This window comes from Phaseolus vulgaris, chromosome 9 (assembly GCF_051622355.1).
Source record: "Phaseolus vulgaris cultivar YP4 chromosome 9, ASM5162235v1, whole genome shotgun sequence".
NCBI classification, from domain to species: domain Eukaryota; kingdom Viridiplantae; phylum Streptophyta; class Magnoliopsida; order Fabales; family Fabaceae; genus Phaseolus; species Phaseolus vulgaris.
The window spans coordinates 7,908,558-7,980,646 of NC_143506.1; the positions used below are offsets into that span (position 1 = coordinate 7,908,558).

Below are 72,089 nucleotides of genomic sequence, written 5' to 3' on the forward strand. Positions count from 1 at the left end.
TTTATATATTACATATAATTTAATACAAATGTTCTTTATCTTGTAGAAACCTCTTCGGAAACCAAGTCCGGAGAAGAAGCGTGATGTTACAGTTGACGATCCTATAACATCCTTAGGTCTAGTTGCTAGTCAAATTGGTCATCAACCTTTTGAAGTTCCTGGGATGATACGTTTTTTCAAATAAACATTGAACTGCTACTGATGATGTACAACATAGATTTATTAGAATTTGTAGCTGGGGATCAGGAGCTCAATATAAATATAATTCATTTTTTTATGATGTAAGTATCTTTACCTATATTTCAATTTACTTTATGTTAAATTATTATTGATTATGCTTTAACTAATAACTTGTAGGTTTTTGCATGGAGTCTGTCTCACTAAGGAGAAGGAAAATGTGTATGGATTCTTAGATCCTGCATATACTAATCTCGTTGGACCAAGGTCATATAAGACCCAAGCATACATCACTAACACCCTGGAAAAAGAGGGAAAACAAATTTATTTATGCCCTTATATTAATGAGTAAGTTTAATTATATGTCATCAATTATTACTATTTCATGTTTTAAATATTTACTAACTCTTTTCATGGATGATATAGGCATCATTGACAGTTACTTGTCTTATCAATGGTTGATAAGACTGTTGTGTGGTTCTGTTCCCTACACAAGAAGATACCCACAAATTTTAAGAATATCATTGATACGTAAGTACACTATAAACTTAACTTTGTATGTTACTAATTAACCATCTACTAACGAGGTTTTTTGTATTAACCAGTTCATGGCGTGGATATAACATCCTAAAAGGTCGATCAAGTTCAAATAATTTGAACTGGATAAGAATAAAGGTTTGTAATTTTTTTCTTTCTCTTATCATTGTTTATCAATATACTAACTTTTACTTTTTATTGAATTATAGTGTAATAAACAACCAGGAAGCTATGAGTGTGGCTATTACATTATGCAATTGATGACTACCATTGTAAGACTAGGTGTTAAAACTGGTTGGAAAGAGGTAACATGTTAAATCATTTTTATAATTCTTGAACAATATGTATCTTAAAACTAATTTATGTCAACTATATTTTGAAATGTAGTTATTCACGGAAGAAATACCATTGAGTTCGGAAGCCATGTCATATGTGAGACATTCTTGATCCACATATTTCATAAATTTTTATAACTCTAGGATAGTTGATCAATAGTGTAGGGATTATATGTAATTTGATTACTGTTTGTAATGTACATTTTGATCAATATATATTTGATTCTCTGAATTTATGTATTTGTCTGGCTGAGTATATATAATTGAACAGGTTAATTTATATGGGTTTAGCACTAAACAGATTGCACTAAAAAAAACCACTATTTACAAGTGCGGTTATTTACCAAAGACGCATTTGTAAATCCAGTGCATGATTTACAAATGCGGCTATTACCAAAGCCGCATTTGTAAATGTTATACCCCTAAACCTGTCACCTGATTCAGAAGCATATACAAATGTAGCTACCAGAAATAGCCGCACTTATAAATAGTATTTACAAATGCGGCTATATAGCCGCATTTGTATCTCTTTGATTTACGAATGTGTGTTGATCAAATGCGGCTTTTATAAATGTAAAATAACCGCCCTTGTTTAGCATTTCTGCGCTAGTGATTAAAGAGGAAAATCACTTTATATATAAGTATAGATGCATGGTAGGGATGGAATTACTATATTTTTCCACCAGATTCAAAATACATCGACAAAAAACTTATAATTAAATACATGTTTCATGTAAAATATACCATTTAAGTTTGATATAAATAATTGTTAGCTATGTTAGAAAAAAAAGATAATTAATATTTTCTTAGTTTTCCAAAATATAACTATTGTGAATCAAATAGGAACGAACTTTCTATTTATGCCTCTTTTAAAACTTCTAAATTTAATATAGTAGATGATTTCTGAATTTTGTGAGTTTACCACCACCAACTCACCTTGTTATGCTGCACAACTGCAAACACTGCGCAGAACGCTGAAACTATTTACTTTGCATCTTTGTCCGTTGTTTTGGAAGGAATGTCGCAAACATGGATGTGGGCATCCTTGGAAGAATGAGTTGCAATGACTATGAAATGATTTCTGGAAATGAAAATACCATTGAATTCATCGGAGACCTTTCTGTTGCAGACATTAGTATAACAAAAGGCGAACAGCTAGGTTGCTAATGCTTTGATGCAGCCATCTCGATCTGGGGGAGTGCTAACTGTTATACACTTTTTTCGTATGTTTTTCTGTTTGAAAGACAAATGTTATGAGATGCTTGAAAGAGCATAATATATTTCTGAAAAGAGCAATATTTGTTTTTAATTCCTGCGAAAAGAAAACAATTTCTTATTATATCACATGCAAGTGTTTTGTGTTTTCATAAGAGAACTTTTTGTAAACGATAAATAGTATACTTAACACATTTTTATAAATAGAAGATTTGGAAAATAAAACTTTTTAGAAACTACATGACCTGAAAAAAAAAAAAGCATTCAAGTGTAAAACATATTGAGAATAAAATATAGAATGAGTGTTTTAATTAATTGACTTTCGCATCATCAAATATGTAGAAATTGCATAAAATGCCTACATACTGATGCATGTTTGGTTTATCATTTTTCACATCTAAGTTTAAGCTACTTAAGTAATTTATAGTTTCGACGTGATATAAGGCTCCATTAAAAATCTTAAATTAGGAAGTGAAAATTAACTTTCTAGTAAAAGAACTGAATCAAACATTTCATCGTCATAACACAAGGATCGGGTCAAGAAACATGTCTGCTGTACTACACAAATTCTGTTCAACAAAATCCAATTCTTTGATTACACAAACAGTATCCTAAAAAATTCATCTTAGTTTGACTAGTACGCGGATAGATGAAACGAAGGGTATTTATGAGGAAGTGTAGTGCAATTGGGCGGAGGCGATAGAGTGGCAGTATCGTTGCTAGTCTAACAAGAATGCAGTGAGTAGAAAAGGACAAACAATTACAATTTTGAAATTCTTTACAAACGTCAATCTATATGCCTGCTTAACTCCAATCTCATTAACCAAAAAAGGGTTGAATTGAGTCAATATTTATTGACTCAATGGATTAGCCGCTGGCGACAATCTCATGAACGGCATCGCTGACAGTTTCATCCTCCGATCTGACAGACAGTTTCATTGCAACATCCTTTGGACCATCAAGTCCAAAAGACAACCGTACAAGCACCTTTACATTACCTATGAATACACCTGACAATAAGCATGTGTGTGATCTTGAATTGGGTGGAACCTCCTCTGTTCCCTGCTCACAATCATTAGAACAATCATTACGTTACAGCATCCATCAAGTACAAAAACAAACTAAAAAACTGTACGATCACTTGCTTTCTCATAATCAGTTTAATAATACTAGGCACTAATAGTGGTCATTGAGTGGGTTTAAGGCAGTTAAGGAGAGTTCATAGGTTTGAAATGTTGATGTTAAACACTATGCGCAATCGTTCTAAACCAAACAAGCAAATATACACTAGTTAAATAAAGTGGTCTCAAAAGAGTCACCAAAGCAGCAATTGAAATCATGGGCTTACCTCACAGGGCTGCAAGCCAAGCAGGTTGATAACAGTATTTACAGCTTCAGCCAAGCTCTCTCTAGGACCAAGACCGTACTCATCCACTCGCTCAAAATCAGGGCCCAAGCTTTCCCAAGCATTCCTAAAATTACTCACCCCCACTTTCAACACATAATCTGCAGCAACAACCTCCAGATCCTCCAGCTGGTATTCATCTTCAACACCATCATCTTCAGCCTCGCCAGTGGTAGGGTCAACCTGAAGAAGATCCAGTTTATATATGGATGAGATTGCTACAAAAATATTTTAGGTTATTGAAAAATTAAAAACAAGCTTCATAAAAATGATCCAGAAATCAAATAATAAAAAAAACTAGAAAGCTTCCGAAAAATAAAGAGAATGATACCTCTTTAACAATAAATTTCAGAATGTTAGAAAATTTTCCAACTGCTGATACTCCCTCTGGCTTCTCAAATGCCACAAAAGTCTGTGCAGGTGAATCATAAGGAAGAGACCTGATAGGCTTGGAGAACACCTCTGAGAATTCATCTGCTTCAGAAGCATCCACATTCACAATTACCTGTAATAGGGAGAAAAACAATTACAAAGACCTGGGAGTTGGATTATTTTGTGAAATTTGAAGCATCTATAATAGTAATTACATCTTCCAATAACTGCTCTGCTATTGTGTTGGTGCAATTGTACTGGAACACAACATGCCTATCAAAAATGTGTTTAATGACATTAACTGCATATTCTGTCTCAGCTTCAGTGAGCTCCACAGGTGCTGAGGACTGGTAAAAAAAAAATATATACCACGTTAGATCTAGAAAGAACAACACCAAAAATTTGTCTTGTGTCTATCTATATATAGATACATGCTAAATAAATACACACATTTTGGTATGGCATTGATTTTAATGCAATGATGTATACATTAGATAAAAAAAAGAATTAACAAAATTCTCTTTTTAAGAATAAAATGAAAGAACCTTAAAAAGCTTCCCAAAGTTTGCACACTCTGGAATGGTCGAAAGCATCTTCTCATATGCATCAACAGTTGATGAGGGACCACTAGGAGGAGCACCCAAACCAGATGGCTTTTTACCAGGGGCTTTCTTTTCTGCAAGTGGCTGGGACTTGAACTCCTTGGGCACAGAGTTAATATCAAAAGCTTCTTCTGAAGGCTCCTACATTCATATTAAAAACATGAGATGATGTACTCTGTGGTAGTAAGTAGGAAAGATGCTGAGGACTTACATAATTTTTCAAACTATTCTCCAGATTAACAAGTGGGATATCAAATGAACCGAACAGGAAGTTCTTTACATCTTTATCAGTCTCAACAACTGAACCATCACCTCCAAGTGTGTTCAGGTAAAGTGTTGCCCTATCACGAACCTGCAACGAAATCAAAATGCAAAATATATATTGAAGTGGTTAAAAATTTAAAAAAATATAGAACCGAAAACCTTCCTTGTGTGAGGTGGGAGTAAAAGTGGACCAAAAATAGGACGAGCAGATAGATTTTATTCAGAAACAATCTTCATCAGTATCAGAACACAATGGGCTCTTTCTGATTCCCAAATATTTGACAGACCTGGATCTCCCTCCCCTAGCAAATCTAAAATCTCCCCTTTATTACTTCCCCTCCTATTTTTTATTGTGTGCACAGTTTTAACGGACTAACTGTTGATACAACAAACATACATATATTTGAAAGATCTAAACAATTGAAAACTATAATTTTAAAATTACAGGTATGAGCAACAAGATGTACAAAATACTCAAACAACTAAAACATTTCAAGCCTCATAACTCACATAAAACATTAAAACAAGGTTAAGAAATTCACCTCATCATCACTGTCAAAAAGACATCGCCTTAGCAGAACAAATATGCGGGGCTGAAACAATAAACAAGTTAGTACCACGTATCCCCAAAAATATTATAAAACATTTAGAGAAAACCATTGCAAAAAAAATCAAGTAACACCTTCAACGCATCAACTGCAGCACCAAATTTTGCCAGTGTACTCACGGCACTGGCCCTAACAATTGCATTCTCAAGATGTACTCTGTTATAAATATAACGAATATATTTGCTTGGATCTGATGTTTTTGGTCCTTCAATTCCCAGGAAGTGAAGTATCTACAGTGCAAGGGAAGCAAAATGGTCAACAACAAAATGCAGAATTCTAGACAAAAGAAATGGAAAAACTGTGAATAATGAAGCACGTGATGGAAGTAATACCTGTGTAGACAAATAAGTGAACTCACAATCTTCAATGAACTCACAAAGATGAAGCAACCCAACTTCCTTAGCATCAGGGATATCACTAATGAGAATCACAATTGAATCTACAATTGCCTTCTTGTAATCAAAACCGCCTTCTTCCCTAAGAATATTACTCAGGAAGTTCATCCTGAAAAACAATAACAAAATACAAGCCATCAGCATAGAACATTGATCTAGGAAATAACGATCCAAGATGTACATGGCGTATGGGGGAGTTGAAAACAATATACTGGAATACATACAGAGATCGATATTTTAAAGGGAACTTCAGGCACAATGATCTTATTGCTTCAACAACAACAATTTTGAACTCATCAGCAATATCAGACATGAAATTTGTGATCTGCTTCATAAGACGATCCACACTAGATTCATTTCCTGTTTTCAACAGTGTAGTAATGGCAAGGGTAGCAATGCTTCTGTTCTGGTCAGAGATTAAACTTTCCATATCAATGTTGCAGTTGGTGACTGCCATTGGATGTGTCATTGCCACCTGTAAAGTTTCAAAGTCACACTTTATGGTTAAACCTTGCCAGTTTGACCATCACAAATCTCATTAGAATATTTAGCAAACACTGAAGGTATTGATTTTCTATCAACTCCTCCAAATCATAAAAAGAAAAAGAACATGGGCAGGGAGGTTTCAGACTTGAGTAGCATTTCAAAAATCCCATTATAAATTCTGCAGCAGCATAATAATTACTTCAGTGAAACTTAAGAAATTATTACCTTGTTCAAGGTACGGACAGCAGCAAATCTCAAGACTGGCTTAGAAGAACTTAAAAATAGTTGAAGAACAGTAATTGCCGGAGTTAATTCTCGACTTGTTACACCATTGAGCTCTGTTATTGCTCTAGCAGCTTCAAAAATCACCATCTCTGACTTGTGACGAAGGCAACTCTCAAGATAATCATAGAAGAGGCGTTCCCCTGCCTGTGTATTATTGCCTGATTCATAAATAACCTACATAGATGATGGAAGAAAAAGATTATGAAAATGAATACCATCCCAATAACAATATACACATGGAAGGAAACACACCTGACTAGTGTAACGGATCAAAAGGCACTGCGCTAAAGGTGAGCGAACAGTCCCCCTTGTCAAACTGGTAACCAGCTTGCTAACTGCCAACCGATCATTCTGTCGTATCTGCAATGGTTCAAATCACCATGTACCACTAACTCTCTTTAGATTTTATACATGTGTTTTATATGATAAGAAGAGTCAGCTTCCAAGAAGGCAAGATTAAAATGAGGCTGAATAAAAAATTTATAGTAGGGCTAAAGGAATAGAATTTCCCATCATGATCCGGCCCAAACTAATTCTACAAGATAATTAGCTTAGACGTGTAAAGAGTCAGATGGCACCAAAATTTACAGCACTATACAATCAATGCAGGCAACTTTCAACTTGTTTACCAACATGAAGTTCAAAGCATCTAAAACTTGGTTAAGTTATTATACAATACAGAGATCTGAACAGAAACTCTACCTTGAAACCTTTTCATGTACTATAAGAAGCAACGCTGAAGTTGAAACTAGAAGTATAACTATGAATACGCTAAAAATTTCAGCTGTAGATGACAATGTGATAACATAACATGGACCAGAAACCAAACAAACAAATATTAATATCTTCAGGTGAAATTCAAGAAGTTTTGCTTTCTGTATGTATAGTCAAATTCATCACCCACATAAGCTCATATAAGTTAAGCGCAGAAAGAAATGTACTTAATTGGTGGAAGTTGTAAGAGGAAAGAACAAAGATAAGCTCATTCATGACATTTAGCTGTGATAAGCCATGATGTGTAGTGTAGTGATGATTCAAGAAAGTGCACTGGCAGTAGAAAGATACAGACAACCACAAAAACCTTGCCACACTAAATGACCCTAGAATGATGACAAAGTTTTGAGGTGCTTCAATACACCAAAAAACCTGTCATAACCAAACTTATCTGGAAAGCATACCTGATGTAGCAAAGCCAGAGCATGAAATTGTACAAGGGCTGCCCTTGATTGAACAGCTTCCTGAACCTCATTGCTCCATCTTTTTACAATTTCAGGATTTGTCTGTAAAGGGGGGACACAAAATAAGTGAGCACAGTACAAATCAAGTGTTTAAACAATTGCAAAAAGAAATATATACGATTATTACCTGGAGAAGATGAAAGCCACTAATTAAAGCAGCACTTGCAACAACTGGATTTTTATCTACAATAGCTTGTTTTATATACCGCTCAATTTGGGAAAGGAGTGTTCCATCAGTGATTCGACAAAGCACTCGAATGGCATTGGCCTTATACATGTCAATTTTGCTATTCATATCTTTCATTAGAGAGCTTGTGACGATGATAACCTATTTTAAATTTAAGGAGATAGAACAATCAAAATCTAAGCTAGTAACACAAATCACTGACGAAACAAATGAATCTAAAATAAATGAAAAAGTTGCATGAGAACATGTAACCTCGTCTGCAGATGGAGATATCTCCTTTATCATCAGGTAGACCATTCTCCTTAATCCCATATCTTTGGACTGGAAAAGCTTAGTAACAGCAAAGAAAACTTCTGTTGCTTCAACCTAGCAAAAATAAAATTTCCCAGGAAAGGATTAACAGCTGTCTCTAACATAATTCCACACATAAGCATGGTGATGGATATCATTCTAGACCTTTGTAAACGTCTCTCCCTGATTCAGTAGGTATAGGAGTTTTGTAATAACCTGTAAATAAGATAACAAAACAAGCAGAGTGAGAATTCAACCACTGAATCATGTACAGAAACAAAATGAAAACATAAGCATCCTTTAATTCACGACACCAACCTGTGAACACCTCCTAGCATCTAGTTGAGGGTCATTAAAAACTCTGGCCTCCTGAAGAACAGACCCCTTTTCAATTCCCATAAAGGGGGAATACTCGGCTGCTCAACAACCAAAATCACATCACAATTAGTAACATTTACAATATATTCGCAATTAAATCAGTCATTACGAGTAGGATTCGTCACAATGCACAACCCTGACTTGGTACCCAATAAAGGAAGAGAAAAACGTAACCAAGAGCCAAAAATCTACCACTATCACCTAATCACCGGAAACTTATTCCACAAACTGCATTGAAAATTATCTGGCAAGATCAATTCGAGTTTTTACAAACGATAAGGAATCGAAACCAGATCAAACTAGAGACCATTAGGAAATTCAGAGAGGAACAACATAAGATTCAATAGAAGGATGTTGAGAATTGAGACATCTAAGTACGCGGAATTTGAAAATTGAAATATCTAACTAGGCGAACCCTACTGTAGTATTCGGAAATGGAAATGAAACACGGATCTGGAAGCAAAAGAGATTGATCCAACAGTAGCAATGAGAGGAAGGAAAACGCTAAGAGCTAACGAGAGAGAAAACGGATCGAATTAGGAGAGAAGAGAAGAAGAGCACCTTCGTCGTCGCGGTCATCGTCCTTCTTCACGAGCGGCTGAGCCATCACCAATCACCGGTGAATCTGTGAGATCTCTGTTCTGCGAATGCACCACTCAACTTTGTGAATGAATAAATGAACGAATCAGTGGTGAATGCTGAGAAGACGAAGGAAAATGCTGTGTCTAAACGCACGAGTTGTTTTGTAGTACTCTACGATGCAGATCGAGTTCAGGTTCCGATTAAAATTTAATCACATTTTATTAAAATTTAATCACATTCTATTTAAATATAATCACATCATCGGCAAATGTTGTGTAAATATTTTTTATACTTTTTAATTCCGTACAATTTCTTATTTAATCCATTTGTTTTCTAACAGTGTTGCTTATTTAATGGAAAGTTATAATATTAAGTTTAAAATTGTTTACAATATCTTATAATTAAATTAAAAATTAGATAGATTATTTGAAAATTCTACATTTTGTTAATATGTACCACTCTTTTTTTATATATTTTTAAAGTTAACACTGTTATCACATCACATCACATGTAGTAATGATAAATATAAAAAAAACATTTACATATAATACTTTTTATTTTTATTTATTTAGAAATTTTGTTCTCGTCGGTTGATTGTGTCGTCATAAGGATCTGTTGAGACAAAGAGCGTCCTACTTGTTGATTGCACTCCAACACTCAAGTTAGTAAAGATTCACAAAATGTAACAATTCTCAGTTTAGTGTGCAAAAACAACATACCTTCACATGGGGTCTTAGGCCCCTTTTATAACCGCACATGCAACAGTTTCTCGCTTGAGAGATAAAATTTTAACTGACAACTGAAAATATACTAAGCACATTAATCTTTTATCTCTAACAGAAAAACTACTGCCACGGACACCAATGATTTTCAGGTGCTAAACCGTAGGCCAACATTCTGTTTTAACTGCACGTTGCTTTTAGGGTTAACAACAACTATCAACAGACATTATTACGTAATTAACATGCAACAAATAACAAAATTGCACACGTAACAAGTAACAAACACGCACATATCATAACTACTTGCACACACTTATCTATAAGCATATACAATGAACCCCTCTCAAATGACAACCCCATTATATCTTACAGGCTCATTAACTAAATTGGGTCAAACTCGTAACCCTTACTCAGGGTCCAATAACCGAGCTGACCTCAGTCCAAACCGAGAACCAAGCTATTACTAGCCCAAAACCAAGGGCCAAACTCATGCCCAGTACTAATTCAATTAGTTTTAAATTGATTTTTAATTTTTGGCAAAAAATATTAAAATAATGTATATCAGTAATAGTAATTTGTATTTCTATTTAAATCATATTGCAGGTTTTATAAATGTTGGATAAAAATCTTACATAATTCATGACAAAATAGTTTTCATTTAATTTTAAAATTTAAGAGAGGTTAGTTTCAGGCTCAATTACCTATCTAGCATCGTTTTATTTCTCCATCTAGTACCCTTTTATTTTTATTTCCCTATTTAACACCCTTTTATTTTTATTTCCCTATCTAGCACCTTTTTATTTTTTATTTTCCTATTTAGCACAATTTAAAAAATAAATAAATAATAAATTAAAAAAAATTGATAATTTTAATTTTAAATGCATTAAAAAATAAATACTTTTAATGTTTAAAATAGTTAGAAATTTAATTAATGAATAAAGAAATGAGTTTTTACAAAATAAAAATAAAAAAGTAATAAATTAAAAATGTTTTAGTTTAAAATTATTTATTTTAAGAATGAAGAAAAAAAAAACTCTATAACAACATAAAAGTTGAATCTATAAACATAAATTAGTATTTACTTTTATTATTATTGATGATGTAATCATGTTAATTTCAAGTAAAAAATACATGACATAATTATAAAAAAAAACAAAGTCAATTAGTATTAATTAATAGTGACACAAATAATATTGAAGTGTCTACCCTAAATGCAAAATCCTAAAAAAAAATAATGCAATTGCTACAGTTAATGCTTAAAAATGAGAAGAAAAAAAAATGAAAAAAATAAATAAATATAGAAAATAAAAACAACAACATTGCAACAGGTCTTTCGTGTTACAAAAGACTATTTGATGGAACTCAGAAATGAAGAGTATTGGCATGCATACACTGATCAAATAATATGTCCAAGTCCCGGCATGAAAAGAACCTCAAAGGGGAGGCCTAAGTCAAGTCGAATAAGGACTAATATTAACATAAGAGAACAACATGATCAAACAAAAAAATGTTCATATTGTCAAATACCAGAACACACAAAAAACACTCACTATAAGAAAACGCACATCTAGCTGCAAAAAAAAGTGGCGGTGCACTTGTGGACACTAAATAGTATCAGCTAAGCCTTCACAATTAAAGAAAATAAAATAAAGTGGGGGAAAGCGTGGGTTATACTCACGCAAACTTTAAAAAAAAATATATTTTTTGGAAGGTTTAACCCACGCTATTTCTATTTAAATTTGAAGGTTAAGCTCACGCTATGGGCTACTTTAAATTTTGAAGGTTTAGCCCCCGCTATGCATTTTAAAATTAAATTTAAAATGAAAGTCAAAGTACGTTTCATTTTTGGGTTTCACTTTTGGGCGTAAACTCATTTTGAATATAGTCCAAATGAGCACTGAGTAGTGGAACGCGAACGATTGGGTGGAGCTTGAGCATTTGAGTGAGAATGAGAGCATTTGAGCAGTGGAATGTGAATGATTGAGCTTGAGCTTGAGCGATTTGAACATGAACGATTGAGCTTGAGCTTAAGCGATTTGAACGTGAGCGATTGGGCGATTAACCGTGTCATAGTGAGTTTCGCTTCTCGATTTCTTTCTTCCTTTTTATGTTTCGTATTGAGATTGTGTTGGATTGTGTTTTTTGAAACCCTAATAGTGACTTAATTAGAGCAGTGAGTGATGTTAAGGGGTCTCTATTAATTCATTGATAGAGGCTGAATAAACCAAGTTGTGTAGCATCGTGACTTGTGTAACATCGTGGCTTGTCTTATTTTTTTTTCATTCCTACTCTGCCAATTCAATAGAAGATAACTTCGTGATGATATATCAGAACACATTGAAGAGAACTATTTATATAAATTTTGTTTGCTTAGTTTTAAGAAGAATGTGATTTTGTTTGCTTAGTTCATTCAGGTTTCACATGTCACCTTTCTCACAAATTAAGTGTTTGATGAGAACACTTTTATGACCAGAACAATTAGAAGTTTATGTTTTCTTATTCTGGGTGTAGATTGAAGAGCTCAAGCTTTGCTCCTCTGTTGAGGTAATTATTGCATCAGGGGAAAGATACACAACTTTTGGGTGAGATGTCTTTCTTAAGGTTTATGCTTTAGTGTTTAGACAGAGTTTAGTTTTGCTTAGCCCTTCCACAAGCTCTATCTTTTTTTTTTATTGCAGATCTAGTTTCACTTTTGAAGTTAGTCTTAATTCCTAACCACCCTAAAGTTGCTTTTGGAGAAGTTTAGATGTGGCTGAAACATTAGTGATTGATGTTATAAAATGATCAAAAAGTTTATTTTCCTTTGGTGGGTGATTAGATAGTAGCAGATACTTATTTACATGACATCCTTAATACTCATTAGGATTCAGATATTTGAGACATCTCTTGAACCATCATCATCTTCATGTTATGTTCATTTCTTTTTTGTTATGTAGTTACAATAGTAGTCTTCTTGTTTCTTTGTATAGTTCGGTTGCTGGATTGCTTTATGTAAGTCATCTATTTTTGTTAAGATGTATCTTTTCTCATCTGCACATACAAGCACTAATTAAGTATAACAAAAGTATTTAAACTCACATAATAGATGGCATAGTATTTAAATGGAATATGAAGTATTATTTTCAACCTTTGTACACTTTTAAATCTATGCCTCGATACTTGTGTTTTATAAGAGTAGCTGTATAAACAAAAAATATTTATTATAAAAAGTTAGAAATGTTGAACCAAGTGGTGTTCAAGCTTTGAAGAATCCAAACCCTTTGAAGGATGTTGAAGGCTTGGCTGTGCTTGCTGTTGCCGAGCTGTCTTAGTTAGGATCTAGGGTAGTTTGAGTTTTGTAATCCACTCTAGATTGAATCCAAAGCATAGGCATTCTATATCTTTTAAAAGAAAAGTGTTTTTCAAACTAAGTGAAAAACAACCGATTGTTTTGTCGAAACAACTGATTGTTTTATACTTAGATGTTTTTATAAAAGATTGAAAATTGTTTTTCAAATTGTTGAACTGTTAAAACCAAAACAACCGATTGATTCGAGGAAACAACCGATTGTTTGTTTTGGTACCATAACAGAAAAATTGTTTTACCTTTGACTGAGCTTTAAATGTTTTAACTGATTACGCTCCAGTCTTAAATGCTTTGACCAATATTTTAAATGCAATGAATAAGTTTGTTAAGATTTGATAACAAACAACATCTTTGAATAAATTCAGAAAAACAGATTTGAGAAATAACAATCTTTTGAGAACAACAAGATTCTGTTTTTCAAAGAGTTGAGATTTCTTAGAGTTGAGATTTCTTAGAGATTGAGATTGATCAAAGAGTGAGAGATAGGATTTCTGCTTGTATTGATTTCAGATTTACTTCTGTAACAAGTGTAATCCTTGTATCTGTTGAACAAGTTTCTTCTGTGTGTTTGCTGAGAAGTGCTGTGTGTTCTTGAGGAGATCAAGATCAGCATTCTTAGTGTTGGTGTGTTGGCCAAGAGAAGTGTGTGTCTTGAGGGGATCAAGGTCACTTTCTTGGTTGTGTTGTAAGTGATCTAGGTTTGATTGCTTAGTGGAATTCCTCAGTGGTTTCTGAGAAGACTGGATGTAGCTCTGGGTTTAGAGTGAACTAGTATAAACATCTGTGTGCATTCTCTCTATCCTTAACTCTTTAAATTCAGTTTTGATTTTGTAAACTGGTATAAACAACTGATTGTTTCTGCGAAACAACCGATTGTTTTTCTGGTGTTGTTGTTTTTGCTTATTGTTTTGGCAAACTGGATTCCTTATCAATTGTTTCTTGAGATAATTTCATTTTTGACTTAAAAGTTTTCGAAATCCCTCTTTAAACCATTCACCCCCCCCCCCCTCTAGTTTAAAGCCATCCATTCTAACAATTGGCATCAAAAGCTTGGTTCTTGAAAGTTATTCAAGTTGATCCTAAAACTGTTTTTAAATGGCTGATAGACTACCTTTTGGGGAAGGTGCTTCAATCAACAGACCACCTCTGTTTTGTGGTTTGAACTACCAATTTTGGAAAGTAAGAATGAAAATCTTTATGGAATCACTTGAAAAAGGAATTTGGGATGCAATTGAAAATGGTCATTTTGTCCCAAAGTTTGAAAAAGATGGATCTTTCATTGAAAAGCATTGGTCTCAATGGACTGATTCAGAAAGCAAGAAGACCAAATTTGATTGCATTGCTAAAAACATAATAACCTATGCTTTGAATTCGGATGAGTTTTTCAGGGTCTCTCGATGCAAATCAACAAAGGAAATGTGGGACACCTTGGAGGTAACTCATGAAGGTACAAATGAGGTAAAGAGAGCTAGGAAGCATACTCTAATCCAAGAGTATGAGATGTTCAAAATGCTCAAAGGTGAAACAATTGCTGAGGTGCAGAAAAGATTCACGCACATCATCAATCATCTCATGAGCCTTGACAAGACCTTTGAAAAGGAAGAGCTAAACATCAAGATCTTGAAATGTCTTGATAGAGCATGGCAACCCAAGGTAACTGCTATTTCCGAATCTAAAGATCTAACATCCTTGAGTATGGCTTCTTTGTTTGGTAAGCTAGGGAACATGAGTTAGAGATGAATCGACTCAATGTTCAAGAAAGCAAAGACAAACACGTAAGGAGCATAGCCTTAAAAGCTTTCAAGCACAAAGGAAAACAAGAATCCAATGATGATAGGGATGAGGAAAACCTTAGCTTGCTGTCAAGAAAGTTCAGCAAATTCTTGAAGAGGAACCGCAACAAGGACAACAACAAAGATAGGTATGGAAACAAGAAATCAAATGATTTTAATTCCAATAACTATACTTGTTTTGGCTGTGGTGAACAAGGTCATATAAAGGCAGATTGTCCAAACAAGAGCAAGGAGAAAAAACCTAACTACAAGGAAAAGAAAGGCAAGACAAAGAGAGCCTACATAGCTTGGGATGAAAATGAGGTATCATCATCAAGTTCTTCATCAAGTGAAGATGAGAAAGCAAACATCTGCTTGATAGCTGAAGAAGATGATGAATCTTGTAGCTCAAGTGAGGTAAGTTCATGTGCTTCTTTAAATGAACAAAATTATAGTGAATTGCTTGAAGCTTTTCAAGAAACTCATGATGAAGCTAATCGATTAGTTCTTTCAAACAACCGATTGAAAGAACTTAACAGCTGGCTGGAAAAGAGAGTGAAATCACTTGAAGATGAGATTGAAAAATCTAAAAATGATTTCAAAAATCTGGAAAATCATTTCAAAAATTCTTCTTGCAAGTGTGACACTCTCATTTGCGAAAATTGTGAAAATCTTGAGAAAAAGGTTCATTATCTTGTTGACACTGTGGACAAGCTTTCAAAAGGGAAATCTAACTTTCAGAATGTCTTGGCATCTCAAAGTTGTGTTTTTGGAAAGGCTGGTTTAGGTTTCAATCCACAGAACCAATAAGATAAGTTTTCAATTTTTTTTTAAGAAAGCTAGTAAAACAACCGATTGTTAAATCGAAACAACCGGTTGTTACATGCTTTTATTGCATGAAAAAGAGTCATTCGGTTAGATTATGCAAAATAAGAAAGTTCTTTGTTCCTAAAGGCTACATGAAATGGATTCCTAAAGGATGTGAGGTTCCAAATGAGAAAAAGAAATCAATTGGACCCACATTTGTAAAGGGACCAAATCTTGTTGCTTGAACTCATGCTTGTGCAAGAATTCTAAAGAAGTGTGAAGGACTGAGTCATCTGATCAAGTTCTTGGAAGAAAAAGACCAACATTGAAGCTGAATCAATGTTCTGCATTTGTCCAAAGACCCTCAGCAGTTAAAAGAGGCTTCTTGATCACAAAGAACATGGCTCATTGAAAGAACAACATAAAGGATAAGACCTTCCTTTTCTTGCTCTTAATTTCTGTTTTTAAGCTCTTTCTCATGCTTAAATATCTTCTTTAAAATGTTTATCTTCATCTGCTTTGAACTTTTTCTGCTCATGGTTAAAATTCAAAATCAGTTTAACTGCTGCAAAAAAACAACTGATTGTTTCTTCGAAACAACCGATTGTTTTGAGCCTGACAGCATTGTAAAGAAATCAATTTAATTTCTATTTTGAATTTCTATCCATTGCAGATCAATTTAAAGAGAGAATCCTTGGTCAATGAACCTGTGTTGAAAGCTGATCACGTTCAGAGAGAAGTTACAACAGTCATAAAGGAATATATTCCAAAATCTTGGAAATTCTAGAGCCTTAGTGACTAGTCAAAGATCACATGTGAAGACCATGTGATTTTCAGCCTTTTTTGACGTTTTCTGTGCAGGGCAGGGTCAAAGATCGCACGTTGTCATTGAATGCTTTTTAATTCTATTACTACTATAAAATCTGTTGCAGTTGATCTCTTCCACAAGAGCAACCAATTGCAACATCTCTTGCAAAATCTGTAAGTGAGCTTTTCTCTATTTTCTTCTCTGCCATCATGGACTCAACTCCTCCCACCTCAAAGAGAGTCAAAACCAGAGCTGTAAGGTCTGGAGGAAGGCTAGAAGGATGGTTTTCTGGAGACAATGATCTAATTGAGAGATATAGGTTTGAAACAAGCACCAAAGTGATAAACAACCCAAAGGTTGTGTGCTTTGATTGGCTGAAAAGCCAAAAGATGGACAATGTAAGGAGGCTGCTCAAAGATCAATCTCTCAGAAAGTTCCTGGAGATGAAGGGAAACATCTACCCAGATTTAATAAGGGTATTGTACACAAATCTCAAGTTTGAGGGAAACAACCTAGTTTCTCATGTAAAAGGTGTAGATATGGAGATAACCCATGAGGTATAGGCTGCTGTTGCTGGTCTAAAGTACTCAGGCCTCAGGATTAACAAGGGAAACCTTGGAGTAGTGGAGGATTTCAACAAAATCCAATACTACAAAAGTTGCTTGAAGAACCAACATGCTCAAGTTAGGACTTGCTCGGTTGGAGGCCTAAAGCTTGATGAAAGGTTGTTAGCCCTCATTGTGACTTGGATTCTAACACCAAGGGGGAGCAATCATTTTGTTCTTACTGAGGAGGATCTGGTGTACATCTTCTGCATCACAAAGAAGATCAAAATCAATTGGATCCACATCATCAAAGAGCACATGCAAAAGGCAATGAGGTTAAGTGACTATCACTATCCATATGCTGTTTTGGTATCTAAATTTCTACTTTATTTTGAAGTGAACCTAGAGGATGAAACATTTGAGTTGGTCAAGTCAACTCAAGAGTTGAACAATGGATCACTCAGAAAATGGGTTTTACCAAAGTAGGTGGCAAATGGATTAGCAAAGATGGTGACTTTGGTGCCTCATCTAGTGCTGCTGCTGATCATGAACAAGATGAACCTGCTGATATGGATTTTCAACATGAAGATCTACCTGAAGCACATCAAGATGCTGGACCTAGTGCTGGTGCTGGGAATCAAGAAGAAAGGATGCAAACCATGTCTCCTTTTGAGAGACTCATGATGAATAGGCTTGATAGCTTTGAGGAGAATCAAAGGAATCTCCATGATCTCTGTGTTAGCAATTTCCAGAGGATTGATAACAGGTTTGACAGCATGGATGCACGCTTCATGAATCTAGATGAACAGATCGAGGCTATACAAAACCAAATCTTTGATCTTCAATATGCAGATGATGATGAATGAAGAAAAACAACTGGTTGATGTATCGAAACAACCGATTGTTTTTTTGGTGGATGTATCAGTTTTTCTTTTTGCTGCTTTTGCTGTTTAATTTTGATGTATTCAAAACAATTATCTTGTCTTATCTCTTCTTTTTGTCTATTTGTGAAAACAAATAGGGGGAGATATATGCTGTGTTTGATTTCAGTTTTTATTTTCTGCAAAACAGTTTGAATGAGTGAAACCTTATAGATTTTTGCTCCTATATTTGTTTGTTGATTACTCTGATATTATGCTCTGAATTTCTATACTTGTTTCTGTACTAACCAAATATCAGAAGTTCTATGCTTTGCTTAAAACTGTGCTTTGCAGGAACTGCTTCAGATTCAATCAGGTACAACACAAGCATCAGAGATTTGTCTTCATCAAATAGGGGGAGATTGTTGAACCAAGTGGTGTTCAAGCTTGGAAGAGTCCAAACCCTTTGAAGGATGTTGAAGGCTTGGCTGTGCTTGCTGTTGCTGAGCTGTCTTAGTTAGGATCTGGGGTAGTTTGAGTTTTGTAATCCACTCTATATTGAATCCAAAGCATAGGCATTCTCAATCTTTTAAAAGAAAAGTGTTTTTCAAACTAAGTGAAAAACAACCGATTGTTTTATACTTAGATGTTTTTAGAAAAGATTGAAAACTGTTTTTCAAATGGTTGAACTGTTAAAACCAAAACAACCGATTGTTTGTTTTGGTACCATAACAGAAAAACTGTTTTAGCTTTGACTGAGTTTTAAATGTTTTAACTGATTACGCTCAAGTCTTTAATGCTTTGACCAATCTTTTAAATGCAATGAATAAGTTTGTTAAGATTTGATAACAAACAACATCTTTGAATAAATTCAAAAAAACAGATTTGAGAAATAACAATCTTTTGAGAACAACAAGATTTTGTTTTTCAAAGAGTTGAGATTGCTTAGAGATTGAAATTGATCAAAGAGTGTGAGATAGGATTTCTGCTTGTATTGATTTCAGATTTACTTCTGTAACAAGTGTAATCCTTGTATATGTTGAACAAGTTTCTTCTATGTGTTTGCTGAGAAGTGTTGTGTGCAGTCTTCTCAGAAACCACCGAGGAATTCATATTATTAATATTATATTTATATTATTAATATTATTAATATTTATTAATATTATTCATATTATTAATATTTATTAATATTATTCATATTATTAATATTTATTAATATTATTATTAATATTATAATTAATATTATAATTAATATTATTAATATTATTAATATTATTATTAATATTATTAGTATTAATATTCATATTATCAATATTATATTCATATTATTAATATTAATTTTGATATAAATATACATTTAGATATTTATTGTGTGTGTATAGTAGTTCTATTTGACTTGAGTAATATTACTTTTATCCGGATATAGATAGATAGAGAGAAAAAGGAAGAAATTATATAATATTAATATAACTTTAATACTATAAATACATATATATTGATTAATATATTTTTTAATTTAATCATTATTTTTTTACAACTCATGGTTAAATTTAAATTTACTTTCATATTATATATATATTAATATAAAATTATTTGATATCTTATTTTCAAATATAGGTTATTATAGGTAGTTGTGAAGTTTTTGTTAGATGGCTATATAGGTGCTTCTATCTTACACTTCTTTTCTGATTTAAGATTCTTGTATAAGGATTGAAATATCCTTAAAATGTTTCCTTTAATTTTTTTTATTCTTTGTCGATAAAAAAAATCTTATTTTCAAATATTTACTTACATAGATTAAAACTGATATAATGTATAATTTTTAAAATATTTTAAATTATAAATTATTTAATCACTTTGTCATTATGATTTATATATTAGTAGAAAAGGTTATTTAGTAACAACTTTTTACATAGATTTATGGAATAATTAATATAGTTTAAACTATAATGATATGCTAACTAGTAATCTGTATTAGAGATTTAATTAATAGTTAATGTAAAAGTCATCATTCTATGTTAAAAGATAATATTGTTTGTAGACAATATTCTTTACTATAACACAAGTAAAACCAACTACCTATAATGAACTTAATTAAGTCAATATGACGTAAAATAATAATTAATATGATAGTTGATTTTAATGTAATAGGTAATATGATGACTATGAGTATGACATATATTAAATGTGATTCATACTAATAGATAATATAATAAATTATGTTTAGATTCAAGTAGATTATAGATAAATTAAATGTGATTCATATGTTAATATTGTTAGTATTATTAATATTGTTAGTATTGTTAATATTATTAATAATAATAAGTATAATAAAAATCATATTAAAACTAAAGAATTTGCTTGGTGTAGTGGTTAAATTTTCTTTGGTGGCTGAAGGGTTGTTGAAGGAACCTGGCTTCGAATTACATACGGATATAATCCGTATGTAAGTTTACATACGGATTTTGATCCGTATGTAATGTTGATTTTACATACGGATTTTGATCCGTATGTAATAATCTGTATGTAATTCGCGTTTTTCTTGTAGTGTAAACAACCGATTGTTTTTCTGGTGCTGTTGTTTTTGCTTATTGTTTTGGCAAACTGGATTCCTTATCAATTGTTTCTTGAGATAATTTCATTCTTGACTTAAAAGTTTTCGAAATTCCTCTTTAAACCATTCACCCCCTCTAGTTTAAAGCCATCCATTCTAACAAGTAACATATGTCATATCATTACACATTTTATTTATAGAAATTAACCCTTTGCATATATTAATAAAGTATGTTTACAAAATTATAATTTTATTTAATATATGTATTTATTAACTGGTAACTATGCTTTCAATAGTGAAATAATTATATGTTGTTAGCTGTTAATGAAACTGTTAATAAATATTTTTTAAATGGACTATTTTTAATAAATTATTTGTATTTCTAAATAAAAGATATCAATAGTGTTTTTTTATTATTAAAATTTATGCTAATAGTGTTTATTAAGAAATCCTATTATACTATTTTTTAGAGCCAATGTTATTTATATAGTAGTGTAGTGTGTAACCTAAAGTAAGTTAAATCTGAACCCTAATGAATTTTCAAGACAAGTAAAAAGTATAAAGAAAATTTATAAATAAAACTTTTTTATTAAGAAAAACTTTTCTTCATCATATTGTTCCTAAAATAATTGTATCTTTAATAATTAATTATTGAAAAAAATGAAAAAGGTCAGATAAATGCAATAAGAAAGAGAGAAATAGAGTAATTTTAAATTTCACATTAGTTAATGTAATTTTAAAATTGATTTATTTTAAAAAAACAATATTTTTCTTTTTAATTATAATCAGATAAATTTAAAATATTTTTCAATAAAAAAAATTGCACCCCTTCTTTCTGTGCTAGGCTAAGCATACACTTATTCAAATAAATAATATTCGTGGACAAGAGAAGGCTTAGCCCATGCTTATTTAAACTCACCTAATTTGTGGCCAAGGCCTAGCCTACGTTTATTTGTGGGCAACAGAATAAGGCTTAGCCCACGCTATTATGTGGCATCGACGTAGGCTGAACTCACGCTACTTTAAAAAGTGTGCACACTTTGAAGGCTAAGTCCACGCTAGTAATATTTTTGTGTGGGTAAAACTTAAGTCAAACCCACGGTTTTTTATGAATTTGTGAACCCCTTGTAGGCTAAGCCCACACTTGACCTACGGAAAAAAGCACTGCCGCACCCGCCAATATCTTTTACGTCGAGTACATTAGCTTCAAAAGTACCATTAACACTATGCCTACGCTAAATACCATTTTGCGTAGGTTTTTCATACTTAGGGTCCGTTTTTGGCCCATTCTAATAAATTTTTTTGTAGTGACTTGTCCTAACATTACTGGATTGTGCACTTCTCGTCATTAATTATGTTTCATTTCGCACAAACTATTTAATGTAATATTGAAGAAAATATTAAATGAATGATCATCTTTCATTTATTTTCCTTTTCATGATCAACATATACTTATTTAATATTGCCTTATATATCTTATCTTTATCTTGTTTGGATTTTTTTTATATCTTTTATCTTTTTCTTATTTTGTTTTGCCTTTATTTTATATCTTTTATGCTTTTAGTTATTTTTTTTTTCTGTCATTCTTTATTTATTTCTGAATTTTGTTTTTATTTTATTGTTGCTGTTTTTATTTTCTATACTTATTTATTTTTGCATTTTTTTTCTTCTCACTTTTAAGCATTAAGTGTAGCATTTGCATTAGTTTTTTTTTTAGGATTTTGCATTTAGGGTAAACACTTCAATATTATTTGTGTGTCCACTATTAATTAATACTAATTGACTTTGTTTTTTTTATAATTATATCCTATATTTTTTACTTGAAATTAACATGATTACATCATCAACAATAATAAAAATAAATACTAATTTATATTTATAGATTCAACTTTTATGTTGTAGTAGGATATATTTTTTTATTTTCTTCATATTAAATTTTTTTTAAACTAAACATTTTTAATTTATTATTTTTATTTTGTAAAAACTCATTTCTTTAATCATTAATTATATTTCTTTTTATTTTAAAAATTATAAATATTTATTTTTTAATGCATTCAAAATTAAAATTATATAAAAATAATAGTTTATTATTATTATTTTTTTTTGAAATGGTGCTAGATAGCAAAATAAAAATAAAAGGGTGCTAGATAGGGAAATAAAAACAAAAGAGTGCTAGATAGGGAAATAAAAACAAAAAGGTGCTAGATAGGAAAATAAAAGTGTAAATGGTGTTAGATAGGGAATTGAATTGAGCCTAGTTTTCGTTTCATTTTAAAATTTAAGAGAGGTTGAATTATTTTAATTAAATTGACCAGAAGATCTTTCGACTATTTGAAAATTTTAAATTAAGTTTTAAACTAAAAACAAGTCTAGTTAAATTGTTGATCTTCTAAAAAAAAGTGGTAAATAGATCTTTAAAACTAATTTACGACAATTTGAAACTTTCAATAATTGTGACGATTTTATAAACTGTTGAGTCCCAAACATAAAAAACTTCAAAAATCGAAGATCCAATTATATATTGTAAAAAAAAGTTATATAGTCAAGAGAACCACTAATTAATTTAACCAATTATTTTATTAAATAAATTAAAATTTTAAAAGAATAACTAAAGGGGGACGATGTTGTGTATACAAGGGATATTTTGTCCATTTAAAGAATATTCTCCCCCTTCATATATAGCAGGTGATATTGTGATACTAAAAAAATACTCACTTAAAAAATTAATATTTTAATTATATATATTATTTAAAATATTAATATATATCATTAACTGGTTATTAAATGAGTATTTTTTTTTCCAAAAGATGTGAAAGTGTAATTTCCTTCCTCTATTTTGATTCCGACGTCAAAAACAACTTATGGCTCAAGTTTTTGAAACATTTCCACTAACATCTATTACTACGAAACCATATTTTTTATTAATTTTTTTAATAAAACTCATATTAAAAACTATATCTCATCATATAAAAAATAACATACTAAATCAAATCTATGCGCGGAAAAAACAAAAAAAATAAATCATAAGATTAGTCTGAATTTATATATTCTTCAAAAAAAAATCCAACATTAATCAGTAATACTCTTATTTTTTTTTTAAATCCTTTTATTAGTTTTAATCTTTTTTATTATCAATTTTTTTTTTTGCTTTGAGTACATGTAAAAAGACACATAAGATTATCAAAATGGTTTTACTTATAAAACAAAGCTATATTTCCAAAGATTCCTAGATAATGTATTATTATTTATAGAACTTAGTAAATGTTCATAACTAAAGTATTTCGCAATAAATAAATACATTTGGAGTTTTAGGTCAAATCTAATAAAAGATGTCATCAGAAATTTAAGGGTTTTTACATTATTTTTTTTCTTTTTACTAAAATGAGGTTTGTTTAAAAAAAAATACAAATTTAGGTAAGTCGTGCCAATTCGGTACGACTTCATATGCACAAATCGTCCCAATTAGACACGACTCTGTCATGTCATACTGAAGTTGTGTCAACTTGGCACGACTTATGCCCTGTCATACTGAAGTCGTGTCAACTTGATACGACTTATGCCCTGTCATACTGAAGTCGTGTCAACTTGGCACGACTTCTGCCACGTCATAGTTTAAGACCAATAATACAGTCTGCACAATATTTTAAAGGCTTATGAGGTCCAATTTAATCCAGTTCGAAATCAGGATTATTGGTCTACTTACACAGGACCAAATTTCTTACCTGACCCCATCATGTGTCGACATCAATCAGGAAGACCTAACACTCAACGCATTCGTAACGAAATGGATGATTCAATTCCAAATAAGCCAAAAAAATGTTCATATTGTAGAACGGAAGGTCACAATAGAAGCAATCACTAGTGCAAAAAGAAGAAAAGGATATGCTTTATTTAGGGCGGCTTTTGCGCTACCCGCTTTCGTAAAAAACACGGTGACATTTTTGAAATTATTTTGATTTACGAATGCGGTTATTTGAATAGCCGCATTCGTAAATCAAAGCACTTGATTTACGAATGCGGTTATTTGTAAAACCGCACTTGTAAATCAAAGCGCTTGATTTACGAATGCGGTTATTTGAATAACCACATTCGTAAATCCTTTTTTTACCCTAAATTTTGAAGCGCGCCACACACAATTTCAAACTTTATTTCTTGTCTTTGCCTTCGTTTCGCGTTCGCACTCTGAGTTCGTCTCCTTCTGCTGCATCTGCATTCCATTTGTGCAATGTAAGTTTCTTGAACTCTCTTTCTTCCTCTTCATCTTCACAAATATATGCATAAATGTTTTTCGTTTTTCTTATATATGTTTTTTTCCTTGCATTGGTGGTCTCGAAGCACTGTTTCGTTGGCTGACATTCGTTTTTCTTACATTGTTTGGTTTCTCGCATTGCTCAGTACTCTTTCATTGTCTTCGTGGTTTCTTATGGATTTTTTGGTTTGCTCCGTTGCTGCTTCCCTGTCCGCCGTCGCTTCTGCTGCCGCCACCGTTGTTGGCGCTCTCGTGACTCTTCATCAACGTTGGCTTCACACAAGATTGACGATGCTTTAAAATTTTTAATTTTTTTTAATGATTTGGCATATACAAGTGCGGTTAAAGCAAATAACCGCACTTGTAAATGGTATTTATAAATGCGGCTATATAGCCGCATTTATATTTCTTGATTTACAAGTGCGTGTTGATCAAATGCGGCTATAAAGCCGCATTTATAAATTCGAAATAACCGCATTTGTTTTATGTTTCTGCACTAGTGAATTGTCCGCACATACAAGCTTAATAATAAAATTCAATTCAAGTTTGATTATTAATTTCCTCATTTTCTTTATCTATGTATTTATTCATTCATAACACTCTTAGAACATTCATTTTCTTTATCTATGTATTTATTCATTCATAACACTCTTAAAACATTCTTTTTTTTTTATCTATGTATTTATTCATTCAATTCAAATATGATCCATACACGATTATCCAATTTTTTGTTCCTTAAAACTAATACTCTTAGAAAATTATGTATCAAATTAATTTTTAACATTACATAACTTACTACCCAATATATAAACAATAAAATTAAAAAAAATATGACGTGGCAGAAGTCGTGCCAAGTTGGCATGACTTCAGTATGACAGGGCAAAAGTCGTGCCAAGTTGGCACGACTTCAGTATGACAAGGCAGAAGTCGTGCCAAGTTGACACGACTTCAGTATGACATGACAAAATTGTGTCTAATTGGGACGATTTGTGCATATGAAGTCGTGCCGAATTGACACGACTTGCGTAAATTTGTAATTTTTTTTAAACGGACCCCATTTTAATAATAAAAAAAAAATAACTCCATCATAGTAAAAACCTGAAATTTAAAGACTTAAATATATTTGTATTATTAAAATATAGTCATTTTTATATAACTTTTCAAATATGAACTTTTAGTCGACGAATAAAATTTATTTTTATTATAGCTCCTTGTAAAGTGTTCATCTGTGTTATATAATATTTAAATAATTTACTTTTGATTTATTAAATATATTTTTCAAATTTGACTAATTTAAAATGAATAAAATATTTCAGGGATTAAAAATATAAACATTTTATCGAAACTAAAATAAAACAATAAAAATCAAAATATAAAAATTACAAAAAGCAAAAATAAAAAGTAAAACATATCTTCAAAACTAAAAACTAAAATATAATTATATTTTAAAACTAAAATTCATTAAGTCTATTTCTAATGTATGATTGTTGTTTTGTTCGTCTAGATAAGGAGATATTGTGCTAATGCCCTGTTTTACAAGTACATAATTCAATTGTGATGTCTTGAAACAGTTAGGAAGATAGCACACTGAAGCTTAAACTGAAAAATTCACTACATCAGTCCAGGTGCAGGGGACTAATCAACTTATATCTCTGCAAATCTTTCTGATGGTTGACATGAGCTTAAACACACTATTGAATTTTGTAATTTTTTTCAACTGTTATTGCTACACTAGGTTCTCCTCTGCAGTTTTCAAGTCCAAGTATGTATGGAGCTTTGCAAATCAATGGTAGTGGAAAGCAGTAACATGTCTATCAAAAGCATATTTTTTTGTGGGAACAGTTTCTGAGGAGGCCTGAGTAAAGCAAAGAAGGGAAAATGTGCATGACACATTTTTGCTGCACTTGTTAGATAATACATTGTCACAAATTTTTCATAGGTTTAAGTTTGGTGTTTTCTATTTTGGTTTTGTTTGGAAGAAGTTATTGGTAGTTAGCTATGGACTACTCATTCTACTATCTACAACAACTGATTTATTTTGGGATGCAGGTTTTATTTTGAGGTTTGGTTTGTAGGTTTTGTTGAGAACATTTTGTTGTTTATAAGGATTGATACTTCTTTTTAATTTAATTTATTTATTATCGATAAAAAAAACCTTTTTAATAGTGAGAAAAAGGAGTTATAATGTTGATAATAATTCTTCTTTTGTTTATACCTTTTTTTGGCCTCCAAAACAATGATACCATGAGATTTTACCAATCATTTTTCGCAAATTACTACAAGCTTGCAATCTCCAAAACATGGTGGCACTAGCTATTTTCCAAACATCCCTTTGTCACTCATTATGAATCAATTATCGGTGGCAACTTCAAGAAACACATATATGCTTCTCCAATATTTTCATCTTTTATATTATGATAATAATATATAAACATATATGCACAGTACTAACCCAACTCCAAATCTCCGAAAGATATACACAGGAGCTTCCTCTAATGTTACAGCACGTGCTTTACATTACACATTCCCTCCACTGTCCAATGTTCACGACCTATGAGAGTATCCTACTCAATCAATTAATCACTAGAAGTCATAAATTAAGAAAGATGTCTTCGATTTCTTTAATTTCGATCCCTCTGGCATTGACTTGTTATGCCAAATGAGAACAATTAAGCAGCTAGAAACACCCATAAGCCTCCATTAAAAACTTGTGACAAGATCAGGTGTTACTTATTTCCTAACAAGTTCAGTTGATGATGTACATAACATGAAATGGTATGCATGAATTAAGGATTGTGCATTCGAGCTCCTACCCTCCTGGCATTGGCATATTCAGAAGATGATTGGTCACTTCTTGGGATGGGAGGTTTAAGGCCGTATTCACTGGTTGCACCAAACTCACTGCTACTATCTAGTTTCCTGAACTTCACCATGTCAGCACCGTATGTCTTCGCACCATACTCCCCACTTGAGTTGAACATTCTACTTTGTCCAGGTTTCACTCCCTCCTGACTAAGCACGTCTACTGACACATCACCTTCCAGTACTCTCACAACCTAATTCATTCATTCATCCATCATAACTTAAGTTAAACAAAGCTTATTAGAAAAGAGAGAAAGAAGAGAAAATAGCATGTGACAAATTAATGATTTGAAATAGGAGGAAAGTGAAATGAATTAATTACCTGACTCATTTTTGGACGCCTCTTTGCTGAGTGCCTTATGCTAAATGCAGCACAAGCCACCATACAAGCCATTTGCTGCTTGTCATAATTCCCCTTTAAACGTGGATCCACAAGCCCTTCAAAACTTCCATCCTCCATTGCCTTTGTACAAAGTGGTCTAGCCTGTTCATGCGCACACATATATATATATATAACAAGTAGACACTGTATTATGTTATATGTTTCATAGTGAGAACTAATGAATAATAATAAGTATGGGAAACATTCAGAAACTGAGAGGTTCAAATTAGAGATGGAAAGTTATAGAATGTTTGTAGGAATTAATTAAAAAATATACGTACCCAGTCGGCCAAACTATCTTCCATTTCCCCAGTGTTGTCCACAGGGGGTCGACCTGTTATGAGCTCCAAAAGCATAACACCGAACGAGAACACATCAGATTTGTCAGTTAGCTTACCGGTTGATGCATACTCTGGAGCCAAATACCTGAAATTTTTAGACAAATTTATTGATTAGAAATTAATTCACTTTGAAATAAACGTATATAAACAACGTGAGCAATAATATATATATATATATATATATATATATATATATATATATATAGGTTGGTTTAGAGTTGAATTTCTTACCCAAATGTTCCCATTACACGAGTAGAAACGTGAGTGTTAGCGTCTTGATTAAACTTTGCCAACCCAAAATCTGCCACCTGAATGGATAGATCCAATTGTTAAGTAAGCATGTCCAGAAGAATCAGGGGGCACGCTTACACAATGAAATTCGATCGATAAACGTACTTTGGCTTCAAAGTTGTTTTCAAGAAGAATGTTTGGACCCTTTATGTCTCGGTGAATAATACGAGGGTGACCTATAGTCAATGTTCGAGGTCATATTAATGTTGGCCCCATCGTTAATCAAAACAAAAGAATATGCAGATAACTTACAATCCTCATGTAAATAAGCAAGTCCTCTGGCCGATCCAATCGCAATTTTGAGCCTGGTAGCCCAATCCATCACAGGTCGATCCTTTCCTAAAAAAGAGTATAATGACTATTCATGTAAAGAAAAGTATACATTGAACCAAATAGAAATAGTTGGTGCAGTTAGCTAGGGTTGAGACAAAAATTGAAGAAATGAAGTGAAGGAGTAACTAATGTGTATATGATATAATAAACAGTTAGAAAGAAAGAAAGAGCGCACCATGAAGGTGGTATTCGAAGGTATTGTTAGGCACAAACTCATAAACGAGGAGCTTTTGGGTTTCTGACATGCAATAACCAACAAGTGAGACCAGATGGCGATGATGGACACGGCTGATGATTTCAACCTCAGCCTGGAATTCTCTGTCCCCTTGGCACCCAGTGGATTTCAGGCTCTTCACTGCAATTTCCTTGCCATTGGGTAGAACACCTTTGTGGACGTATCCGAAGCCACCCTGACCCAGCAGGTTGTGTTGGCTAAAGCCATTAGTGGCAGCCGAGAGCTCCGCGTAAGTGAAGGAGCTTTGGTTGAATCCGAGGGCCACTGTGGGGTGTGGAGGTGGCAAAATGGGACCATGTGGCCCAGAGAAACTGGAACTGCTCGATACAGTACTAACATGTTGTGGTGTTGACCAAGCTGCTCCTGGATGTTGATGTGGATGTGGAGGAATATTCATAACGTGCTCAACGTTATTGTTCTTGTACCCATACTCATTTTTGTAAAACCCATCTGTTATGTATCCATTCATCAACAATCTCATCAGAAATTTTGAATCAAAACACTTTGTATCAGAAAACACAGTAACCACATTAACCACATCTTTTTTTATCACCCTGTTACCATTTCTTATAGACACATTCTCAATCTATCTTTCATTTTCTACATCCCATATGTTTTAAAATTGTACTTAGAGTATTATTACTAATTATATGAACCAAATTCTCTTTCTACTTTTATTGGAGCTGAAATGATGTTTTTTCTTGATTTACAATACTTATTTGAAGAGCACAGTGGAATTTTTAATTGTGTATTTACAGGTTTGCATTTTTTTTATAAGATGTTTAGAGAGTATGTTACGTGTCCATAAAAAAAGTAAAAGTAATGTTATATTGAAGCCACAAAAATTAAATTCAATCCAAGATAAATGTGTAGATGGCTTAGATGTTAATCAAATTTTTAAAACTCCTAGTAAAAAGAACTAGTTGAATCTTTCTCTTATTTATTAAAAATTAATTTTATTCAAATTTCACAGTAACAAATAAAAGATTAAATAAGAATTGATATTAAGGTCATGTATGGTTTCTAATAACTTTGAAGTGATAATAAATGAGTGTATAAAATCCAAGTTGATCACATGTCTTTCTTTATAGCAATGATATATGGACAACTTGTTCCACTATATAACTCTTCATTTATGATATAAAAAGGATATTTTTATCATAATAAAGAAAGAGAGTTGTATACTAGAGCAAGTTGTCATTGTATGATTTTCCTTGTTTTTAATATAAACAAATACATACCATCAGGTTTATTGCCGTAGTAATTAATGGAAGACTGAGATCTCTTCTTTCTTTTTGAACACGCAACGATGGCTATGAGAAGAAGAAGGAGAAAAAGCCCAGCTGCAGCTGCAATTACTATTATAATTGGTGTGCTCAATGAATGGCGTCCACTATCTTCTGATGAGCTCGAAGACGTTGACTTGGGAAGAGACGACCGGTTCTTTGAAGGTGGAGGAGGAGAAAACTCCTGCCCCGAACGTGGGGGCGGCGGTGACCGGTTGCCACTTGATTCGTTATCAGGAGGTGGTGGTGGCGGCGGCGGCGGCGGAGGCGGAGATTTCTCATCGTTTGACGAGGGAGGAGGCGGTGAATTGTTCTGTGACGGTGGTGGAGGAGATGAATTGCCCTGCGATGGTGGTGGAGATGAATTGCCCTGCGACGGTGGTGGAGATTGGGAGGAAGATGAATCGGGTGGAGATGGGGAATTGGAATTGGAATTAGAATTGGAATCGGAATTGGAATTAGAATTGGAATTGGAATTGGAATTAGAATTGGAATTGGAATTGGAATTGGAAGCCATTTGGAAGGATAACTTCTTCCCCAACAACAGGGAAGGTTAAAGAGACGGAGAAGCCTGACCCGCTCCCTCAAGTAATGATTATGAAACTTGCAAAACCTGCAACAGTAAATAAAGTGTATAAATACATATCCTTGTAGGTGTACATGTAAATGTACATGTTTTGATTTTGAACGCGGGATGATACGAAGGTGCATGCTGAAATTTCTTGCATGCATGCATGCATGCATGAGGGTACGTAAGGAAAGGGAATGCTAATTACCTGAGAGCAAAGGACAGGAGGGTTCTCCAAAGAAAGAGAAAGACATGGTGAATAATTATTATGCTTTGTAATAGGGAACCGACAAATCGTGTTTCGGCTCCATGTCACCTCCTACAAATGCAGCGTAATTCATTTTCACTGCAACGTTTCTTCCTATTTTTAACCTAATGCATGCTTTTAGTTTTTTGTTATCTACTTTTAGGCTTAATAGTTTAACCAAAACTTACGACAATCTTCGATAAATTGCTCATTATCCTTTTTCTTGATTCTGTTGGTCGCAACCAATTCAAAATCTGTCGTATTGCTTCGTTTGAGCGCAGCATGTGACCCATTACAAAAGGTTCAACGATCGAGTTCAAGTTGAATCAGACTGTACGTGCTAAAGTTCATTACTTTCTCATAGGAGCGTCATGAACTAATATTATTATGTCAAATTAATTACAAAATAAATCATTTAAATAGAAATATGATCCAGATTTAGACCCAGGTCATAAAAAACCAAATCACAAATCTTATATACGATTATTAAAAAATGCCTACATTTTGTGTGAAAAATATATAAGAAAAAATGGTTTTAACGAGAGTTTATTTTTACATTATTCAGGGTTAAAACCTCCATTAAGTCATTTATCCAGGGTTGTAGTTTCCCCCGCTAAACCATCTCTGAGGAATGTGTTCCCAGGGTTTTTTTAAACCTCAAGAAAAGTCTTTCAAAACTCTTATTAAATACCATAGGTTTAAGAACCTCCGTAAAATACCATGGGTTTCAAAACTTCCGTAAAATACCATAGGTTTCAAAACCTCCGAAAATACCACAGGTTTTAGAACCTCCGTAAAATACCATGGTTTCAAAACCTCCGTAAAATACCATGGGTTTCAAAACCTCCGTAAAATACCATGGGTTTCAAAACCTCCGTAAAATATCATAGGTTTCAAAACCCCCGTAAAATACCATGGGTTTCAAAACCTCCATAAAATGTTTTAGAACCTCCTTAAAAAACACCATAGGTTTCAAAATTATGAAAATTTGTTTTTTTTTATTCATTTACCATTTAGGCATTCATGTGTTTTTTAAACCACAATTATTTACATCTATTGTATTTATTTATCTATGTTTGTTAAAGTATTTTTTCAATAAATAAAAGAAATAAATGAGACCAAGCTTTATCTTCATCAATATCTTAGGATGAAGATTAAGCAGAGATAAGTTAGTGTTTAGCAAGCTTTTTATTTATTTATTTTCTCACCAAATTTTAACATTAAACACCATGCATACAATAAATTAACAACTCGACGATGATCAAGATCAAGTACACATATCGGTTCAAAGATTTATTTTGTTCCGCTTTATTAGTTCAAAAAGATTACTTATATCAATAGACTACATCATTCTTCAAATTTATCCCAAGAAAATTCAGTTCTCCGAAAATTAAATTCATAAAAACTTGAAGGACTAGACTGATATTAAAACAATCTTTTGAGAATCAAAATATTAATCTATTGTAATAATTAATTTTAAGCACAATACTCCCTTCAAAGGAATTTGTTCTGAAGTCGCACTTATTTTATGACAATGTATTGTATTGGGCTTCAACATATTGCAAGTTTTACTAAACTAATCCTGACTAAAGCATTATCAATGAAATAGGATATTTATCTATCTTCTTTGAAGTGAATTTATTTATCTTACAGTAGAAACTTGTGAGTTATTTTAAGCTTAAGGTATCCCAATTTCTAACCTTGACCAAATTGAACGTGGTCACCCCCATAATATCATGTTGAGCAAGTCCCAATAATTCTAACCCTTCCTCCCCACAAAAAAATCCCCTGCCTTCGTTCCCAACCTCCAAGTTTTTTGCTACGAGATAAAGGAAAACTTGAAAAAGAATCAATTCATGTTTGAATGAACAATATCAAACGCACATAAACCCCACGGGTACAAAACCTTGACTAGAGAACCTCCAAACTACAACAGTAGTAATGCATTATAAGATTCAATGATCATTAGGCACCTTAATCTTATCTAATAACAAAAAACACCTAATAAAGCACTGAAAAACATTTTAAGCAATATCTTCCCCACTACTGCACACAAGAAGATCGGACAAACCATTTTGGCCCTAAATGGAGAAGCTTTGTAGAAAGAAAACAGAAGTTTGATCCAAACATACTGCCAATATGCCATCATTCCAAACATTTAACAATATTGCACTATGGTACAAAAACAAATTTCATAATTGTTCATTCCTTATATAATCATTATGCTCCTTTCACAAATAGGACACAAAGCTACTAAGTATTACCTTGCCTACTGCTCCTAGAACTATTGTTGCATCTGAACACCCATAGACAGTAGCATATCTCAAAGGTGCTAAGATGTATATGGCAGACTCGTGGCAATTTAGAACCTGTAACGATCAAACAAATTTTTTATTAGCATACTACATATAGTTATCAACCATAATCTGAAGTGACCTCTCAATTTCCAAACACACATGATTCAAGCAGAAAAAAACATATATTCACTCAAACAATACCATATCATAAAATGCTGACATATTCTTTTTAAGGAACTAAATGTTAAAAAGTTTACTATAGATGTTCAAAAACTAAGTACGAAAACCAAACTTAACCCAATACAAACTGATCAGTTGGCAATTTTATGCCCTCATTTCAAATATGGCTATAACATAACCAATATCAATCAGAGTTGTTAAATAGCAGCCATAGTGATGATATAGCTCAACTGCATAGCGGTATTTCTTATATCCACAATTGCGAATCCATCTTCAATTACAACCTCTATCATTGTTGTGGTTACAACATACATCCTCTAGTCATCTTTGGTGAAATTTAGGGGGTAACTTGGTTTAAGTTATATAATTGTAATACCAGGAATAACATTACAGAGAATTTTTAGTCAGAATCTTATTCCTATGCATGTCCAAAAATATGCTTGGTTCATTTTTCATATTCCTTGGAATGTTTTTAAATTTTAAAATGATTAAAGATATAAAAATGGAATGGAAGTTAAACTAGAGTTAAAAAATAACTTTCCTCATTCCCATGGAAATGTACCTTTCTCACCCCATTAGCACGTAAAATCAGTTCAGATAATGCAACTTTCCCAGATAATGCAACTTTTTTTTTCGCCATTGTAAAGGGCCATCAATAGCTTGGTGATCTCTGCGTTGTCTTTTCCCCAGTTCCTCAACTTCTGGTTCTTTCCCAAATATGATATTGACATTCTCAACTTGTCTTAAGACATCTGTTCCTGATATGACAATTTCTATTTTCCACACTTCCATCAAAATGAATGCGGGCAAATCTAAATTTGTGTCTTGCATTTAACCAACGTTGATGATTCATGAAACAAAATTTACCCTGAATCTTTTTAGGAGTAGTGTCAAAATTACACCTAGGGCAAGCCAACCCAGTATGTGTATTCCACCCAGATAAGGTTCCAAGACCAGGAAAATCACTAATGGTCCACAATATAGTTGCATGCATATTAAACACTTCATTGCTATATGAATCAAAAGTTTTAAGTCCATTGTTCCATAGCTCTTTTAATTCTTCAATTAATGACCTTAAATATACATCAATATCATTTTCTGGTGCTCTTTTACCGGGAATGATCATGGAAAGAATGAATGAACTTTGCTTCATACACATCCAAGGAGGAAGATTGTAGGGTATGTGTACAATAGGCTAAGTACTATGACTTGTACTCAAATCACCAAATGGATTGAATCCATCAGCAACCAAACCAAGTCTGACATTTCGAGCATCTGAAGCAAATTGAGGATTCATTAGATCAAAGTTCTTCCATGCTTCTGAATCCCTCGGATGCCTTAGTATGCCGTCATTTGTACTTCCTGAAGCATGCCATTGCATATGCTCAGCTATTTTAGAAGACATAAACATTTGTTGTAAGCGTGACTTCAATGGAAAATATCTTAAAACTTTAGCAGGAACTTTCTTTTGCTTTTTCATAGTACCATCAATAGTCTTGTTCTTCTTTCTTCTTTTCCATCTAGATTCATTACATTTCTTACAAACTTCTTTGTCTTTGTCTTCTCCATAGTACAACATGCAATCATTTGGGCAAGCATCAATTTTGGTGTAATGAAGGCCAAGCTTATTGATGATTTTCTTAGCTTCATAGAAGGAACATGGAATTTTAGCATAATCAAAGGCATCTGCTAACAACTCCAATATCATTGACATTGCCTTGTCAGAAATTCTACATAGACATTTGATGTGGTACAATTTGAGCAAGAAAGAAAGTTTAGAATACTTGCCACATCCTTCATAAAAACTTTGTTGCCCATCATGCATAAACTTCAGATACTCAGCAATTTCATCAGGCATCATTCCGCTTGATCTAGGACGAATATCCTCATCATCCTCCACATTGTCATCACAGAAAAAATTTCCGAATGCGTCATTAAACATGACACGTATGGGATCATTACCAGAAACTTTATGCTCATTTGATTGGAAAACTGGAGCTGTTTCAGTCGTATTTTGTACAAAACTTGTCTCGCCATGTAGAAGCCAGAATGTATAACCTTTTGGAAAAGGATGAAGAATCAAGTGCTCATGTGTTGCTTCTCGAGTTTGCCATTTTTTAAGATTGCATTTCGGACATGGGAAAATTATCTTACCCTCAACGCTCTTATTAGCAAATGCAAAGTCCAAAAATTTATTCAATCCGTCCATGTACTGACATGTATTTCGAGGCATGTTAATCCAAGACTTATCCATATCTAAATGGAATTGTTTGATAAAAATAAAGAAAACCTAGCATGAAAGTTTAAAAAACAAACATGTGCCAACAAGAGCATTAGAATGCGTAAAAGAATAGAAGTGAAATAAGTGTATAAAGAAGTTGTACAAAGTGTATGAAAAAGATATGAAAGTGATAAAAAAATATATTTTATTTCTATTTGAACTCAATTAATTATTAATTAGTATTCGAATCTCGATACTCTCAATTAAGACATGATCAAGATTGATCTAAAAAAGATTAACATGGAATATTACATGTGTGGACATTCAATTATGAAAAACACACATCACAGGTGCAGTTAAGGGTAAACAATGTTACAGATGAAAAACACAATTTAATGTGTACAAACAAAGCATATGTGAAGTTAACACCTAATGGTGTTAACCAAGGTAGTTGAATTGACACAAATGGCTCCAAAAAAACATGAAAATAATAGAAAACTGCAGCATGCACTTGTTTGTGTGTATAGCAAAATGATATATATATTGATGAATGTAGTGATTAAGGTTAAACTCACGTTTTTGGTTGCGGAGCTGAAAGCCTCCCTGTGGCTGATATTTGGATTACTAGCCTTAATCCTTTAGATTTCCTCCCTGCAAAATCAGACACTTGAAAAGACTTGCTATTTGTTTTTACTCAATGGAATCATCTTTAGTCTATTTTCATGTTTCTTTTTTAAATTATTTTAGAGTTATAAGAGATTATTTTTAATGGACTACGTACTCCATATATTTTAATAATTCTTTTGTCTTAGTCATTTCTTATCATGCAACATTTGAAACTTATTTCTCTAAAAGTAAAAAAAGACAAGGAAAAAAGTTGTCTCATCTGAAATTGTGAAAAATAATAAAAAATTGGTGTTATGGTACTGAGTTTGATGATGGAAAAATTGACAGTGACACTTTTACTTCAATAGTTTTGGGCCTGTTGGTGATGGAGGACTCCAACACTGACCTAAAGTACATATAAAAAAGATTGAGATGACCACTGTACGCTAGGTTTTTCCTCTATTAATTAGAGTTAATCAAGCAAACTTGCAAACTCAATGGCATAATGGTATAATGACATTAGTTAGAAGATACAAAAATTGTAGAATTAAAAGCATCTAGTAACAATGAAAAAGCTAGACTAATAAATGTCAAATAATTTATGTAAAGCAGGTTTTTTCATGTGGTGGTGCAGAGGAGTTAGTCTAGGTGGTTAGCAATGCTGAAGGGGAGGTATCTGATGTATAGGACATGTTTAAATCACAACAAATGGGTTATAACAAAGTTAAATGTTTAAATCCATTTTTCATTTTAGAGACAAGTTGCCAAAACTATGAACACAACGTTTTGAATTTTTTTTTGCTCGGAATGTCACCAATCTAGACTTGAACCCATCCAAATGGATTTAAGCATATTCAACTTTTGAGCAATAAAAAATTAGTTCAAATAGCAAAAGGGTAATGGATTGGCAAAATTCCAACCACTTACTGAATGTGAGAACTTGTTGTGCTCAAAGCTTCAACAACTGTGTCTAGCTCACCATTAGTTAGTAGTAATGATGGATTTCCTATGAGCTCTTCTTGGATGTTGGTTGAAGATGGTGCGAAAGCTTAATGGAAGAGATGAACAAGGTCCTCCTAAGAGGTGTGGTGACCTTGAAGGTGCATGAAGAGTGTGGAAATGGGGAGGTTCGGCCAGCCCCTTTGAAGGTGGTGAAATGAAGATTAAAACCTAGAAGCGAGGCAAGGAGTAATGTATGGCACTAAATTGGCAGCATAACAATACTCTATTCAATCTTGAAAATACAAGGTGTAGGCTCCTCTTTTTATAGGCTAAAGAGGACCATCATGCAACCCTAATGCTAATCAAAATGAAATGCAAATTACATCACAAAGACTAAAGGCACATGGCCGGCCCTAGCCTAAAGATTACTTCTAGAAAACGTACGAAATCTTAACAAATCTAGGTTAAGTCCTTATGAAAAAAATGTGTGCTATTCACACTACACTTAATACTAAGCTACCCCTAATGGGCCTTCATGTAGCATAAACAAATCTGCATGGATTCGCTTGGCCATGGACTTTAGCAATTTGGTCCTAGACGCTCCTTTCATTGGCCTAGACGCTTTCCACCTTGAGCTAGACGCTCCTCCCCTTTGGCCTAGACGCTCCATCCTTAGCCCTAGACGCTCTTGGTTTGGCTTTGGATGCTCATGTCTTGGCTCTTGTCTTTCTTATGAGGTTGTGCTTGGCCCTCTTCCATCATCCCCTCCCTCTTGAAAAGGATTTGTCCTCAAATCCAATGCTTTTCTTCAGCTAGGGGGATGGCTGTGGCTGGATGGTGTCCATCATCTCCTCCTTCTTGAGAAGATCTATTCTCAGATCTACAGACTTGATCTCGAATAGCAGCCTCTTGCTTCGTCAAGGTGTGTCCTCCCGGATCAAATGTCAATCTATGGGAATCTTGAAACAAAGCAAAGGAGTTACTGTGAGCATTTGGAGAAAACTTAATTGTGTGAAGTTGCCATTTTTGTTTTTCTTTTGTTTTCGGCAACTTCTCACAATATTTCCCTTTTGATGGTTGTATGTGTCCTCTAATCCTCTTATGTTTTCTAAAATTTCCAATAGTAGTTACTTGTCCCTTAGGCATAATTCCTTTAGGAGGTGGTAACAACTTTAAAAGGGCAAGAGGACTATGTTCACATACAACTTCAAATGTAGAAATATGAGTAATCTTGTGGACTACTCCATTGTATGCATGCTTAATAGAAAAAAAGATTCTTATCCCAAGAATTGTGGGTGTCCCTCATGATTTCAGGAAGCATAGAAGGAAGAGCTAGGTTTTCAAATGTTGGAGCTCTATCCATCACTATTTTTGAAGATAAATCATGGAGACTTGTCACTTTTCTTAGGAAGAGTCTATCCACATCCATGAAAAAGGAATCAAAACCTTTTGTTGTCCTAGGAAGCTCTAATATGAAATTTGTGTCTTTCCAAGGATCATTTACAAAAGGTGAAGGAGTATAGAGTTCTTGAGACATTGCCTTAGGTGTAGTTTTAAAACAAGAATTGTACCTAAGGCAATGTCTTTGAACCTCTTTTCTCATGGGTGACAAAAGTTTTCCTTTTAAAAGCTCTAGAGTTTTATCAACTCTAATTTGGCCCATGAGTTCTCCTTCATGTAGAATTTTTCTCTTATGTGTAAAGATAGTCTCGTTGTTACAACCATTGTTTATGAAAATTTGTACATTTTGCAATGGTTGTCTCAATAAAACATGACAAGTTGCTCTAGGCACTACTTCACACAAAAATTTGTTTTTGTAGATGCTTATAGATAACTTGACATTCTCTTGGTGATATCCTAGCACATATGAGAAATTGTCTTTATCTCTGCAAGCTTCTTTTAAAGACTCTTCTTTTTTGCTTATGCTTGCAAGTGTTCCTTTACAAGAGGTAAGGCTAGGTTGTTCAACAAGAAGCATGTTTTCAAGGGTATTTTCAATGTGCTTGTCTTGTTGAATGACCTTGTGGGAAGGAACACTCTTCTCCCACGCCTTTTGTTTCCCAAAAGTTTTCTCTTTTTCTATTTTCTCTTCATCCCTCTTATGTTTCATTTGTATTTGGTCTTTTACCACTTGGGAATGTGGTAAAGGGCTAAGTACAAACTTTTTGTGCTTGTGGATGAAGGAAATCTCGTTAGTTAGACCATCATGCAAGGTTTTCTTATCAAATTGCCATGGTCTACCTAATAAGATGTGGCAAGCTTCGATAGGTACTACATCACATAAAATTTTGTCTTTGTAGTTACCTATAGAAAACTTGATTTCCACTTGTTTGTCTACACGTAGTTCCCCATTCTCATTGATCCATTGTAAATTATAAGGTTTTGGATGAGGAACTACTTGTAGATTTAGTTTCTCAATCAATCTAGTGCTACAACAATTGCAGCATGATCCACCATCCACAATAAAAGAGCATATATTTTCTAAAACATTGCATCTAGTATGAAAGATGTTCTCTCGTTGTGTCTCGATGGATGCACTAGGTTGATTGTGGAGGATTCTTTGAATCATCAATAAGTCCCCCTCCAAAGGATTTATCCTCTCTCTTTCCCCCTTTTCTTGTGTACTAGGTTCATCCTCACCACTAGTGTACTCATCTTTTCCTTTTAAGAACAAAGCCCTTTGGTTTGGACATTGTGCTTGCACATGTCCTCTTCCAAAACACTTAAAACACTTGGTGTCCCTAGCACGGATGGGTGGGGTGGAGGCTTCTTTTACTAAAGGTTTGGTAGTTTCTTTGGGTTCTTCTCTAGATGTGCTACCCTCCCTTTTAAAGTTTTTCTTGGGATAAAAGTTGGAGTAAGAACCCACCCTTTGACTTGAAGTTTTGCGCAAATTTTGTTGTTCAACTTTAATGAAAAATTGAACCAAGTCATTGAAGTCTTGGTAGGGTAGAAGTTCAACTCTATCCCTTATCTCAAGGTTGAGCCCACTTAAAAACCTAGATATGGTGGTGATCTCTTCCTCTCTAATGGATGCTCTCATCATGTAGAGCTCCATTTTCTGCCTATACTCTTCCACACTCATGTTCTTTTGTTGGAGTCTTTGGAGCTTGTCCATTAACTCCCTATGGTAGTAGGAAGGTATGTGGTGACGTCTTAGGGCTCCCCTAAGGTCATTCCAATATTCTATGGGAGGCTCCCTATGAAGACGTCGGTCTCTCTCTAGAGAGGTCCACCAATACATGGCATTACTTTGGAAACTAAGGGTTGCTAAGGGTACCTTCCTTTCTTCACTTACCCTATGGCAAGCCAAGAGTTGCTCTACTTTCATCTCTCAATCTAGGTATACCTCTACATCTTCCTTACCATAGAAATGGGGTAGGTCTACCCTTACTTCCCTTGGGCTATCTTCCTCTCTTCTTCTATTTCTCCTAGGGGGTGGTTGGTAGTAATCATGGATTCTAAGGCTTCCCTCCCCTAGAGATTCTTGGATTTGTGAAAGAGATGCATGGTTATTGGATTTTTTTGAACTTTGGGATTTCTCTTCCTTTGCTCTAGCTAACTCATTGATTTTAGACTCATTTTCCAATTGTCTATATGAAATGAGTTGTACGTCCTTTGCAAGTTGTTTTAAAATAGATTTCATGGACTTTACATCATCACTTTCAATAGACTTTGCAGAATGAGAAGGAGAAGACATGGCTAGAGTTTTGTGTATAAATGTGTTTTGCTTTGAGAAAAATTAGGGAAGTTAAAGAAGGTAGTTTTCCAGGTAAGAGAGGTGAGTCACAATGGACTACTTAAATACCAAGTCTTGCCTTAGCCAAAAACTATCCCTCCAAATCTTCACACAAATCTTTCTCTTAGTAAACCACTTAAAACACAATCAAGTTGGAGAAATCAAATTTTGAATGTAAGAAACAATGCAAACTATCTAATCAACCAAGCAAAATTAACAAAGCTTTAAACAATACAAAGACAATTAATAAGCGTAGCTAATTAAAGCAAAGAGATGCAATTAAAACAATTAACAATTGCTAAACTAGATAGTTCTAAACTAGTCGGCCCTAGGTGAGGCTTCTTGGACACTTGGAGCCCTTGAAGACACACTCACCGTCTAATTGCGTAATTAAACAAGTAATTAACAAGAGTTAAGTTATACTACCACACCTGAGGCCTTCTTGTTTTACTATAACACCCGTCCGAACACTCCTGTGAGTTGGTTGTCTTTATTCATCCGATCGGGAAATGTTCAGTTTGCAGTTTTCACTACATCGTACAAATTTTTTAAAGAAAATATATTTCAAAATATTCGTGAAACCGGATGGCCGTGACTACTTCTATAATAAAGAGAGGCAAACAAAGTTTTCTTTTTATTGGACTCAGAATCCGACCCAGCTTGGTCCTTGGCTGAGGTCCTCCATGTCGCCGCTGGACAAGTCGGTTCCGATAGTTTTCGATCATCTGCCATATAAACTGCCCACCCGGAAAGTGATAGCTTTATATGGATCGTACAAGAATTGGGCAGATTTCAATTGTATGTAGATTTCTTATGCTTGACTTTGTATCCGTCATGTTGATATTGTTTAATTTCGTTTGTGCATTACAGCTATCGTCACTGGGGAGCTTTATGAACAGCTTGAGCGGCAAGCGGCCAATATAAAACATGGAAGTTTTGAAGCGATCGAGGAAGGTAACCCAGTCGTACCTGTGGATGTAATCCCTGCTAGTGCCTCAGCTCCTCCACCAACGAGCCGAAAGAGGGGTCGACCGACCAAGGCTCAAGCAGGTGCAAAAGTAGGATCGTCCTCCATGCATCAACCTTCTATACTAAGTCTGCTACTACAAGTGGCATAGGGTGTACAGGTTAGTCTGTCCCCTAAGGACGAAAGCCTTTTGGCGGTCGTGCCACCGGTATCTTGATCGCCGAGTGGAATGAACTTCAAAGTCGACCCACAGTAATTGGAAAAACTCTTGGTGAAGAGTTGAAGAGGACCAGGACGGTGCTAGTATCGAAGCTGAGGACGGAGCTGGCGGAATCGAAGAGCTCGTTAAAGGATGCACTGAACGCGGCGAAGGCCTACAAGGAAAAGATGTGGTAGGGATAGGTGGCGATCGAGGGGATGCAGGAGGCGTTGAAAGCTGGGCTGGCAAAAGGTTGGGGCTGAAAGGAACAAACTTATGAAAGAGAAGGTTGAGCTGGAAGAGAATGAGAAGACACTCTATTTCGAACTAGAGAAGTGTCATTCTTTCATGCTGTGAATAAGTGAGGAATTCTTTCAGCAGGGCGTTCGACAAACAGCTTTTTACCACAACATACCTGTCGAAGATCCCCGATATGACCTGGAGAAGGACATGGTGGATGGAAAACTCGTACCACTTGGCGAGAATGTCGATGCTGTAATGGACGAAAACAAATGGGAGAATGATAACCAGGTGGAACCGACTGAGTCAGAGCCATCATTTGAGGAGATCATTGAGACTTTTTAACTGAATATACTGGACCCGGATTGTGGGCTTAGAACAAAGTTTCTTTTAACTTGAACAATATTTTGCTTTTATGAATACTAACGACCGACTAGTATATATCATGTGTTTTTTGGTTTTTCTAGTTTAATTGCCTTTGTGTACGGTCGAACCCACGATATCCTTCGATAATTGATGGTAATAGTATCGAGCTTTAAAAATGTAACAACCTATACCAGAGTCCGGGTAGGTAGAAAAGATATAGTTTTTACGATTTAATAAAATCTAGTCGACTGAACGATGATAAGATCTTGAGTTTTTCAATTAAAGAAAATATGTCTTGGGTAGATATGGAGTAGGATTTTTCCTAATTGGCTTATTCTGGTCTATGTACCGATAATTTGATTGAAACACCCTAATCGAGGCCAGATTCTCGATAGATTCGGTTGGAGTTGTGCTCCTTAATCTTATTCGGGTCACTGTTCATGAGACTTAGTTAAGTTAACCTTGAGGGGTTATCCTCAACGGACTCGGTTGGAGTTGGTCCTCCTCGTTATTTCCAAGTCCAGGGTTTGTCGTCGTAGAGGGGCTCTCCTACTTCAACAGGGATCATCACTTTTGTTCCATAAGTCAAACTATATGGTGTTTCTTAAGTGGTGGATTTGGCATACATCGGTAGGCCCATAAGACATGGAGTTCTTCGGTCCACCTACGCTTGGCTGAGCCAAGTCTATTTTTCAACTCATTGAGGATAACTTTATTAGCAGCCTCGGCTTGGCCGTTGGTTTGCAGCTACTCTATGGAACTTGTGATATGTTTGATGTCAAGCTTTTCATAAAACTCGACAAGTCCTCGGTGATGGAAGAGGGCCAAGCACAACCTTCCATGAAAGGCAAGAGTCAAGTCAAGAGCGTCTAAGGTCAAGTTAGGAGCGTCTAAGACCAAGCTAGGAGCGTCTAGGACAAGAAGACTTGGATCAAGCTATGAATGGGAGAGTGGCATACTAGCACATATTCCGTGAAGGCCCATCAAGTGTAGTTTAGCTTTAATTGGGGTGTAAATAGCATAGCCATGTAGACAAATGTTTATTTTTCTGCACATTAGAATTAAGGAGGAGTTAACCTTGATTAGCTAAAGGTTTCTAGAAGCCTTCACTAATCAAGGGACGGTTTTGGTAGCCATGTGAACCCATGTGCACCCATGTGCTCCATGTGCCCATGTGCCTCACATTTTCCATTTCATTTGGCTTACATTTCATCTTCTCTTAGCTTAGGATTTACGGTCTCCTTAGCTTATAAAAGGAGAAGCCCATCACTTGTATTTGCAAGATTAATGAGAGTAATGTAATGTTGCCAACATTGTGCCATACATTGCTTTTCCCTAGTTTCTAGGACCTAATCTTCATCTTCATCACCTACCATAGGGCTGGCCGAACCTCCCTCTTTCCATACACATCATGCACCTTCAAGATCACCATAGCTCCTAGGAGGATCTTGTACATTTCAATCCATAGCTTCCGCACCCTTGATCATAAATTCGAGAAGAGCTCCATGAATTTGCCATCACTCGGTCTATGAATTGTCAACCGTTATCAGTGATGATGACATGGGGCAGTCCAAACCGGCATACAATGTTTTTCCAGACGAAACTTTGGACATTTTGTGCAGTAATGGCCGTTAGAGGTTCGACTTCTATACATTTAGTAAAGTAGTTTATTCTTACCAACAAAAATTTGCATTGTCCCTTACCTGGAGCGAACGATCCAATGATATCCATCCCCCACTTCACAAAAGGCCATGAGGAGAGAATGTAATGAAGGTTTTCAGGTTTTTTGATGAGATAAGCCACCATACTCTTGGCACTTAACACATATCTACACGAATTCGGTGCAGTCGCCCTGCACGATCGGCCAATAGTAGCCCGCCTGGAGTACTTTAGATGCCATTGTTCAAGCTCCTGAGTGAGTGTCGCATACCCCTTCGTGTATTTCCCGCATGACATAATGAGCTTGTTCAAGGGTAAGACATTTCAACAGTGGGCGAGTATATCCCCGTCGATAAGATCTTGATCTATTAGTAAGAATCGGGCGATCTATTAGCAAAAAGAATCACTCCTCTAATAGGTACAGTAGTAAGAAGTCAAATGAATTTAACACTAACAAGTATACATGTTTTGGCTGTGGTGAGCAGGGACACATCAAAGCGGATTGCCCCAACAGTGAGAACAAAGAGAAAGCAGAAATCAAGAAAAGTGAGAAAAGAGGCAAAGCCAAGAAGGCATACATAGCTTGGCAAGACAATGAGGTGTCATCCTTTAGCTCCTTCTCAGAAGATGCAGAAGTCAATCTGTGCCTGAAGGCTAAGGAAGAACATGAATCAAGTACTGTAAGTTCAAATTCTTCCATTAATGTTGAAAACTATAGTCATCTTTTTAAGGCTTTCAAAGAAACTCATAAAGAAGCTAATAGATTGGCCCTCATAAGCAATAGGTTGAAAGATTTAAATAATTGGTTGGAGAAAAGAGTCAAAATCTTAGAAGAAGAGCTGGAAAACTCTAGAAATGATTTTGAAACTCTTGAACTAAATTACAAAAACTCTTTTCATGAGTGTGACTCAAGATTTTGTAAAAATAGTGAATCTCTTGAAAATAAGATTCATTATCTTGTAAAAATTATGGAAAATTTTTCAAAAGAAAAATCCAACTTTGAGAATGTCTTAGCATCTCAAAGATGTGTCTTTGGAAAATCTGGACTTGGTTTTAATCCACAGGGGAAAAACAGTGGCTTTTCAAAACCCTTTTTAACCATTGCAGAAAAACAACCGATTGAAAAGTCGAAACAACCGGTTGTTTCTTGTTTTTATTGTATGAGAAAAGGTCATTCTATTAGATTCTGTAAAGTGAGGAAAGTTCATGTTCCTAGAGGAATTTAAAATGGGTGCCTAAGAATCTTAAGGGTTTTTATAACCAATTTAACTCAAATGGACCTAAATTTAAAAAGGGACCAAATCTTTTTTGCTGATATTTGTAACCTGCAGGAGTTCATGAATGCTTAGACTTTTTTTATGAAAAGAAAGGTGCCTCAAATTGAGAAAGAAATCTGGTGTGAATGCCATGATGGCTGATGAGCATATATTTATTCACACACAATAACCTTAATCATAGATTATTGGACTATAATAATAAATAAATCAATTATTTTAATTAATATTCTTATAATTCGGTTTATTTGGGCCTTAACTATTATTTTTGTTAATTTTGTGTTTTTAAAGTAAATTATCCGAGGAAGCATCTACCTTTGTGAATGGGCCAAATATGCAAAAGTCCAAGTTGCTTCTTGAACCAAAACAGGAAACAAATTTCAAGGAGAAGAAAGAGAAAATAAAATCTACAATATCTCAGAAACAGAATTGGAAGCAAATCTTCTACAAAATACAAGAAAACTTGGAAACATGGAAACTCTTAACAAAATATAAACTACAATATTTTCCCAAGATCCTTGGAGCAGAAAAGCCTATAAAAGGACACAAGCATCAAGGAGAAAAAAGGGAGCTTCATAGGGTTTTCTTAGTTTATTTTCTTCTTTGTAATTCTTTTGTTTTGCCTCTGCATGGAAGGCTAAACCTTTTTGGTTGATTCCTTTGTAATTTCCCATTGAGCTATGAGGTTTTGTTCTATAAAAGTTTTGATTTTTAATTCTCTATAGCAGTTGTTTTTATTGTCTAATCTCCTGAAAAACTAGTTGTACTTGAACGCATGATTGAGAGTCTTCCTTGTCTTAAACTTTGATTTCTTACTTAGTTCGCATCGTTCTAATTAATTTATTAGGCGTATGATTCAAGAGAGAGGAGATAAGCATTCCCATGGAGTATACGCATGGAACAAAGTGGGTATTGATTAAACCAGTAGACACATGCTTTACTGGTGAGTTTCAATTGAATTAGATTGGTGCATGTTCAATTTGGTTTAACTGATGGAAACCGCCCAGCTTCACACAACCATATAATAAGGAGGATGAAGACCAAAAGATTGTTTATTGATTTAATTGCAAATATTGGTCTAATTGGGATTTTGTTTATTTTTGTAGGTCCAATCAAGAGGACAACTCTAGGGTGAAAGAATGTACAAACATATCCAAGAAGACCTCCAGGTCATCAAAACATAAACTCGAGCTTTGGCCATAAGAACACAAGAAGACTGGGTTTCTACTGACTGGTCAACGTTATTTGTGGGCCAAGCTTTAGCTTAAATAAATTGTATAGAGTTGTTTAGGATTTCATGGGCCATGTATTGGGCCTAGTAGCATAAAATAATTGGACCACATATTTGGGCCAAGTAATATACGTTTTTGGGCTTGTATTAGGGCCAATAGTAAAATATGACTAGTTAGGGTTAAAAGTGACTAGTTAGGGTAACAATTGTGCTTCTTTGAACCCAATGTAACCCTAAAACGTCTAGGGTATATTGGAGAACGAAAATACCTTGTCATGGAGCACATGGACGTCCACATGGCAACATAGGGGTGGAGAGGATTTAGCATGGAAGGTGTGAGCTAAACATGGAAAGCATGACTCCACATGGCACCTTCTCATTGAAGAGTTTTATTTTGAATTTTAAACTTTTTGGCTCCAAAATGTTCAGCCCTCTCTCCTATAAATTTAGGTGCTTGGCTCTCATTTTGTAAGATTAATCAATGAGTGAATTGCTGCCAAATTTGTGCCAATTACACTCTTGTCTCCTACCCTCCCTAGGATAGACGTTTGATCTTCAATTTTCCACTAGACCAAGCGATTAGGCCTCACCTATCACTCTCCATACTTATCCTTCACCTTCAAGGAATCCAGAAGCTCTAAGTGAGCTCCTTGTCCGCTGCAATCCATGAAGCTTCCGCCAATACACCAAAGAAATCACAACGGATGAAGGCACTTTTCCATCATTTGGTATCATGAGCTATGGTTCTTCAAGAGCTAAGTGTGCCTTCTTCTTTTCATTTTAATTTTTGTGTTTGATTATGGATTCCGTGTTGTTCTTAATCTCCATATTGTCTTGCTGTTTTGAATTTCTAATTTGTTTTGGTGTGCTGTTTAGAAATTCCAATTAGTGTATTGTGCTTAATTGTTCTTGAGCAATCCCTGTGCAATTTTGTGTAGGATTCCATATAGTTTTGTGCTGCTGTTTTAATTTTGCTTTATTTGAGTCTTTCTTGCAATTTTAATTAGTTCATATTGTGTTGATTTGAGTCATTTTGATTTTTGAATGCATATATGTTTTGTCAAGTGATGTTTCTCCTAAATTGTCATCACTTCTATGTAGTACCTTTCTTGATAATTTTGGTTGTTTGATTTTAAACTTGAGTCCAGTTTTATAAATCTGTGTTTGATCGTTTGGTGCATTTTAATTTTTAGATTTGAGTTCATGCTTATGTGTTAGATCCACACAAGTTCCTATACATCAATTCTATTGTGTTTTTGAAGTTTCTCAAAACTGTTTTTAATTCCAAATTAGGCTTCCTCTGTTTTTGTTGAATTTGTGCTGGCTGTTTTTGTTTACAGAATTTAATTTCGTTTATGAAAAATTGTGAAATTCAAGATCTGAATAGATTGAAGTGTTATAAAAAATAGAAAAAAAAGTGAAGCAAAATTCAAAATCGAAAAAAAAATGATAAATCAAATACAATCAGTGTGCAATTCTGGCACGAAAAAAAAAACGGTGAAGTGGCATCAGATTTGAAAAATTTATCAATTTAATTGGTGCATTTTTTTTTGTGTGATTCCAGTGCCAAAATTTAGCTAAGATCTTGAACTGTTTGTGATTTAAATTTCAAATACAAATGTGAACTATACAGCTCAACATAAATATTTTAAGTCACGCATTTGGTACCTCAAAATTCCAGTAGTACTGTTTTGGTTTTATTAATCCAATTCTAGTGCCATTCTTTAGGTTCAATTTGTGTGCCACCTTTTGTTGAGTGCCTTATTTTGTTTCTTTGTCATATTCATTCAATACTCTTTCAAGTTGTGTCATATAATTACTCTCTTTGTTGTTGTCCAATTCCAAATTGATTTGTTTCATTGCTCTAAATCTTGTTGACCTATTTGATTGGTGGTAAAATTCTAAAAAAGGTGCATTGATAAGTTTGAAGCTAACCTATTTGGTGAGAACTTTATTACTTAGTAGGTGCAAATTTGAATACCAAATTGAATATCCTTGGGAGGTTGAGCAATAGGGCAACAACAAGTGAGCCTAAACACATACACAAAGAAGGAGTATCGAAAAGAAGGATTGCATAGAATAGGAATTTATAAATTTATGTCAATTCAATTTTCTTTGTATTTCCTTTGAGTTGTAATTTGCAAAACCTTGAATAATTAGTGGATTAATTGCGCATTAGACGGTGAGTGTGTCTTCAATGGTTCTAAGTGCCTAGAAGCTTCACCTTAGGATACGTCTAGTTTTAAGCTTTCTAGATAGCAATTTTTCAATTGTGTGTTTTCTTGCTTTGCATTGTTTTCTTTCATAAAATTGTGTTTTCATTCTTGATTGTGCTATAAGTGAATTACTTAGAGAAAGGTTTGTGAAAGTCTTGAAGGATAGATTCTGGCTAGGAAAGGCTTGGTACTTAAGTGATCCACCTCCCTTTCCTGGGAATCTACCTACATTACTCCACTTATCTTTTTTGTGGTAAATTGCTTTTAACACATAACTTTAACCATGTCTTCTCATTCTCATCATGCTACTGAAAATGATAGAGAGTCTATTAAATCTCGTTTGAAACAATTAGCTCAAGACTTTCAATCATTTTCATATAGACAATTGCAACATGAGGCCCAACTCAAAGAAAAGGATACTTAATTTGCTTTGTTATGAGAAGAGTTGAAAACAGTTAAAGAAAGGGATGAATACATCAAACCAAAAAGATCTTCAAAAGCATCTAGGTCTAGGTTGATTGATTCATATGATGAAAAAAAGTCTTAGAATGCATGAGTATTATCAACCTCAACCTAAGAGAGTTAGCAAGGAAAAAGAAGAAAGCCCAAGGGAGGTTAGGGTAGAGCTACCTCATTTCTATGGAAAACAAAATGTACAAACATATCTAGATTGGGTGATGAAGGTAGAACAATTGTTTGCTTGCAACCATGTGCGTGAAGAAAGAAAAGTACCCTTAGCCACCCAAAGTTTTCAAACTAATGCTATGTATTGGTGGACTGCCCTTGAGAGAGAAAGGCGCCTTTATAAGGACCCTCCCATAGAGTATTGGAATGATCTTAGGGGAGCCTTAAGACGCCGCCATATTCCCCTCTACTACAATAGGAAGTTAATGGACAAACTCCAAAGACTTCATCAAAAATATCTAAGTGTAGAAGAATATGGGCAAAAGATGGTGTTATATATAATAAGAGTAGAGATTAATGAAGAAAACCATACCACCATATCTAGGTTTTTAAGTGGTCTCAAACTTGAGATAAGAAACAAAGTTGAACTTTTGTCTTATAAAGATTTAAATGACTTGATTCAACTTAACATTAAAGTTGAAAAACAAATTTTGATAAAACAATCAAGTCAAAAACAAAGTTCATACTCTGTATCTTATGACAAGGATGACTTCCAAAGAGGGGAATAGCATATCAAAGAAACATCTCTAGAACCTTCCCAAAACCTATCCAAATACAAGCATATCTCACACACTCGAGCTAGAGAAATTCAGTGTTTTAAATGTCTTGGTAAGGGTCATTTAGCATCTCAATGTCCCAGTGAAAGAACTATGATCTTAAGGGACAAAGATGAATATAGTAGCCAAGAAGAAGAAACTAGTGAGAGTGAAGAAAATGAGAAAAGAAAGAAAGAAATAGAAAATCCAAGTGATGGGTTGTTTGAAAAAGAAGAAGATGAATCTAGAAAGAATGAGAAGTATCTTACAACACCTCCTTCAAGCATAGTAAAAAAAGAAGAATCCTTAAATGGGGATTGCATAGGAAAATATGTAGTAGTTTACTTTGATGATATCTTAGTTTATAGCCAAAGCCTAGATTTCCACCTAAGTCACCTTAGGGAGGTTCTTTTAGTGCTGAGGGACAATAGCTTGTTTGCTAATATTGATAAGTGTACCGTTTGTGTTGATAGTGTAATATTGTTAGGCTTTATAGTTAACAAAAATGGGGTACATGTTGACCCCAAGAAAATCAAAGCCATCCAAGAGTGGCCAACTCCACAAAATGAAGGAGATGTTAGGAGTTTTCATGGTTTAGCAAGTTTTTATAGGAGATTTGATCCTAACTTCTCAAGTCTCGCTTCACCACTCAATGAGTTAGTGAAGAAAAACACTTCATTTTTAGATATAAAAGCATGAGTAAGCCTTTCAAAGGTTGAAAACTCAACTCACCAATGTACCCATTCTAGCTTTATCAAACTTTGTAAAAACTTTTGAGCTAGAGTGTGATGCATCGGGAGTTGGAATAGGTGTTGTGTTGTTGCAAGGTGGGCACCCAATTGCATATTTTAGTGAAAAACTTCATGTGCAACCCTCAACTACCCCATCTATAACAAAAAGCTCTATGCACTTGTGAGGGCCCTGCATGAGTCTTTCAAATATTTAAAAGGTCAACACAAGTTAAACAAAAGACATGCAAAGTAGATGAGATTTCTTGAGCAATTTCCATATGTTATCAAATACAAGAAGGGCAATACAAATATTGTGGTGGATGCTCTATCAAGGAGACATGCTCTCTTTTCTAAACTTGGAGCCCAAATTCTTGGATTTGAAAACATACCTGAACTTTATAAAGAAGATCAAAATGTTGCACCCACTTTTGCTAAGTACCAACATAGAGCACATGAAGGGTTTTTATGTTTATGAGGGGTACTTATTTAAAGAAGAAAAGCTTTGCATACCCCAAATAACACATAGAAAACTTCTTGTAAAAGAATCACATGAAGGAGGATTCATAAGTCATTTTGGAGTTGATAAAACTCTCGAGCTTTTGAAAGAAAAGAAAATTATGAACTCCTCCCTAAAGAAATCTTGTAAAGAGTTGCCAAAAACAATAGAAAAACAAAAAGAATGGCAACTTCATAAAACTGATTTTTATACTGCTGAAACTAACTCATCTGATTTGTTTGATGACTTCAATAGATGGACATTTGATCATGGAGGATTAGCATAGTTGTCAAAGCAGGAATAAGGCTTATGTTCGAGATCAACCTTGTAGATCTAAGGACAGATCCTTTCAAGAAGGAGGGGATGATGGAAACCGCCCACCCTTACACAACCATATAATAAGGAGGATGAAGACCTAAAGGTTGTTTATTGATTTAATTGCAAATAAGGGTCTAATTGGGCTTTTGTTTATTTTTGTAGGCCCAATCAAAAGGACAACTCTAGGGTGAAGGAATGTAAAAACATATCCAAGAAGACCTCAAAGTCATCAAAACATAAACTAGAGCTTGGCTCTCATTTTGTAAGATTAATCAATGAGTGAATTGCTGCCAAATTTGTGCCAATTACACTCTTGTCTCCTACCCTCCCTAGGATAGACTTTTGATCTTCAATTTTTCACTAGACCAAGTGATTAGGCCTCACCTATCACTCTCCATACCTATCCTTCACCTTCAAGGAATCCACAAGCTCTACGTAAGCTCCTTGTCCGCTGCAATCCATGAAGCTTCCGCCAATCCACCAAAGAAATCACAACGAATGAAGGAACTCTTCCATCATTAACGTTGTTAGAGGATTGATAAAAGATTAATCTTTAGAGAACCTCTAATGAATTCAATGGTGGAAAAACTTGGGGATCAACTGCTTTTTATTTGTTATTTTAATCTCTTTTATATTTTCTGCATAACTATCTTAACCGCCTTTTTTATTATTATTGTTATTGCTAACTTTTATTGCTTGCAGATAAATTCTAAACACTGATCTATTGATTTCACTATTGGATTAGTTGGGAGACGACTTGGGGTTATCTGACCACAATTATACTATCATCTATCTAGTGTTAGAAAACTCTATGCTAGAATAATATTAATTTGACAGCAAAATGACAACTATCAAATTTGGCGTCGTTGCCGAAGAATCTAATTTGATTTTGGTTATCAGGTTTTTCTTTCTATCTGCATAATTTTTTTTTATTTTCCTAATTTTATTTTCTGCATATTTAGCATGTGTTTTCTTCCTATTAGTTTTTATTTATTTAGTATAGCAATAAACAATAAAAAAAAATCTAATATTTAGGATATCTCTTATCTTTATTTTATTTTGATTTGTTTTTATTTTCTTTCTTTATATGTTTTATATTTATTTTGCTTTGATTTGTTTTATTTTCTTTCTTTATATATTTTATCTTTATTTTGTTTTGATTTGTTTTTCTTTCATTTTATCTCATATATCTTTTATCTTTATTTTATTTTGATTTTTTTTTTATTTTATTTTATCTCCTATATCTTTTATCTTTATTTTGTTTTTATTTCTTTTTATTTTATTTTATCTCCTATATATCTTATCTTTATTTTGTTTTGATTTTTTTATTCCTTTATATCTTTTATCTTTATCTTATTTTGTTTTGCCTTTATTTTATATCTTTTCTGTTTTTAGTTATTGTTTTATATTTTTTTTTGTCATTCTTTATTTATTTCTATTTTTGTTTTATTTTTATTATTGATGTTTTTATTTTCTATATTTATTTATTTTTACATTTTTTTCTTCTCATTTTTTAAGCATTAAGTGTAGAATTTGCATTAGTTTTTTAGGATTTTGCATTTAGGGTATACACTTCATTTGCTACTCTTCGATTTTTTTTTTAAATTAAAAGCAATTCAAGGAAGACTTTGGCTAGGAAAGACTTGATTTTTATGTTTGTCCACATGTGACTCACCTCTATTTCCTGGGAGTTTACTTGGTTTGCTTTTAAATTGAAAAGAAAAGGAGTTTGCTCTGAGACGTCTAATAGGTGTTGGTGTCCATAATATATATCCCCTGTTTTCAATTCTAAAATGGAACAAAAATTAGCTAAACAAATTTACAATTATGATATTCATTATGAGCCATATTTGCAGCAACCTTCACAGTTTTATTAGCAGCCTCTACAACAATGTGAACCATATTTTCAGCAACCTCAACATTTTAATCCATATTGTCAGCAATCTTATGAGCAACCTCCACAACAACCATATTATCAGCAATACTATTTTTATGAAAGTGAAACACCTTTTCAACTGTTTTTGCAAACTGATATTACTCATAATCTTGAAGAGCCATCTTTAGAGGAGTTGATGAGACAATTAATGATAAATACAATGAAATCTCAACAAAGCATAAATGCTAGTTTATCCAAATTCGAAGAGAAAGTTGGTCAATTGACTAGACAAGTTGAAGATATTGCTAAGAATTTTGATGATACATGTGCAACATGTGTTGAGATGAACAAATGCATATTGTTTGATGATATGATTTGCACTGTAGACGCTAATATTACTACACCAACATTGTCTAACGAGTCAGAGTGCATAGATGCAACCATACCAATTGTTTTTTATGTTGGCCCAGTTGATTTGCATGTTGTTAGGATCTTTGAACCATTACCAACTAATGTCCAACCTCCACTGATGGAGGAAAAATCATTGCTTCATCAAGAGGCATTAGACTCTATGACACATGCTAATAAAAATAATTTTGTGCATCATATAAACACTGAGGATGAAAATGTGCTTGAGTTTCTAAGAGATTTTAACTTCTACAATCCAATTAAATGTACATATGATGAGATAGATACGTTCTTAGAATGCACTAACTCCTGTGATGCATGTCTTGATAGAGAAGAAGATGATATTATTCTTCCATCCTTAAAGCTTCAAAGAGTACAACCTCCACTATTTAAGGTGAAGCCCATATCACTTATTCCATCATCTCCAATGGCTACACCTTCTATCATAATTGGAACATTTGAAAGCAGCCTCTACCAGCAACCACCACCTCCTAACTTATATTTCATTCCATCTCCTACCCCAACTAGACCGTCTACCCTAGCTAGACTGTCTAGCCTTAAACCACCACCCTTAGACAATCCCCAAACAGTTAACCATATTAGATCGTCTATATTGAATAAATTTACATCTTCCATATATACTTTGGACAATACCATCATCCATCCATGGAAGAAACTGTACCATTTCACACGCCCTCCGGACCCACCCTATTTTCATCTATTAATTCAAGGCTTATTCGTCATAGCATGTTTGTTCCATAGTTTACCAAGGTACAACATGCCTTGGCAAGACCTTCCAACACTCATAATCTTTGTGCTACACTATACGAAGGCCATTGGCTTATATTGTAGAGGAGATGGTCGAAGAGATTCGTTGCAGTTGCCACTTCCCTCAAGTTGAATGAGGGAGTACTTCTTCTCTCACTTTTATTATACACATTTATTTGTTGATTTTACATTGAGGACAATGTATGATTTAAATGTGGGAGAGGCGAATCATAGTTTAGGATTTATCTTTTGTTGAGTTATTTTGTGTTTTTTAATTTTTTTGTTTTAATTTCTTTTTACTTCTGTTAAAATAAATAAGCTCTTTAGAATCGTCTAATGGCTGATATGTTTCATAATTCTAGCAAATCTTGGTTTCTTTATATTTGTTGTTTGGATTTTCTTAAAAGTTGATAAATAAGTTGGTTATGAGAAACTTTTTGGTTGAATCTTTTGATAGATTATCCCTAGTGAGTTTTTGAGCCTTAATTGATATATCATTTAATACTCTTTTTAGTGTATTTTCACTCATGTTTGCTTATACTCTAGAACTTAGCTTGATTCTTTGTTTTACAACTGTGATTTACGTGCATGAACTGATATGATAGAGGTATTCTTTGTTTAACTTAACCCACTAGCCATATTAGCCTACCTTTATGATAATCCATCTGTTAGCCCCTTGAGCCTATAGCTTTTTTCTTATTTTTAACCCTCATTACAAGCCTCAAAACAGAAAAATCATGTTTATCCCTACCTTAGAAAATAAAGGAGCTTTGAAATTATTTGGGAATAGGTTTTTCAATAAGTGTGGGGGTGTATCTCATTTTCATAGTTTACCTCTTCAGTTTTAAAGAAAAAGAAAGAAAAAAAAGAAAGGGGTAGAAAAAAAAAAGGAATACAACAAGAAAAAGAAAATCAAAGCAAAATAAAGAAAATAAGAGCGGATCCTCTAATACATTGGATTGACTGTCTACTATATGAAAAAAAAAATTATATCTTGAAATAAAAAGAGGAGTTGAATTGTCATAATACTTACACTTGTTTTTATACCTATCCTCCATTACTGCTTTGTTTTTCTATGGTTTTTAAGCCTAATTTCCCCTTTTTACCTACCTTTACCTTAGCCTCATTACATCCCTTATAAAGACCTCTTGATCTCTAGCATGTTTTTCAATTGTTGTGAGAAAGTAAAGTGGGAAAGTAAAATGTGATTCTGATGGTAACCAACACTACCCTTATATTCTAATTTTAATAATAAGTCCAACTTTAATTATTATAATAATTTGATATTAATAATAATAAATATATATATATAATATAATATATAATAAAATAATAATAATAATATAATAATATTAATAATAATGAAAATGTTAATATAATCATAATCAAATTTGTATATATTATTAATTGTCATGAAGTTTATTAACCTTGTGAAGAGGTTTCTACTTCTACTTACATGCACAATGCCATCAATCATTTGCGTAGACACATTCATAAAATAAACCTCAAAAGAGATAAAAATAATCGTTAGAAAATATCACATTAACAACTTTGATCAGAAAACATTGAAAAAATGCAGACAAAAAATGAAATGACGGCAAAGAAGAAAATGGAGTAAACACCAGAGAAACAAAAACCCTAAACAAAAAATGAAAGGCTTCTTTAGTAAAGATGAAAGTTAGCAACTTTAATCACAATCTGAGAACCATAAAAAAAAATAAAAAAAAAAACAGAAAAAGAAAGAAAAAACCAAAACCGTAAAGAAAAATTCAAAGGAAGACAAAGAAGACAAAAGTTCCAAACTTTCATCAAGAAGAGAACCAAAAAACAGAACCATAAAAAAAATTGAGATAAAGGAAGACAAAACTATTTTGCAAACGAAGAATGAATTCACGACAGAGAAGAAATGGAGAAAACGCCAGAGAAACAAAAACCCTAAAAAAAATGAAATGTTTCTTCAATAAAGGTGAAAGTTGACAACTTTAAAACCCTAAACAGAGAACCATAAACTGAAATATGAACTGAAATATATAACAGATGAATTGAAAGAGATAAAAAACAGTAACAGGATCAAAATGAAGCAACTCACTTAAAGAAATGTCATAAACAAACACTAATACAATAGGAAAAAAGGAAATAAAAAATAAAACTTGTTTTGTTGCATGGCATAGTTTCTTTAATTATTATAATAATTTAATATTAATATTAATATAGAATATATAATATATGTAATATATATATATATATAATATAATATATAATAAAATAATAATAATATAATAATATTAATAATAATGAAAATGTTAATATAATCATAATCATAATTTGTATATATTATTAATTGTCATGAAGTTTATTTACCTTGTGAAGAGGTAATTATTGAGTGCAATACTATAATTTAAGTTCACTTATGAATTATAATTACAATTAATTAATTATCCATCTTATTCCATTTTATGTATTAATTCTTGGTACTTATAGTTGATTCAATTTTTATAAAATGATATGAAATGAAAATCAATCCCATTAATTTTTTTTCATCATTAAATGTAATGATAATTACATTTAATTTGTAATTTTTATATTTGTTTAAAAATAACTTTATTAACCAAAAAGTTAGTATCAATACATCTACATTTTTATGGAGAAATCGAACATAATTAACAAAATGCAACATAATTAATTAAGAAAATACATAATACATTCTACAACATTGGCTTTTGCTTCTATTCATATATCTATATCCATTGTACAACTGTACCGACCAGTCTTTGGGCGTTGTTGACCACTGGTAATGTTGGTACCACGTAAGCGGGTTCCACGAGCGGCGTGAGCCAATATCTCGCGAAGCACGTGTGCCAAGGAGCCAAAGAGTGGTCAGACATCGGTCATCGGGATGTACCGATGTGCCACTAGACCGAGTGGAGAGATCGGTCATCAGGAACCCAAACAGTAGAGCTGGGCCACGAGAGATGGATCCGAGACCAAACACCAATTATCAATAAGGGAGAAGCCTAGATCACAAGAGTTCATGCGTGCATAGTGGATGACGCGTTTAGGCGTAATAAAAGTGTAGAGCCACTGGAAAGATATGACTCGTGACGGTCGCGTTCCAGGGGTGAGCTGCATGCATGGCACGTGAACAGCTAGGGCACTCCCAGAGGCGGATGACCCCAGAGATCAAGTGCACGAGGAGGCACCCAGGTGGTCACCCCATCAGAGGTTGCACTCCAGTTAGGGACCCCACGCGCTAGGTTATCCTAAGTGGAAGGTAACAACAGTGTTGGGCCCGCCCCATCAGAAAAGCCCATTTCGGGTAAAGAGGAAACCCTAGTTTCAACCTATAAATAGTAAGGTAACAAACTTGGCCAGGTAAGTTATTCCCTTGCGCCGCTTAAACACATACAGTGACAGTTACACAGCTTCGGTGTTTCCTAGCCCTAATATTGACTTGAGCGTCAGAGTGCAAACGGCCTCTAGGGCGCCCCTTGTCTTTGTATTTTCAGGCATTCATCACAGGAACGTCATGTGCAAACGCAAAGATTCCGGACGAAAGAGTGACGTAGCCGCACGAAGGCCCTTCGAGTCAACCGACAGGAACATTTGGCGCCCACCGTGGGGCACGATACAAAACACTGTCCCACCAGCAAGAACCAGGAAGATCCAGGCGATGAGAAGTACGAGCAAGGACCTGTTGCACCAAACGGGGGTGAGGGCCTCACCCTGCAACAGGTTATGGAGGCGATGCGAGCCCTTCAAGAAGAAATGGCCGCGTCGAGAGCAAATCAAGAACGCATCCAAGCTTACTTGGTAGCGTCGCAAGCAACGAGCGAAGATCTGCGTTATTCAAACGAGGAACTGCGCAGAGATCTGCAAACACGCGCAGGTGAGCGTGAGGGTGCAGATCAGGAGCCTGTGACACCACCCAGAGAGTTTCCAATGCCATTCTCACAAGAGATCGTGGATGCAGCAATACCAGTCACGCTTGTAGGGCCCAAGGTGACCTTCACAGGGACAGAGGACCCGGAGGCCCACCTCACGGCTTTCCATACACAAATGATGCTGGTTGGGGGCTCTGATGCGATGTGATGCAAGCTGTTCATGAGCACGTTGGCAGGAACAGCGATGGACTGGTTCATCAGCCTCCCTGATGGCCATGTAACGTCGTTCCCGCAACTCACAAAGCTGTTCCGGGCATAATACATCGCGAATCGGGCTCCTCCGTCAGTCTCTTATGATCTCTTTGATGTAAGACAGTATCAAGGAGAGTCTTTGAAGGAGTTCCTCCACCGCTTTGGAGCGCAAATGGTGAGGTTGAACCTTAAAGACGAAAAGATGATGGTGCACACGTTCAGGAAGGGCATCGTGCCAGGACCCTTCAGCGAGTCACTCATCCGAAACCATTCTAAAACCTTCGCCGAGATAAGGCGTCGCGCGGTGGCTCATATTGCGACGAAGGAAAAAGTTAGTGAAAAGCGCACATGCGTGGTTCCCACATGGCCGCGCGCGACAGGTCGTCCTCAAACCCTAAGGGTGCACGAGGCAACGACAGAGATAAAGACCCCCGTGAAGCAGTAACCCTATCAACCAAGAAAGCCTAATGCGAGGGGGCGCGAGAGAGATAACGTGCCGCCAAGGCACGACTTCGTGGTAGAATTGAAGGACCTCATCGCTATCCCAAATGTAGCTGAGAGGCTGAAGGTACCTCCCAAGACCGACAAGAGGCTTGGGGCCAACAAGAATGCCTAGTGTGAGTTCCACCAAGCATTCGACCAAGCATTCGACCAAGCTTAGCGCTAGGATACCAGCTAGACGAGTTGGTGAAGAACGGTCTCCTAAGGGATTATTTGCAAGAAAAACAGGGGACCGAGGACATGGCGGCAACAAGGGGTGGCCCGGGGCATGAAGTCCCCGTACACAGTGAGGTCCACACCATCGCAGGAGGGTTCTCGAAGGAGACTGTACTGCTTCTCAGCAGCGGAGATACGCACGGACGGTGATGTTGGTAGAAGCGCAGAGGACCAATGACGCCTTCGACGTCGACTTGGTCTTTACCAAGGCCGACCTTGAGGACGTCGTCCCCCATGACAACGATCCAGTGGTGATCTCGGCGGTAACCGTAGGAAGAAAGGTGCACCGTGTGCTGGTATATCAGAGAAGCTCGGTAGACGTAATGTTCTGGACGACTTTCAACAAATTGTAACTATCCCCTGACATGTTAAGGCCTTACGGCGACTGTCTCTACGGTTTCGCAGGAGACCAGGTAGAGGTGCCTGGATACTTAGAATTGAGGACCACCTTCACGGATGGCACCGCGTCACGTATGGAGAGCATCGGGTACCTTGTCTTCAATGCCTCCTCTGCTTATAACATGTTGTTGGGTAGACCAACGCTGAACAGGTTAGGGGTGGTGCCGTCGACAAGGCACATGAAGATGAAGCTACCGGACCTGATAGGAAAGGTGATTACCATCAAATCAGATCAAAAAGAGGCCAAGAGATGCTACGAGAACAGCCTCAAAACAAGGAGAGGGATATATATGGTCACTAGTGGACCACCGTACACTGAGGAAGTCCCCTTGCCCGAGGTCAGTCGCGCCGAACCCGACAGGACCGTAGCAGAAATCGCTCGCAGGACCAAATCTGATCCGTTTGGCAACTCTGGGAAAAGAGAGATTGGAGAGAAGGTCTCCAAGCTAAGCAACATCCCCAACCAAACGACGCAAAACCCGGTCGAAAAGATAGTAGAATACAGTTTGAAACCGGACCTCGAGGTATTCAGGAGAGAATCAGGGAAGTTTCTTGGTTCCTTGCTCATTGAGTGTGGTATGGAGGCTAACTCAGAAAGGCGTGTGTCTGTCTTGTCTGGATTTACACCAGTTGGAGGAGGGGGCGACCTCCCTTACCAAGAGCATAGAAAGGCGCTCATCAGGTTGAAGGAGTACTTAGCCAGCCCTCCAATCTTGTGCAAACCACAGCCAAGCACATCGTTTAGTTGGTGCCCAGTGATGATCGATCAGGCGATCAGTTCAGTCCTTGTGCAAGAATGGGACCAATTTCAAAAACTTATACACAGGGGAAGCAAAGTATGCCAAGGACCTGAAGAAAGACACCAGGTACCAGAGAAGGCAACCCCGCTGGTTTCACGTCAGGTCTCTCTCGTGTGGACCGTTTCTTTCAGAGTAATAGAAGTCCACGGGACGAAGCAGGTAGACTTGAGACGCTTAAGCCAAGGCCCAATTCCTCGCACATGGAACACGACCGATTTCAAGTTTTATTTCAGTTAAGCAGTAACATTGTACATGGTACTAAGGGACACTCTTTTTCCCTTATAAGGGTTTTTTAACGAGGTCACCAGACAAATTTCTATTGAAATATTTTCTCGAGTTATGTACAATTCAGTAAAAACTTGTTTCCTTGCGTTAGAAGCCTCATGGGTGGAGAGGTGGGTTCGCAAGAGAACGCCTCCCCTCTTGAGTGAAAGCGCTAAGGTTAAACGAAATAGTTCACGAGATAAATCCTCCTCGCCTTTGAGCGAAGCCGAGGTCAGTTAAAGAACTTGCTTCCCTTGCGTTAGAAGTCTCGGGAGCGGAAAGGTAGGTTCGTAAGAGAACACCTCCCCTCTCGAGTGAAAGCGCCAAGGTCGAACGAAATAGTTCGCCAGTTAAATCCTCCGCGCCTTTGAGCGAAGCCGAGGTTAGTTGATAGTTCATTAGTTAAATCCTCCTCGCCCTTGAGCGAAGCCGAGGTCAGTTAAGAATTTTTTTTCCTTGCGTTAGAAGTCTCGTGAGCGGAGAGGAAGGTTCGTAAGAGAACACCTCCCCTCTTGAGTGAAAACGCCAAGGTAAAACGAAATAATTCACCAGATAAATCCTCCGCGCCTTTGAGTGAAGCCGAGGTCAGTTGAGAGTTTGTTCCCTTACGATTAAAGGCCTCGAAAGTAGAGAAGTAGTTTCGTAAAGAAAATCTCTCCTTTCGAGCAAGAACGGCAAGGAGGAACGACCTAGTAAACAGTTAAAAACCCCTCCTTACGATGAGGGGAACATACAACAAAATGACTAGAAGAAACGTCTTGGTGCTAGGCACCATGAGTTAGCAGTTAAGCAAGTCAAAGAGCATTTTTTGATTTAAGGAAATGAAAGCAGCTATATGTTCGAGAAAGTAAAGTTTTGAGCAGATAATAAATTGTTTGTCCGACAAGCAAGTACAAGTTAAGGAAAGACCCTGAGAATGATTTCCCGTTTACGACACGGTTTGATGTCGTGAAAGGCGTAGTATCCATCCCAGGATGTGCACAAGCAACTTGAGCGAGGGCATCTCCAAATCTCGTGTCATAGGCATCAAGAACATCTCCAGTCAGCTCAGCCTCAACTTCTTCAAACCTCTTAGTTTGTTGAAGAAGTTCGGCCTCCATTTGACCCAGCTGCACCTCCCGACTGATGGACCTTCTTTCAAGCCGCGCAATCTTGGACTTGGACACATCAGCAGCCTCTTCTAGCTCGAAGACCCGGATTCGCAAGGGCAGAACTCTTGCCTCCAGCTCAGCAACCTCTCGGCACTTGACATGAAGTTGTTTAGAAAGATCTTTCTCAGAACGGCGAAGGCGGGCCAACTCCTGTTTCAGTGCAGTCTCACGAGCAGCGAACGAACGAGCCAGCAGGGTCGTTTCTTCTTCAGTCTTGGCCTCTACTACCCCCGGTTCAGGCCTGGTTAGAAGAGCGTTAGACTAAGCAAAAAGAGCCCCAAAATTGAAGCCCAGTCTTTCCCTCGCAACGGCCTTATCTGAGTCCACAATCACCCTAGTTGGAAGCCTTTAAGGACATGTTGAAGGACAAGGGGCAGCTCGAGGGCAGGAGGAGTCGGAGAAACACTCGTCCCACCAAGGTCAGGGAGCAGGGGAACGCTGGTCGTATGATCCAGGGGCGAAACCGAGCGACCAGTAGAATAAGAATGGGAGACCATCACCGGCGTAGGCTTGGGCCTTTTAGAGATTGGCCCCTCGGCAGAGTTCTCGTCTGATTCGATCACCACCGCTTTACCCTTGTAAGGAAGTGGAGCGGGAGACGATTGGACGACGGCGAGAGGGACCGCGACTCCAGGAGCGGAAGGAGTGGGCGAAGGCGTGGCGGTGGCAGAAGTAAGGGCATGGTGAGAAGTGCCCACATCCCTAGAAATCCCGCGAAGTCGAGCGAGAATATCAGTCAGTCTAGCCCGCTTCTCTTCACTCAAAACCATACCTGCGTGCAAATTTCAGAAGAAACACAAAGATAAAGCATGCGAATGCACAAAGCTAGAGTGCGCAAACACGACATTACAATAACATGAGTTAGCACCGCTAGAGTCCCGAGTTTCTTGAACACTCGGGAAAAAGGAACAGAGGGCGGTTGAAGAGTAAACAACCCAGGCATTTATCCAACATCATAATCAATAAACGATTGCAGACAATAATCAAAGTTCGTACCTTTGATCATATGGCAAGAAGATGCGGGAATGTGTAGGGGAAACGCGAGAATGCTTGAGGAAGAAGACGAAGCAATCAAAGGTTTCAAAGAATGATGGAACAGTAATTAGACGCGCGCGTTTTCAAACGTTTAAAGAAAGTAAAGAAATGTAAGCGACGTTAAGCCCCAGCCGTTGATCAAAACACGTGTGCACAGATAAGACGGGCCCAGAAAGACGTCAATTTAGTGCAGCATTCACGTCCTGCCACATAGAGCCACGTAGGTCACCCAGGGCAAGGACTTAGTCTCTTCACTAAACGAGTTGCAGCTCGAGATTGGAGGGCTTATGTACCGACCAGTCTTTGGGCGTTGTTGACCACTGGTAATGTTGGTGCCACGTAAGCGGGTTCCACGAGCGGCGTGACCCAATATCTCGCGAAGCACATGCGCCAAGGAGCCAAAGAGTGGTTAGACATCGGTCATCAGGACCGATGTGCCACTAGACAGTGTAGAGAGATCGGACATCAGGAACCCAAACAGTAGAGCTAGGCCACGAAAGGTGGATCCTAGACCAAACACAGTAAGGGAGAAGCCTTGATCACGAGAGTCCATGCGTGTAGAGTGGATGACGCGTTCAGGCGTAACACAAAGTGTAGAGCCACTGGAAAGATATGACTCGTGAGGGTCGCGTTCCAGTGGTGAGCTGCATGCATGGCACATGAACAACTAGGGCATTCCCAGAGGCGGGTGACCCCAGAGATCAAGTGCACGAGGAGGCACCCAGGTGGTCACCCCGTCAGAGGTTGCACTCTAGTTAGGGACCCCACGCGCTAGGTTATCCTAAGAGCAAGGTAACAACAGTGTTGGGCCCGCCCCATCAGAAAAGCCCATTTCGGGTAAAGAGGAAACCCTAGTTTCAGCCTATAAATAGTAAGGTAACAAACTTGGCCAGGTACGCTATTCCCTTGCGCCGCTTAAACACATATAGTGATAGTTACACAGTTTCGGTGTTTCCTAGCCCAAATAATGACTTGAGCGTCGAAGTGCAAACGGCCTCTAGGGCGCCCCTTGTATTTGTGTTTTCAGGCATTCATCACAGGAATGTCTCGTGCAAACGCAAAGATTCTGGACGAAAGAATGACGTCGGCGCACGAAGGCACTTCGAGTCAACCGGTAGGAACAAAAACATACAACATAATTAACAAAAGATAGATTACATTTAACCCTATTCGTATCACCAAACCAATATACTTTGAGGGGTTTCTGCTTTTGCTTACATGCACAATGCCACTAATCATTTGCGTAGAAACATTCGTAAAATAAACCGGAAAAGAGATGAAGATGATGGTTAGAAAATATCACAGTAACAACATATATCAGAAAACATTGAAAAATTTCAAACCAAAAATGAAATGAAGGGAGAGAAGAAAATGGAGAAAACGCCAGAGAAACAAAAACGTTAGTCAAATACGTTGGTGTAGATTAAAGATGTTTTCCAATAAGGCATGCAGACAGTTTCTGAATTGGTGAAAATCAGTAAAGAAAAAGGAGAGAAGGAATGACAAAAGATTAGGGTTTGAGAGAGAATGGGGGAATGAGAATGAGAGAGAATGGGGAAAACGAAAAGGAATGTGAAAAAAAAGTGAGTTTGAAGAATTGGTATGTGACAAGTTGTGGTTGGCCCAGGTGTCGGGATGTAATTGGTGAAGCTTTGGTCCATTTTCCTCTTTGATTAAATTTCTTTTTTCAAAAATTTAAGGTTGTGACACGTGTCTAAACCAGCATGTCTGTGCTCCCTCAATTGTTATATATATATATATATATATATATATATATATATATATATGGGTAAATTTCTTTTTCAATTATTTTTTCAAAAATTTGAGATTGTGACACATGTCTAAATCGCTTGTTTATGATCCCTCAATTGTTATATATATATATATATATATATATATATATATATATATATATATATATATATATATTATTTAATTAATCTCAAATTCTTAAAATTATATTTTTTTTTAAAGTATTTTTAACCTTATTTTATTTATTAAATGGGATGTTTCAAAATCATTTTATTTAATTATTTTATGTTATTTAACTATTATACATATATTATTGGTTTGATATTCATTATTTTTTATTTTAGTAAATAAATATGATAAAAATTAAAACAAATATTAAAGAGTAATAAAATTTATAATAAAGAAAGATTTAATGATATTGAGATTTGACTTTTTGAAATTTAAATAAGTAAATATTATTTAAGATGAGATATTTTGAGTTATTAAGTCAATTATGATAAAATTTATTTAATTTTTTCTAATATAAAATAAAATGAGTGATACTTAAAATAGTATTTTAGTTACTATAAAACTAATTAAAATCTTTCTAATACAAAAATAACTTTTTTATATTGCTCTAATACAATATTATTTTAAAATCGTATATGCGTTTTTAATTTTAAAATATAATAATCTATCAAATTATAAGAAATTAAAAAAAAATTGAAACTCAGTATATTTCATATACGATTTTACATTTAAATTGTACATAAAATATACGTTTTTAATTTTAAAAAATAAAAATGTGTAAAATAAATAAAAAATAATAGAAAATCAGATAAATAGATTTAAGTTACTGCTTTTAATTTTTTTATATACATAATTAAATAAAATATTTTTTTAACTAAATAAGGTTTTATAAAATACTTTTTTATTATATATAATTAAAGAATGACTGAATTTTAGAAAATATTTTTTTTATCATTAATAATTAAAAAATTAAATATAATTTTTTGGTTTTTAATACATTATAAAAATGCAATTGGTGTAAAAAAGCCTAATCAAAATAACTTGAATATGATAAAATAATATGTTTTTAACAAATATTCAATTACTTTGTTTTAAAATAATTCTAACAGACCCAATAATTTCATTTAAAACAAATATGATTAAAAAAGTAGATTAAAAAGTTATTCATCGAACAAAGTGTATGATAATCTTAAATGCAAAAGAAGCATGCATTTACATTTTTTCTCTTATAAGATGGCGATTAGGCAAATAATAAGATATGCATTCTTCAGCATTAGAGTCACCATCTATTGTAAAATAATAAAAAAAATCAAGTTTCAAGTTGATCATAAATTTAGGTATTTTTAATTAAATTTTTATTAAATTTTTTTATCTAAATTTATTATATTTTCTAATTGAGTTCATACGTTTTAATTGTTCAATTAACTGAGTGATGTAATTATTGTCTTCCTATCATCTTACTTGTCTACGTATTAGAAAATATAATTAAGATTTTGTGATAGCATAAAACGAGATTACAGTTAATATAAAGCAACATATTGGATAACAAAAGTTTATCGTTGTCACTTATATTAATGGTGATGATGGTGACGATATATTGATCGTTGTAGGTGATAATGTGAAAATCATCGGAAAACATAACGATTTCACCCTCTATCATGTTTTCAATAAAAATAATAAAATTGTGATTTTACATTAACATGAATATAAATTTATATTAACCATAGAATATCTTATTTTTAAAATATGAAAACAAATAAACAAAATAAAAAAGATAAGATATCATATCAAACAACATGAACTCACGGGAAAAATATAAATTTTTTGAGTACTTAATAAAAAATTAAATAAAAATTCAATTAAAAATACTCGAAATTATTGGAAAATTTAGAACTTAACTAAGTAAAATTTATAATACACAATTCAAATATTTTTATTGTATTTGACATATTTTCATAATATTTTATATTGATCCTTTGTAAATATATATTGATATCATACAATATATATATATATATATATATACCAAATAAATTAAATATTAAACTGAAAGTAAACTATTAACAGGATGCATGTTGAAAATACAAACTTTTTTATAAAATAAAAAAAATGTTATATATATTATACTCATTATTTAATAAAATTATACTAAAGATAGTAGAGATAGGTTGAGAGAATTTTTTTATATATTTTTTTATTAATCTTACATAATATCAAATTGAATATCACATCTACTTTTGAAATATTTATTCTCTTATATATTATTAATTTAGAATTATATCTGTTAAGACGAGCATAAACTTTGCACACCTAGGCTTACGCTCTGTGCCTTTTGGAGAATGTCTAAATATAGTCAAGTTAACTACTCTCACGTTATATCACCTCGTGTGGTTGAAAAGAAAATATACATATGCATAGAGCGACGATGATGATAAAGGTTATTATATTTGTTTATTTTTTTATTGATTTTTAAAATTTAATTATTGTTCTCGTGTAAGGTTGGGACTTGGAGAACTATTGAGAGAACGCATCATTTTTTTCTATCGGTCGTTTGCGTTGCTCTTCAACCTCCTCCGCTTGTTACTCACCTTCCTTTCGCAACTCGATCTTCGGTCTTCTCGCAAACACCGAATGAGGCGGGTACCTGCAGAAGGCACTCCAACGCTCAAGTCAGTAAAAGGGTTCGACACTCAGCTGTTAGAGTATTGTATATAATGACGTATCTGGTTTCTTGAGATGTGTGTTATTTATATTGCTATCATGGGCCTTACCTTATTGGGCCAACTTAGGGAGTTGGATCGTGATTAGGTTTGCATTACCTAGCTTCTAATCATGGGTTAGCCTCGTTGATCTTACTTGAGCATAATTGGATTCATGAGGTCGGTCGACCTTATAGATGCAGGTTGTATGGACTCGGTCGACCCTATGACGGGGTCCAAGACATGTTATCGGTTGTGCGTACCGTACCGGTACACTTTCTCCCAAGCTTGAGGATAATTAATCTGAAGAGTTTGATGAATCGACCAGTTGTCTTGGGGTTCGCGGTGGCAGTTGGATCTCTCGGTTGGGCCTGATAAGATAGTTGCTTGATGCTTGATGTGACGTTTGAGCGGCGCCTGCCCGCATGACATCAATGTGGACCGTTACATCTGGTGAGATCTAACGGTTGAGATAAATGTGACGTTTCACATTCCGAGACCCCCAAGGTTATAAATAGGGGTCCTAATAGTGTCGAGTTACTGCTCTTGCGTCTTCTTGCTCCGACACTCGAGTGATTCCTTGTGTTTCCGACCGCTATTCAAATCTTCTTTGCTGACACCGCCCTTTGAGTCTTCTAAAAGGTTAGTCATGTCTTTTATGTCTCGTCCCACGTCTTCCTCTTCAGCTCCCCCTTCTCCTCTTCCATCTCCTCTGTCTTCATCGTCTTCTTCTTCTACTTTGTCCAACTCTTCCACGATCGAGGTTCTATCGGTCGGGGCGGTCAGTCCATGTTTCCTCTGTTTTAGACCAACAAGCCCACTCAGTTCAAGGAATGGCCTCATCTGACCCCGAGTGTCGTAGAGCAAGAGATATACTCTCTCTTCGACGGGTGATGAGCATATATTTATTCACACTCAATAGCTTTAATCATGGATTATTGAACTATAATAATAAATAAATTCATTGTTTTAATTTAGATTCATATAATTGGGTTTATTTGGGCTTTAACTATTATTATTGTTAACTTTGTGTTTTTAGAGTAAATTATCCAGAGGAAGCATCTACCTTTATGAATGGGCCAAATATGCAAAAGTCCAAGTTGCTTCTTGAACCAAAACATGAAACAAATTCCAAGGAGAAGAAAGAGAAAATAAAATCTACAATATCTCATAAACATAATTGGAAGCAAATCTTCTACAAAATACAGGAATTCTGGAAAGTTTGAAACTTGGAAACTGTTAACAAAATATAAACTACAATATTTTCCCAAGATCCTTGAAGCAGAAAAGCCTATAAAAGGACACAAGCATCAAGGAGAAAAGAGAGAGCTTCATAGGGTTTTCTTAATTTATTTTCTTCTTTGTAATGTTTTGCCTCCGCATGGAAGGCTAAAATTTTGTGGTTGATTCCTTTGTAATTCCCCATTGAGTTCTGAGGTTTTGTTCAATAAAAGTTTCGATTTATAATTCTCTATAGCAGTTGTTTTAATAGTCTAATCTCCTGGAAAACTAGTTTTTGTGAGAGGTTGTACTTGAATGCATGATGAGAGTCTTCCTTATCTTAAACTTTGATTTCTTAGTTAATTCGCATTGTTCTAATTAATTTCTTGGGCGCATGATTTAAGGGAGAGGAGGTAAGCATTCCCACGCATGGAATAAAATGGGTATTCATTAAACCAATAGACGCATGATTTATTGGTCAATTTCAATTGAATTAGATTGGCGCATGTTCAATTTGGTTTAACTCTGTTGGAGGATTGAGAAAATATTAATTTTTAGAGAACCTGTGAAGAATCCAATGGTGGAACAACTTGGGATCAACTGCTTTTTATTTGTTGTTTCAAATCTCTTTTATATTTCTTGCATAACTATCTCAATCCCCTTTTTATTATTATTGTTATTACTAACTCTTATTATTGTAGATAGATTCTAAACACGGATCTGTTAATTTCACTAATGGAATCGTTGGGAGACGACTCGGGGTCATCTGACCACAATTATACTATCATCTCTCTAGTGTTAGACAAGTCTACACTAGAATAATATTAATATGACAGCAAAACAACATCTATCAAATTTGGCGCCGTTGCAGGGGAATCCAATTTGATTTTGGTTATCAGATTTTTCTTTTTATCTGCATAATTTTTTTATTTTCCTAATTTTATTTTCTATATATTTAACATGTGTTTTCTTCCTATTAGTTTTTATTTATTTAGTATAGTAATACAAAATACGAAAAAAAAAATATAATATTTAGGATATCTCTTATCTTTATTTTATTTTGATTTGTTTTTATTTTCTTTCTTTATATCTTTATATCGTTTATCTTTATTTTGTTTTGATTTGTTTTATTTTATTTTCTTTCTTTATATCTTTTATCTTTATTTTGTTTTTATTTTATTTTATCTCATATATCTTTTATCTTTATTTTTTTTATTTGTTTTTATTTTATTTTATCTCCTATATCTTTTATCTTTATTTTGTTTTGTTTTGTTTTGTTTTTATTTTATTTTATCTCCTATATATCTTATCTTTATTTTGTTTTTATTTTATTCTTTTATATCTTATATCTTTATCTTATTTTGTTTTGCCTTTATTTTATATAATTTCTGTTTTTAGTTATTTTTTATTTTGTTTTGTCATTCTTTATTTATTTCTTTTTTTGTTTTATTTTTATTATTGATGTTTTTATTTTCTATATTTATTTATTTTTACATTTTTTTTCTTCTCATTTTTAAGCATTAAGTGTAGCATTTGCATTAGTTTTTTTTTTAGGATTTGGCATTTAGGGTAGACACTTCAGTTGCTACTCTTTGATTTTTTATTTTTTATTTTAAATTGAAAGCAATTCAGGGAAGACTCTGGCTAGGAAAGACTTGGTTTTTAAGTTTGTCCACATGTGACTCACCTCTCTTTCCTGGGAGTTTACCTGGTTTGCTTGTAAATTTTTTAAAAAAAGTTTGCTCTGAGGCGTCTAATAGGTATTGGTTACATATCCTTGTTTTCAATTCCAAAATGGAACAAAAGTTAGCTAAAGAAATTTACAATTATGATATTCATTATGAGCCATATTTGCAGCAATCTTCACAGTTTTATAAGCAGCTTTCACATCAATGTGAAATGTACTTTCAACAGCCTCAACATTATAATTCATATTATCAACAATGTGAGCAGCCTCTACAGCAATGTGAACCCTACTTTCAACAGCCTCAACATTATAATTCATATTATCAGCAATATGAACAACCTTTGCAACAATGTGAGCCTTACTTTCAGCAACCTCAACATTATAATCCATATTGTCAACAGTCTTATGAGCAACCTCAACAACAACCATATTATCAATAAAACTATTTTGATGAAGTCAAACATCTTTTCAACCATTTGTGCAAACTGATAATACTCCTCATAATCTTGAAGAACCAACTTAAGAGGAGTTGATGAGGCAAACGATGGAGATTAAAATAAAATTTCAAGAATGGGCGGCTGACAAAATTGCAATTCAAAAGGAAGAACCAAGGCAAATGAAAGAGATCAACATGAAATATGATCAAGAATGGGCGGCTAACATTGCAATTCAAAAGGAAGAACCAACTTTAGAGGAGTTGGTG

General features: G+C 34.6%; 2 protein-coding genes and 1 pseudogene across 2 annotated transcripts; all 3 read right to left on the reverse strand.

Annotated features, from left to right (window-relative positions):
* Positions 1 to 2,798: 2,798 nt before the first annotated feature.
* LOC137823208 (coatomer subunit gamma-2) lies at positions 2,799 to 9,580 on the reverse strand. Its single transcript, XM_068628378.1, has 18 exons — positions 9,337 to 9,580; positions 8,716 to 8,813; positions 8,563 to 8,613; positions 8,359 to 8,472; positions 8,047 to 8,247; positions 7,860 to 7,961; positions 6,934 to 7,041; positions 6,622 to 6,855; positions 6,135 to 6,385; positions 5,848 to 6,019; positions 5,590 to 5,745; positions 5,450 to 5,500; positions 4,855 to 4,995; positions 4,587 to 4,784; positions 4,257 to 4,388; positions 4,001 to 4,174; positions 3,613 to 3,852; positions 2,799 to 3,326 (listed from the first exon to the last, which is right to left on the reverse strand). The coding sequence occupies exons 1-18, from the start codon at positions 9,380 to 9,382 to the stop codon at positions 3,132 to 3,134; spliced, it is 2,664 nt and encodes an 887-aa protein (XP_068484479.1). The 5' UTR covers positions 9,383 to 9,580; the 3' UTR covers positions 2,799 to 3,131.
* A 17,886-nt stretch (positions 9,581 to 27,466) lies between these two features.
* LOC137821259 (proline-rich receptor-like protein kinase PERK15) lies at positions 27,467 to 31,337 on the reverse strand. Its single transcript, XM_068625766.2, has 8 exons — positions 30,706 to 31,337; positions 29,405 to 29,914; positions 29,149 to 29,235; positions 29,002 to 29,072; positions 28,837 to 28,913; positions 28,546 to 28,690; positions 28,205 to 28,366; positions 27,467 to 28,076 (listed from the first exon to the last, which is right to left on the reverse strand). The coding sequence occupies exons 1-8, from the start codon at positions 31,265 to 31,267 to the stop codon at positions 27,807 to 27,809; spliced, it is 1,884 nt and encodes a 627-aa protein (XP_068481867.2). The 5' UTR covers positions 31,268 to 31,337; the 3' UTR covers positions 27,467 to 27,806.
* A 3,293-nt stretch (positions 31,338 to 34,630) lies between these two features.
* On the reverse strand, positions 34,631 to 36,330 carry LOC137822157 (uncharacterized; annotated as a pseudogene).
* Between the last annotated feature and the right edge of the window lie 35,759 nt (positions 36,331 to 72,089).

What these genes read in the sequence shown, in the direction of transcription:
- LOC137821259 (XM_068625766.2), bottom strand. Translation starts at nt 31,267, where the DNA reads ATGGCTTCCAATTCCAATTCCAATTCCAATTCTAATTCCAATTCCAAT. An exon ending in TGCTTATTTACATGAGGATT is followed by an intron (nt 29,073 to 29,148) that starts GTAAGTTATCTG and finishes CATTGACTATAG; the next exon opens with GTCACCCTCGTATTATTCAC. An exon ending in AAAACAACTTTGAAGCCAAA is followed by an intron (nt 28,914 to 29,001) that starts GTACGTTTATCG and finishes CTATCCATTCAG; the next exon opens with GTGGCAGATTTTGGGTTGGC.
- LOC137823208 (XM_068628378.1), bottom strand. Translation starts at nt 9,382, where the DNA reads ATGGCTCAGCCGCTCGTGAAGAAGGACGATGACCGCGACGACGAAG. An exon ending in TATCTCCATCTGCAGACGAG is followed by an intron (nt 8,248 to 8,358) that starts GTTACATGTTCT and finishes AATTTAAAATAG; the next exon opens with GTTATCATCGTCACAAGCTC. An exon ending in TTGGCTTGCAGCCCTGTGAG is followed by an intron (nt 3,327 to 3,612) that starts GTAAGCCCATGA and finishes GATTGTGAGCAG; the next exon opens with GGAACAGAGGAGGTTCCACC.